Consider the following 72,089-nt stretch of genomic DNA (forward strand, 5'->3'; position numbering starts at 1 on the left):
AATATGTTAAATTAATTAACTGCAACAGTAAAATGTGGCGAATTGAAAGGGTGGATGATTTGGTTGCTTTATAATCAAGTAAAATTTTTAAAATGTTATTTTTTTAAAGATTTGTTTTGATTGTGAAAGACAACTCTGTGGCTGTAATTGGCCGGGCTGTGGCCAACAGAGTAATTTTATGTGAATAAACTATAACTTTAAGTTAAAATCATGTCAATCCAAAAAACGAAGAGATTTCAGATGTACCGCCGAAGTGAGTAGGATGTTACTGCTGCGTTACTTGCAGAAACTATAATGTTCTAATATAAATCATCATGAAGTGAAGTTATTTTCTTGCTCTATAGCTATACTTAATATAGTGATGGTATGAGCCTCTTGTAAAGGCCCAAAATATTTTTCGAAATGGCACTAATTGTGTTGTGATTACAATAGTAAAGTATACATAATTTCTTTCATTGAGAATTATGAAGTTTAGTGCCAATTTCAAATTATAATGTTTTAATTATTGACATTACAAGTGAAATAAGATTTATAAAATCATAATATATACCTGCACAAAAAATATTAGACTAAGCAAACCAAAAAATTTTATTTTCTCTAGCAAAATTGTCCACGTGGTATGTTTATTTAAAAGTCTATGTTTTTATTAACCGAAGCAGGTTGATAATTAATCGTGAGTTGTGTGGCGTAATTTTTTCTGCTTCAATAATTGTTATAATATTGTACGGAAAGTGGTAACTAAAATTTAAGTCAGAAATAAAAAAAAAGAATAAAAAAAGCGATTTGTTGAGTCGCTTTTAAAATAAAATGCTTTTAATTTCTCAAAAAATGGAATACACTCCTTTTTGCGTAATACAAAATACACAAAATTAATTTTAAACGTTAAAAAATCGTAAAAGTAACTAATTCTGTCCGATTTGTTTCGAAATTTTATGCGGTGAATAAAATTAGTCTAAGAATTAGTGTATGGAAAATATACGTATTAGATTGTTTAAAATCAACTTTTAGTGTGTGTTAATTTATATATAATGCAATTTCTTTTAAAAAGTGGAGATATATAAAAGTCTTTCACGTATTAGAAATTTAACATGCTACAAATAAATGCTAAAAATGAATGTTATTACATAGTTTTATGAATTAAAAGCGTGAAATAATTTGTCAAAACTTACAATTTCTTGAAAAAGTTGAACATCCTGGCAAGTTTGTTTTATAAAATGCTAAATTAATATTTAAGAAAATAAATGAATATATCAATCAAATGTTTTATCAATATTTTTAGAACGTGATGACGTCAGAGCTAACATTAATACCTAATAACACTAGGTATGAAAATTAGCTTATAGCTCGGATAGATCTAAGATGAACTTAAAGCATGTTTTCATGTTTTCTAGACTGATTTTTATTGTCCCCTTCAGAAAAGTAAATTTTAATCTATTCTTATTAAGTATCTAAAATTTATTAATTGAAACAGCAAAATGTGGCGAATCGAAACGACGGACGAGTTTATTTATTTTTATAAGCAAGCACAATTTTTAAAATCTTATTTTTTTAAAGTTTTTTTTTTTGATCTCGGAAGGCAATTCTGTGATAAAAATTCGGTCGGGGTAGCTTTGCGTGAATCAACTCTAAATTTATGTTCAAATCATAGGAATCCAAATAACGAGTAAAAGTAAAGTCAGATGTATCGCCAAAGTGCATAGTTGTTAATGCTGCATTACTTACAAAAACGATAATGTCCCATAATGTACCACCATTAACTGAAGTTATTTTCTTGCACTATAGCCATACTTAATATAGAACTGGTTTTAAACATCTCTTAAAAGCACGAAATAGTTTTCGAAATGGCACTAACTGTGTGGTGCTTAGAACAGTAACATATACAGTTAGTCACAAAAGTCTGCGTACGTTAACGAAAGTAATATAAAACTCGAATTTAAAGTGCGAAAAAAATGGTTTTTTGAAATTTTATTATTTTAAATCCTTAACGTCAGTTAGTAACTTTAAAATTATTTGACAGAAATATTTTCATGCCCAATAATTTATGCACACTAATTTTTGAAAGATAATTGGACAAAAATCAAGGCCAATAAAGTTTGCGTACAAGCCAGAAGGGGTGGTGAATTTCTTATCTTAATTTTAAACTTCAAACTTGAGAATGCACTTTCAAGTTAATGGGAGGGTTACGAGGCTTTCGAGTTAATGGGAAGTTGTTAGTGCTATTTTCTTTGACGAAAATGTCACTTAATAAGGAAATTCCTTTAGCTACAAGACAGTTAATTATAAAATTGAGAGATGAAGGTAAAACTCTTCGCTATATTGGTGAAATGGTTGGGAGTCCTCATTCTAGTGTGCAAAGAGTTATTCAGAACTACCTTGATACTGGAAATCTTGCTGTAAAACCAAGATGTGGAAGACCTAAGAAGCTCACTCAGAGAGAAGAAAGAAAAATTCTTTTGCGAATTAAACAAAATCCTTAACTTTCTGCTGTAAGTACAACAAAAGATATTTTTTTTAACAAGCAATAAGGAATTTCCCCCTGAAACTGTAAGAAAAGTACTGCGAAAGGCAAATTATCACGGACGCAAATCTAGGTCTAAGCCATACATTTCTAAGACGAATCGAATGAAAAGAATTGCTTTTGCAAAAACTTATTTGAACTCCTCGGCAGATTATTGGAACCGTGCAATTTCGTCATATGAAAGTAAATTTACAATATTTAAAATCAATGGCCACCCTATTGTATTGAGAAAACCAGGAACAGAACTGAACCTGAGAAATTTAAATCCAACTGTTAAACATAGAGCTGCTGGAGTGATGGTATGGGATGTATGTCTTCCAATGGAGTTGGAAATTTGCATATTATTGATAAAGTCATGGACATGTATGTTTATTTGGATATTTTGAGGAAAAATCTACCAGAAAGTGCTCGAAATTTAAACATTTCTAATACCTTTATTTTCCAACAAGACAACGACCCTAAACATACTGCTAAAATTGTGAAGGAATATCTTCTCTATCACACTCCGCGACAATTACCAACTCCTCCACTGTCACTAGACCTGAACCTGATTGAACATTTGTGGTCAAAATTGGACAAACGAATTCGAAAACGCAATATTACTTCCCGAAATGAGTTAATATGCAAATTGCAGGAAAAATGGGTAAAATTTGCGTCAGATGATGCACAGAAACTAGTCCAGTCAATGCCTAGACGTCTTCAAACTGTTTTGAAAAATAAAGGGTACTCAGCAAAAAATTAAAATAACGATAAAAACTTTTATTTTTCATTTTTTTCTTAAGTGTACGCAGACTTTATTGGAGTGTATTGCTGTGTTTTTTTCGTAAAAATTTATTTTTGAAAAAGTTTTTAAAATATTGCACTTTAATTTTTGCTCTTTATTGTGGCTTACAATTGTAGCTATTACAGGAAAAAAAATCATACTGATTAAAATGTTTCTTCGATGTTTAAAGTGCTTTTTTAATTTTATAACCAGTCTGTACGCAGACTTTATTGACTAACTGTACATAATTTCTTTCATTGAGAATCATGAAGTTAAGTGCTGTTTTAAAATTATAATGTTTTTAATTATTGACACTACAAATAAGAGGAGGTTTATAAAATCATAACATGTATTTACGCATGCATGAAAAAAAATATTAGATTAAGCGAACCAATGAATTTTATTTCGTCAAGAATAAATGTCCACGCGGGATATTTATTTAAAAGTTTAAGTTTTCATTAACCTAAGCAGGTCGATATTATAAAACTAATCGTGAGTTGTGTGGCGAGATTTGTCAAATTGCTTTAAAATTTTCTGAGTTCTCGAAAAATGATTTATACACGATTTTCTCGTTAACACTAATTAAATTTTAGACGCTACTAAAATTAGTTAGTGTTGCGCAGTTTACTTCGAAATTTTATGCGATTATTGAAATTAGTATCAGAATTAGTATATGGAAAATATACATATATGATTGCTTAAAACCAAATCTTAATGTGTGCTAATTTATGTATTACACAGCTTCTTTTAAAAAGCGGATATATACAGAAGTCTTTCTCATACTAGAAGTATTTAATATGCTACAAATAAATCTCAAAAATGAATAATATTAAATGATTTTTTGAATTAAAAGTGTAAAAAAATCCATCAAAACTTACAATTTCTTCAGAAACTTGAACATCCTGGAAAATTTGTTTTGTGAAATGCTAAATGAATATCTCAGCAAACAAATGAATATTTTCAATGTTTTTAGAACGTGATGACGTAAGAGTTAACATTATTACCTAATAGCGCTAGGAAAAAAATTAGCTTATAGCTTGGATAGATTTAAAAAGAACTCAAAGCATGCTTTTATATTTCCTAGACTGATGTTCTTGGTAAAAAAAAAGAAAAAAAAATTAGCCAAAATAAATATTTGAGATAACAAATTTTAGTAGAAAATTAATTTTAAAAATAATAAACTTCTCTCACATTACAATACATAATAAAAATGCGAATTTTAAATATGAATGAATTTAATGAAGTTAGGGAAATTTAAAAAAACTTAAAGAGATTTAATGAAGTTAATGCGAATTTTCTTTCCTGAATTCAAATATTCTCAAAATATGACGACCAGCAAGCGGGTCTGTCCACTGCTTTCTCACGATAACCAATGGATGCGGAACAAAAAAAAAATTAGCTGTGAAAGAAAGTTCACTAAGTGAAACACATATATGATCCCTCTGTGAACGATAGATCACAAAGTAAGCTCAAGATATGTTTCCATTTTGTGAACTCTACTTATTCGAAAAATGGTATCTGAATGTATATAGATGATAAATTCCCTTTGACGATAATCAATATATTAGAGATGCAGTGGTTTAGAAATGACCCAGACTTGAATATCAGTGCATGCTTGTCGATACGAATTCTTCCCTCAGCTCGCTGCGACCACAGTTGTACCATAAATTATCTCCAGCAGAAGATGGATCAGGGGTTAGAATCCCCTTAGCGTCGGGCTAAAACTTTGGGCTAAAGTTTTTCGTGGTTGTTCTCTTCCCGTAACGCAAATGTGGGTTAGTTCCAGGAAAAGTTCTCCACGAAGGCTAATTTGTAACAATGCTTAATCCAGGAGTTTCTTTGTCTTCTGGATTGGGCTCAAAATTACAAGGCTATGGAGTTTAACATAGATGGTCGTACACTCAGAATTGGATATAAAATGAAACACCGACTATAAAGTGAAAAATATTCATTAATTTTGATGCAAAGGTCAAAAAACTAAGATTTAATTATACTGTTTCATTAATAATAATTCAAAGTTTTTCCTTTTATATACATTTTTGTGTGCTTAAAGAAAATTACGTAGTTTTTTTTATCGTGAATATTTTTTATCATTTTAACTAAAAAAAATGGTTTAGATCATTATTGAATTAAAAAATAATTCTTAAAATATTTATAGAAAAATATTTTTCAATGAGAGTGGTTGGAGCAAAGAAATTAAGAATGGTGTAGAAAGAAATTAAGAATAAACAATTGCTGTGTTGATAAATTTATCAATTCACACTTCCCAGATTGGTTCTATGCTCAATTCTACGTGGTATTTAAGAATCGAAACGACGCTCGGGAAATTTAAACTGAAACTTTCAATTTCATATCGACGGACGTGCATAAAAAATCAGACTGGCAATTCTAACAAAAGCGAACATAAAACAGACAAAATATATGGGGCAAATAACATTAAAAATGGAAGCTTCTTTGGATGCGTTACTAAGATTTACTTTGAAAGTAGTGATTAGTCTTGTGCTTAATTATTACACTCTACAAAAGTGCGAGCAATAAAGTAAAGTTTTATGCTCATACTTAAACTTTGTTTTGAAACTTAAAATAATAACGTTCTTTGCATTTTAAGAAAAAAAAATTCTACTTCATTAGAGAAGGAAATAAAATTGTTTTTATCGTTTGGAAAATTTAGTATTTAATTATCGTCAGACGCATTAACATAATCCTAACGAAGCAAAAGTGACATATTAAGATGGAATTTAATTAAAGAGATTAAAAATTCATTACATATTTATCCTCATAGACTTAATTAAATGCGGCAACCCGTTTACAAGTCGAAATTGATTTTCTTATCAAGTTTTTATTAAACGTTATTCTCGCTTTTACCTTATGGATTAGAAAAAGTTATCAGTAAATCTTTGGGTAACACGTGTTATTGTTTTTATGTCTAACAATATGTTAAGGCGCATAGATGAAATTTTTATTAGGTGTTAAAATTGATTGGTTAAATCTTCAATAAAATGTGCTAATAAGCTTTATACACAGTAGTTAGTGCATAAAGTTATTAAAAACAATCTGTTCACTTTTCGCAAGAATTAATGCTCAATTTCTATAATATGTTAGTACTACGTTTTTATAAACTAAAGTGTTACGAATTGACCTGGTACGGCCATAGTCAGGCCTAGTATAATTAAGTAGAATCAGTACAGTATATAGTAGTATACTAATAAATGAATATGGAAAATAAATAAATATAAATAATAAATATATAAATAATAAATATAAATACTATATAATATATGAATAATAATGCATAAATAAATAGATAAATATATAAATAAATATATAAATAGATAAATTTATAAATAATAAGTAGATAAATAAAAATATAGTAGCATAATGAAAAAAGAATTAAAGCATTTTTTTTAAAAAAAATATAGATATTTGGTACCAGAAACTAAAATTTGGCAAACTAAGATTTAATATGACTCTCACTTTTTTAAATATAATAAAGGCAAATTTCATCGCAAAAAAATTATAAAATATTTATTTTTTTATTTCAAATTTATTTGAAACAGAAAGTTTTAAGGAAAATTTTATTAAAGAGCACTAAAAAATGCATAATAGTTTGAGATAAATGAATAGAAAATTTTTATAATACTATTGCATTAAAAAATACCAGTATCAAGTAGATAATATTTCCGGATATCAATATTTAATTAAAATTTGTAATCTAATTCAAGACTTACTAAATCAAAAATTTTTTTAAGCAGGATTTTAATAATTTATAGAAAATAGGAAGTTTAAAACAAACTCAACACTCAAGAATTTTGGGACAAAAAGCTAATAATAACGACAAAATATTTTTCATCAGGAATACCAATGCTACTACAAACACTGGTCATAGCCTGCGAAGTAGAATAGCCGGTTTTCAAAAAAGTGAAACACTTTTAGTTCATTTTACTGTAGAAAGTGGAACTCTGAATAGGCTAATTTTGCTTTCGTATTGTAATGATTAAATAATGCAATTGGAATTTGAATCCCTATCTCACCATCTGAAAGGCATAATTTTAATTAAAAAAAATTGTTCCGTAAGTTTCAGTGCAAGTTGATGCAAGCTTATTATCGCCAAATTAAATTTGTCGTCAATCGAAATTTCGACTTCTATAAGACTTTAAACGTCATTAATTTTAGCGAAAGCTAATAGCAATGCAAATATTATATTTTGAGCCACTTACTCTCTGTTTGCTTAAATTTCCATTTAGTTTGTGAGTTAAAAAATTATTCATTTCCATTTTTAACTAATGGTTGTAAAATTTTAATTTTTATTGCTATGTTTGAAGAAAAAGAAAGAATTTCGGCTATTCGTAAATTTTAAGTTAGTATTAAATTTATTTTATCTTTAATGTTTTTTTTACATATTTTTTAATTAAAAGTAATCAATATAATATATCAAAAAATAAGTAAAATTTTTTCTTCTTTTTTTTAAAAAAGAAAAAAAAAGGTTTAATTGTTTATTCTGTTTCCATTTAAAAAATTTTTTTTTTAAATAAATATATTATAATTGGAGGACTCAAAATTAATATTTATGTAAATTAATATAAAGTGATTTTCAACTTTTCCACCAAAGGTTCTTCTTTTCGAATTTCTATGCGTGCCCTTGTGTTAATCAAACGCCAACTCCAGAGAGAGAAAGTTAATTTTTTTCCTACTCATCTCGTGTATTCCCCGTCATTTCTCTCAGCTTAAATAAAATCTTACATTTTTAATAGTATTTTAGCATCGTTATTTTTTATTTATTATTTTTTTGTTGCGATGGGATTTAACACCCGGATTCCGGAAGTGTGTTAATTTGAATAATTTTTTTTTTTTGAATGATTGAGCCGTCGTGTTGATTGCTATCGATTTATTAGTTATATATTATTTCCACATGCAAAGAATATCTGATATTCAGCTAGTAATTATAAATAATAGAAGATAATAATATAATTTATGATCAGAAACAATGCTGTGGTCAAGTACAACACAGCATATGACCATTTAAAAAGATATGGCGTCTCTAAAAGAATCACCGTACTGTGAGTTTTAAATTTTTGGTATAATAAAAGTAAAAAGACAAGTGAACAACTTGAAGTGTAATATAATTAAGAACTCTGTCAAAAGTACAGAGCTACTGTATATTCTGTCGGAGTATTTTATTACCTGCTTATTTTTGGGAAAATTCAGATACAGACTTTCATTTGTTTCAAACAAAATCTAATAACTCTTGCGGATTTGAAAAAAAAAGAAAAGAAAACAAGAAAAACATTAAAATTGTTCTGGAATCTTTAAACGATCTTCCAAAAAAGTAGTAAGGATTTTTTTTAATAGAACGGTATAAGAAATAAGTGGAACTCGGAATTTTTTTGTTGTTTTTACAGACTTTTTAATATTTTTCTTTCAAATTTGTAAAAGGAAATAGTTCCTAAATGTAAATTAAAATTTTTTAAGCGAATTGCGCTTTCTTATGTCCATATATTTTCTCTTCAGTTCGATTTACAAATCTTTTCATTTATTTATAAACAGATGATACACCTAATCAATAATACACATAACGTCCATTCACTGATTTACACATTCACTGATTCATCTATTCCGCTTATGTACTGATTCCCTGATATACAATTGATACGCCCATTCACTAATATACCTATTAAATAATTAACTCATTCACTAATATACATTTTAAATTATTTGCAGATTCGTTAAAGCGTTTATTGGTTGATTTTATTTTATTTTATAACCATCATTGAACAGCAGACTCAAATTTGAGTTTACAGTAACCAATGTTCAGTTCCGTAGACTTGTAATTTTGAACGTAATCCAGAAGACAATGGAACTCCTGGATTATGTATTGCGAGAAATTTTCCTCAGAGGAGGGCTATTTTAAAGGAACTAACCCGCATTTAAGTTACATGGAGAGTAAAACCACGAAAACCTACCACGGTTAGCCTGTCTGGAAGCAGACTCTAACCCATGATCACTGACGATATTTTAGGTTAGTACTGTGGTTGGTGCGAGTCGGGTGCGGAATTCGTATCAACCAGCCATTGTCGAGATTCGATGGTGGCTCTGTTCATTTGGGCGCGAATGCTCTATCCCCTGAGCCACAACGGCTCTTTATGGGCTGATTCACAATTGTGTTTATTCCCGAATTCCCTAACATGCTTTTTAATTGATTGATACCCCTTATTATTAATATACCTCTTAAATGGTTAGCTGATTCACTGAAAACATCTATGCACTGATTTATCTCTTCACTGATTCACAATTATGTTTATTCACGATTCAATAATATGCATTATGGCTGATATACACATTCATTCATGCATTAAATAATTCACCGATTTAATAAAAAGTCAATTTATTGATTCACTGGCTCATTCTTACGTTCATTCACTGGTTCACTAATATGCCTATAAACTGATACTCTCCATTCACTAATATACATGTTAAACGATCCTCCCGATAAGTTGTTCGTCTAATTTATTCACTAAAACGTCCGTTCTCTGATTGACCAATTCTCCTATTCGCTGATTCTAAGACAGCGATTCTCTCATTTATTGATTCGCTTATTTTCCTTTTTTTTTCAATATATGTTAACTCATTTTTTTGAAATTTATTGCAAGATATCAAAAGATAAGTTAGCGATGATTTGTATTAGAAGATAAACAATGAATGAAGCTCCTTAAGTATTAATTGAGGACTGAAAAATATTGAATGGTGCGACATTTAAATCAAGAAATATCAGGTAACTGCAAACGTTCATGCTCGATGTTAAGGCAAATGAAATACAACACATTTTTCATACAAAAAGTATTCATTTATAAGTAATGTACTTTCCATAATTTTCCATAAATGTCCTTCAACGTTTTAAACATTTTTGAATTCTTTTTTTTCCTATAGAAATTCGGTAGTTTTTCTAACATGAAGATAGTGTTTTGATTTCTTCATCATAATGAAATTTTTTCGTCAGCTCTTTAAATTACTTTGCTTGAACAAAATATATTAAAGCGCCGAGTCGTTGAGTTTATTATGGATGACTTTTTCTTTTATGGTGCTTAACGTTTACATCGCTAGTTTAGTAAAGTGCGGATAAAAAATTATAGTGGTATGAACTTAGAGCTTCCTGAGGCCCATATTAATAGGATGTTGGTTCCTCTTTTGCATCGATGACAGCCTGCACACGTCTTGAAAGACTTTCCAACAGTTTTTGAATAGGAATTGACTTCCATCACTGCTGATGTGAGTGATTGCAGTGAGGAGGGTAGATTTGTCTGACTACGTAACTACTCTCTCTAATTCGTCCCAAAGGTGTTCAATGAGATTTAGATAGGGGCTCTGAGAATGCCAGTCTAGTTTTTGAACACCCATTTCGTCAAATCCCGTCTGTTCAAGCCTCGATGTGTGAATGAAGCAGTTGTAGCTGGAAGATAAATGGGCCTTCCCCGAAATATTGCCATAGAGTTGGGAGTGCAACATTGTTCGAAATGACAGCATGCATCTCAAAGTTCATGTTTCCAACCACAGGAACTAACGGATACAGGCAAAACCACGAGAAACATCCCCAGACCATTATGCTTCCATCACCATAGCAACCGGATGTCTGGATACTTTTGGTCATATAGTGTATATTATGATTGTCTTCCCCTACAATATCACCAGCTTTTCTTATGTATTTAGATTAGGCAGGTAGTTAAGTTTCTTATGTATTTAAGATTGGGCAGGTAGTTTAGTTTCTTATGTATTTAAGATTGGTCAGGTAGTTCAGTTTCTTATGTATTTAAGATTAGGCAGGTAGTTTAGTTTCTTATGTATTTAAGATTGAGCAGGTAGTTTAGATTCTTATGTATTTAAGATTGAGCAGGTAGTTTAGTTTCTTATGTATTTAAGACTGGGCAGGTAGTTTAGTTTCTTATGTATTTAAGATTAGGCAGGTAGTTTAGTTTCTTATGTATTTAAGATTGGGCAAGTCGTTAAGTTTCTTATGTATTTAAGTTTGGGCTGATAGTTTAGTTTCTTATGTATTTAAGATTGGCAAGTTAAACAGGATGTGATAGAAATGCATGGTGTGTTACGTTTTTCTTAGGATGCTAACTATACAGTGTAGCCAAATTACGAAATTAGTTACAAAGCTCATTAACAGGCGACATTGATAAATAAAAAAAGTATATATTAAATAATGTATTTTTAATATATACTTTTAGAATCAATATATATATTTCTCTTACACGGCTACAAAAAAAACCTCATTACAACTCCCCGAATGGCAACGCTAGAAAATCGACCAATGGTTGCCGGTAAAAATGTCACATGCCAAATCTAGCTGAGATGGCTCAATATATAGCGCTTTTAAAAACGGAAACTGAAATAACCAGAGAGAGCATAAGCTAGGCAGAAGTGAGTAGTCTTTGTCGATAGATCTCTATTTTAGTATTTTGTCGAAAGCGCTTTTTTTCACTAATTTTATATATTACCAATTTATTTGACGATTTTTGATTTATATCACGAATTTATTTGTTTTACTAGAATTTATTTGTTTATGCAGGTTTTTCCATTGCAATTCACTTATTTCAATTTTTAATAGACTTAATTATAACCAAAATTTTAACCTTTCTAAAGAGATATCAGTTTTAGAAATTTTATCTTAAGATTTTATACTATAGCACATTTCTAATAGGTTTAACGAATTACATGTCATTTATTTGAATTCAAATTTATTTTAATGACATAATATTTACAAAAAAGATGTAATTTTTTTTAAAAAAAAGTTGTTATATGGATTTGAATGATTGTTTTGAATTCTTAGAATTTTGTGCATTTGCAATTGTTTCTGAATTGTTTTGCAATGTACCTAAGTTAGTAGCGAGCGAAGCAAACCATATAAGATTGCGTAGCAATTTTCGGGGGTTGCCGAGCGTTAGCGAGCAGGGGACACAGCCCACTAGTTTTAATAAATTCTAAAAAAAAAAAAAAAAAAAAAAAAAACTGAAAAATGATATGAAAATAGTTACTTTTTAAAAAGTAGATTTCAAAAATCTTTATGGTATTATGCATTTAATTTGCTTGAATTCAAGCTATTTTTTTAAGTAATATTTATGCTAAGCAATTGTATTTGTTATTTTTAATTTCTTTTACTTTTTCTAGTGTCCTAAGAGAAAAAGTTTTTATTCCGGAAAAAAATGCTAACTCTACGTTGCATCTATCATTAATAAAGAAAATAAAACACAAGAAGCCATTATAGTAAATGAACCTAAATAATGAAGGCTGAAAACATTAAATGGCGCAACACAAAATTAATTAAGCACTAAGATATCATTTAGTAAATTAAATATAAAAACGGACAAATCTTATAGTAAAAAATATTACACAACGTTTGCTACAGTTCATATGTTCTTTCTACAAAAAAATAGGTTCATTAATTTATTAAAATTTAATATAATTTCTTTCATTTGGAGCGTAAGATTGGGAAATAAGTTCTACAGGTAATGACTGATGATTAAGCTGAAAGAAAAATTAGATTTCAAGCGAAATATTATGTAAGAAGAGAACTTCCTTTTTAGTTTCAGTGAAATAGCTTTAGCTTTTATTAGAGAATTTCACAAATTGCCAAATTTAATGATTTGAAGACATAAATCTGACACAAATATTACCCATATAGAAAGTTATTTCTAAATTGATAGATCAAAAAAATTTACTAACATAAGAAATATCGATTTTTGAAAGTAAGCCGATTGATGCAATTGTAAAAATTCTTTTTAATTTTTTGTAAAGAAATTAGATGGTTAATACTACAGCAGTAATTCGAAATTTTATGCATCGGAAGTTTATTTATTTTTTGTTGTAAAACTGTGATATATTTTCGGAGCATATTTAAGGTGCATCAAAGCTGAACATGCGAAGTTAGTAAAAATAAACTGTCTGTGAATTTGGAAAAAGTTAATTTTAGACGAATGCTATTTAGTAATATTCTGTACACACTAAAAAAAAAAATGCATACGCAAGAAAGTTGTTATATTTTTGCCCAATCGAAAAATTATCAATTTTCATATTTAATTCCTACTTTTATTGGAAATAAGCAAGATAGAAAATATAGTTATTTCAAATATGAGTTATTAAAAGTTGAATGATAGTGTAAAAAAATCATGTTTCGTTTTTCATGAAAAAATTAGAGTGTAAAATGATAGTAAACGAAGATTTTTGTTAAAATTTTAAATTTCTTTTTCAGTTAAAATTAGTTTTATACATTAACGAAGCATTCAAGGCTAAATTTGAGAGTAAGTAGTTTTAGATGGATAGTATTATAAAATTCAAATAAAGTGTATTAAAAAATTTAAAAAAAAAATCTGCAAATAATGCATTATAATACAAAAAAGATGTTCTAATTTAATTGATTTAGAAAGAAAACATTGTTTCCGAACTTAAAGTTTTAGTTTTTGCTGGTACATCCCGCATTATTTCTGATAATTGCGAACTCTAATTGGAGGATAATTGACTTGAACGGGATTCCACTTTTTTTTTGTTCACTTTTCCATTTTTGTCCATTCATATCAGAAGTTCATAAATAATATAAATGCTTAATTTAAAAAAAATGTAACTTGTGCTGAAACTTAAAGAATGAATAAGATAGAAATTATTAATTTGTGCTGCAATTTTTCGCGAGAAAATAAATAAAATAATAATAATAATAATAATAAATTATAAATTTGAAAGAAAGAAAACAATCAAATATTGCACTTATCGTGTTCACTTTTCATTTTTTTATCATTAGTTTTTTTAATGTAGAAAACGAATATTTTTACCAAAAAAAAAGTTATTTTCCAAAATTTCCTTTTTTAGCAGTTTTTTCCTGCATTTTTTTTTATTCAAGGTGGTCCGTAATCACTACTCTTAATAAAAGGATAAGAGAAAATTTCAAAGAATATTTAAAAATTTATGATTAATTAAGTTTCATGAGCTGCAAGTATGTAGAACCCATAATATAGAATACACAAAAAATACCAGAAATAAAACGAAAAAGTTTTTAAAAAATAAATGAAAAAAAATTTAAAAAAAAACTTAATTAAAAACTAGAGAAATTAACTGCGAACAGATTTTTGTATAAAAAGCAGGAATTACAGAACACCCTTCAAAACTCTTTTAGCAATCAGAAAACGTTTCAAAAAATGTTCTGAAGGGTCTTTTTCTTTAATGATTTAACTTTTTCTTTTTTTTAAACACATGGTACCATGGAAGATAAAAGATATGTCAAATGATCTAAACGGGTTTTCTAGCATTTCAATTCCTTGCTGTTGATTTAGATGGTTGATTTCCAGAAATACTTGGATAAGATTCCTTTCCAATGGAGTGTCACTTTTGAAATTCACGATAAATTACGACAAAAAGATGAATGTACTTTTGGTCGTGCAGTTTGATACAAAAGTTAGAAAAAAAAAGAAGATAAAAAAGATATCTTTTAAGTTTGTGCAAAAGAAAAACACGCAGGCAGAGAGGAAAGAAACCTTAAATTTTATCTGAATAAGAGTAACAAAGCTTCATACCAGAGACTTAAAGAATGAAATAATTCTATTTCTTACAACTTAAAATCTAAGGGCACATGAAAATTTTTGACTTTTTATAGTTATAATATACTCAAGAACGTTTCTGTTTAAGTTTAAATTACGGAATATTTAAGAACTTTTTGGCTTAGTATGAAATGATAGAATATTTAAAAAGTTTTTTGGTCAGCTGGAAATTAACTAAAGAGGTTTTTTTGTTAGTAATAAATTTTTGAATATTTTTAAAGTTTTCGGATTAATATGAAACTAAGGAGTATTTAAGAAATTTTTGGGTAAAAACAGTTTTTGGGTTAGTATGAAATTGTAGGATATTTGATAAATTTTTGAGTATATATGAAATTAAACTACATAAATACAAAGCAATCTCTATTTCTTGCCACTTGAAATCATGGACTACATAATAAAATTTAATGTTAGTATATTTTAGGAAACACTGGATAAGTAAGAAAATATAGGACCTTAAGATACTTTTGGGTTAATATGAAATTAAACTTTAAATTATGTATTCAAACTTAAATGCAAAACCATATTTTTGTCATTTGAAATAATAGAACAAATGTTTCAAAAGTTTGGGTTAGTATGAAATTATAGGATATTTAAGTTAAATTTGGGTTAGTATAATAGGATTATAAGGAATAATAGGATTTCTAGGAAAAGTTTTTTTGATAGCTTAAAATTAAACTTTTGAAAAGCAAAACAATTTTTTGTTTTTGAAACTTTAAATGTTAGGATACGAAGTGAAATTTGGTGCTAGTATGAAATAAATTCTATGATAGTCGAGCAAGTTTTGGATTAACGTAAAGTTATAAGATACTTAGAATAAATTTACGAATCAAACATTTTTCATTGACGTCTAACTTAGATAATGATCCCAAGTTCATAGAAATTAAAATTTTATGAATAAATGAGATTTGAAAAACAGAGATAAAAAAATTGGTACGATAAATTGGTACAAAAATTGGTATGACAAAATTGGTACTATAATTAAATTATAAATAATAAAATTGGTACGATACTTAAAATTGAAAGGTAATAAAAAATGATAAAATTATATAATAAATTATAAAGATCATGTTAAGCAACTTAAATCAATAATAAATGAAGAGTCATTAAAGTTTTTTTTTCATTCTAACTCTTCTCACTATATAATATTAATAAGAAACGATTGTATAGCACTTATAATGTGGTAGTTACTAACTCTACATTACTATAATACTATAATCACTAATACTAATTACTAATTGTAAGAATATTAATTACTAATAGTAAGAATACTAATAACTAATGGTAAGAATACTAATTACTAATTAGTATACTTACCATTTACTTCATTTAACTTTAAACATTTATCTACCTATGATTTGTGCTGCCATCTGCAGATTAACTTCATAAAATGCAGAAAAAAGCCGATTAAGGCCTTTGTTTACATAGATGTGGGTAACATTATAAGTAACATAAGGTCAAAACATTTGAGATTTATTTCCTATTGTACGCTAAGCGTTTGCTCATTTGATCATTTCTCATCGAATTTGTTTTATTTCACAACTGGCGTTGAACAGCCTACCCAACTACGAGTTTACGACTATCAACGTTTAACCCCGTAGCTTTATAATTTCGAATCTAATTCAGAAGACAATGGAACTCATAGATCAAGCATTGGGACAAACTAGCCTCTGTTGAGAATTATTTCCTTATGACACTAACATTAATTTACGTTACATAGAGAAGAAAACCACGAAAATCTCCCACGGTTAACCCAACAAGGGAGTTCTAATACATAATCTGTCTACCACTGAGGATATTTTGCATCAGTACTGTGGACAGAGCCGGGAGCAGAACTCGTACTAACCAGTCACCGCTACGATTCGGACTTGAGTCACTTAATTGGGAGGCGAGCGCTCAATCCTTTGAGTCACAGCTGCTCCATCGAGTTTATTTTATTTTATAACCGGCGTTGAACAGCCAATCCAATTTTTTGGGCTTACCACTACTAATGTTCAACTGTGTAGCTTTGTAATTTTGAATCCAATCCAGAAGACAAGGGAACTGCTGGATAAGAAATTTGCCTTCGGGGAGGGCTTTTGATGTATTTAACCCGCATTTGCGGTACAAGGTAACAAGGTGATGTATTTAACCTCCCACGGTTAGACTGACGGCCAAGAGACTCAAACCCATGATCCGTCTACCACTGAAGTTATTTCACGTCAGCACTGTGTCTGGTGCAAGCCGAGTGCGGAATTCATATCTACCTGCCATTGCTAGGATTCGAACCCGGTTCACCTCATTGGAAGGTGAATACTCTATCTTCTGAGCCACCACGACTCCATCGAGTTTATTTGTAGCTATTAGCACAAGATTGATAAATTCGGTTATTTATAAGCACAGAATGCCGAGGTTAAGTTACAATAGTTTTGAACATTTCGACCACCTTCTTCCCCCCCCTCCCCCCAAAAAATGGTCTATAAGGTAATGAGCTTGGTGATAAACTAAATAAATTTCTTTTTATAAATCAATTTTAATCCCAAAAAATATTTTAACATAATTTAACTAGAAAAAGATAGTCATATAAAGGGTTAATTGAAATTTATTCTGTAAAGAAGTAATTTTAATCTAAATTCTTTGTAATTAAATAGAAAGCATTTTACTCTCTATAAAACAAAAATGCTGTCTATCACGACATTAAATAAGTGCAGTTTCCGACTATTATTTACATGTCAAGAGCTCTAATACTCATGTCAGGACGAAGTTTCGACATTCCAAACATCAGACCGCGAAATGAGACAGCTTGTTGACTTTTACGAAATTCATGAAAACTCTGCAAACTTTAACATATATTGAGATGTTAAGGTTTTTCAAAAACTAATTGAAACAGTATAGTTACGGTTTTCAGTTTAGTTTCAGTAGATAGCTCGGAAATACATTAAATATGCTGCTTCACAGATAAAAGCTGTTGTTTTAATTGTCAGAGAATAATTTTTTTAAAATTCATATTGTCTACATGGAATTTGCAACAATAAGGAGGATTTCTTTCGCGATTTATAAAATCTTTAAGTGTATAAAAAAGCGATTTCATGAAATTTAAATGAAGTTGGTTCATAACCAACAAAATGTTGCGTAACAGCCTAAACAAATGAATTTGCAAAATTTAACAGCTTTTTCTGAGAAAGCATATTCAAACTCTTTATTATTCTTAAAAACTATTTATTCGATTTCTTCTTAGTTTTTATGCGATTAATATTTAAAACTTTTAAAACATATCAAATTTTTTAAAAAAATGAGCAACATTGTATTAAAAAACGAGTGACAATTTAAAAACCAGTTATCCTGTGTGGGTTTACGCATTTTGTTTAGGAAGCTAAATAATTATTTCCACCAAGTTTAGAAATTAGTTATGAGCTTTATTAAGAGATGGCACTGCTAATTGGAAAACATATATAAAAAAAGTGTTCCGCGATACAGGGTGTTTAAAGTTAGACTGATGGTTCTTATAAATTTAAGACTAGAAAACAGTTAAGGCTAAAACAACAATTCTAGCAGCAGATTTATGTGGCAGGGCATAAATGTTTCCTTCCAGAGTAGCTGTTCTTAGTTAAAAGTTGTTTTAACAGATGGCGTTGCAAGTAGTAAACATATAAATCGAAGAAAATTAACTGAAAATAACATCGCAATTTTTCTAAATTTTTGAATGAAAAAATGAAAATGAAATTAAAAGAAAATCACATTAGAATATTTGCCCACCAACAGTCACGTTATAATCTCAGATTTTTATGCATCGAAATCCCACTGAAAAAGAGGTAGAGACTTACAGCGCCATCAGTTGGAAAATTTTTAAACTATAATCAATGAAACTGATGGAACGAAAGTATGCCCTCTTGCATAAACTTGCTGTAATAATAATTTTTTTTAACCTTAGTTTGTTTCTGTTATAAATTTATTTAGCAACTATAAAAGGTTCGAAAACTCGTCTTAGAGGAATGAAGAAGTCCAAAAATACTAAAAGAGATGGTGATGATATTTATAAATATAGTCCTTTAATACCAACAATAACCCTTTATTATTAGCTACGGTCCAAACTGTTTCACAATAAACGAAATAATGAAGTAAAAGGCCTTTAATATTAATAACATATCAATTACGAAATGCAGTTGTTTAGGCAGAAAATTAATGAATATTCTCCATTTTCTATGTTTGCTCCCAACCCACGTTAGTTACGTCATTATTATATTTAAGAATCCCAAATGTTATTTTTATTTCATCACAGAGAGCAGAAAACGAATAAAATTAAAAATCCTTCGAAAATTATTGCGTAGATGTTAAATATCCAGGGTTAACGATTGTTTTCGAATATATAAATTAAAAATTCCAGTTGATAAAGTATTTCAGCTTTCTTTACTAGTAATTAAGTAAGGTCGAATAATAATTACAACAGATGTCGACTTAAAGTTATTTAGATTGTGTTATGTGGTTTGGAGTATAATTGGTGTAAGTTTTGGAGCAGGAGTTCTCAATTTTGAAAATATTATGCTTTTAGGAGCAATAATTTTACTGTGTTTTGAGTTATAATTATAAATCCTTTATCATGAATGAATTATAAGCAAATTATGTATGATACAAACTCATATTTCTAACTTTTGAGTCATTTTTAACTTAAATTTCCAACTCTTGTTGAATCAATCTGTCGGATTAGAAACAAGATGGAGCACCAAGTTTGAATGGAAGTAGAAGTGGTACACATTTTACAGAATTCTGTGCAAACAATAAATACTGTTTGGGGAACAATTTGGAACATTAGGAACGTTAGGTTCGTAGAACAGAAATTGGAGCAATTGAAGAAGCAACCACATGGAATATTTTAGAATTTGATATTCATAGAGCTTTGTTACATTCAATGGCAGGCGCTAATAAACTTCATAAATATAATAAAACTTGTATTAACATAGAATATATTTCAGGATTTTTGTATTAATCTTTATTGCACAAGAATAAACAGTGCAACGGGACAGTTATGTTGCTTAAAGAAGAGTTTCCGAATTGCTGTATACTCTGTTTCCAAAAGATTTATTTCTTCTCGATTTTGGTACACATTCACATAAATGAACTTTTAGAGCCGTTATTTGGTTTGGAAGCTTGTCACCTGTGCAAAAGTAAACAACAGTACGATAAACTTTGAGAAATATAATTTTTCTGTCATACTTTAAACCAACTAGTGTTTTTTCAATATTATTTCTATAAATAATTTCTACTCAAGAAAATAACAGGCGTAGGTATGAGTAAGATATTAAAATAATTTAAGATCAAATTTGGACAATGCAAAAATGGACGCAGATTTATAACCTAGAAGCTAGGGCAACACTCGGTGGATAAGGTTGAGTTAAATTTGATGTCTTTATATAGGGTTTTTCAAAATATCAAACTCCTCTATTTTGTATGATCTGACTTAAATGTCTCGAAATTTCCGTTTAAGTAATTTCACTCTGTTTTTATTTTGCATAGTTAATATATTTTTTTTCACTAGTGAAGTATGAAGGAATATAGAAAAAAATTATTTTACAGTCCCGAATTTCTATTTTACTGCATTAAATAATAATAAGGTAAACAAAATATGAATTATACCGCCAGGGGCTAATAATTTTAGGTACACATTGTCAATAAGGTTTTAACTAAATAAAAGAATATAAATATTTCAAATGTTAAATTGCCCCTAAAGTAGGAACAAACAAGCGTATTATATTATGGTCTATTTAAATAATGATGAATAGATTTAATAATTATTTACAAAAAAAAAAAACGAGAATTCGAAGAAACTTTTATTTAAGTACAGTGCAATACTGCGTTAAATCTTAGTTTCAAAGCTGTTTTAATTATGCAGACCACTCAGAGTAAATAATTATTGACAAGAATGTAACTTTAATTATAAAAATATTATCTAACATTAATTATCCAGAAGGAAATTTCTCATAATTATGTAAAAAAACACAAAAAATTAAAATTATTAAGTGTATATTTGTACCCTACTTTTAAACAATTAATCAAAATATGTATAAAAATATTATTAAATAGATATAAAAATTATTGGATCAAAGCTAAGTATAGAAGTTATTTAAATTATGCAAACCATGCAAAATAAATAATTATTGAAAAGAATCTAACATTAAATGAATCAATCATTGAAGAAAATAATGTAACATTAATTATGAATAAGTACTTAATTCTTGGGGTAATATTTCAAAATTATGTAAAAAGAAAAATAAAGTTATTAAATGTACGTATGTATGTAAATTAATATAAAACAGTTAATTAAAATATTAAAATTAAATATTCATAATAGAGATTTCACTTGACTACTACGCTGTCATAAATTTCGTCATATGATCCAAGGTACGCATGCGTGAATCTGCTAGTTTATGACTATTATTTTTCAATAAATATAAATTTCAAAGCTTCTTAACGATCACAGAACTACTAAGTCAACATAAGTTTTTTTTCCAGATATAATATTTAAAATTACTTACGTTTTCGAGTACGTGGGCTAAGCACTATTTTTCGAAAATCACTTTTGTTTATAGTTTATTCTTATCTCGCCCCGCCCTATTTTAGGGCATACGAGAGTTGATACATACACAAATGATACATTAAAAATAGGTAAATCTCTAAAAGTTACATCAACAGTGAATATAAAAATCTGAATATCTAAAATAATGTTCAGTACAATTCTATAAAGCAAGTTAAAACCAAATAAAATAATAAAGTAGTAAAAAGGTTAAAAAAAAAAAAAAAAAAAAAAAACACAAAATCACCCAAAAACCAATAAATGTTAAAACTTTGCAGGAACATGCAAAACAGTGATAAAATATAGAAGTTAAAATTCGATAAAGAGGTTAAAAGGCAGAACAAGTTAAGAATCAAAACAATCAGTTAAAAGTTGATAAAAACAATGCTTGTTAAATTAAAAATTTATAAAAACAATACAAGTTAAAACGTAGAGAAGTTTAAAATAAAATTAGATAGATACACAAGACACCAGCAATAGTGTTCGCAGGCTCCGAGCATAGTTAAATGTGGTTCAGAGTGTCCTCCAATGTTACCTTTATAATTTGTTTAACTATGCTTCTACAGACCAACTTAGCAAAGCATTGGTGCAAATTTTGTCCTGCAAAATGGTTTCCACGGAGTGTCTGGAAGTGTGGGCAGTTCAAGATCAAGTGTTCGATTGTCTGATTGTCCCCACAGTAGGTACAATTTGGGTTTTTATTGAAAAGTCTATTTTGGTATTCTCCAAACACCCCGTGTCCAGTAAGTAATTGGTTTAGGTAAAAGTTGGCCTGTAGTCGTTTGGTGGAAGGGTCTTTAAAAAAAATATAGGTTTGTCGACCTCTTTCGGAGCTCTGCCATTCTGTTTTCCATCTATTTAGGTTGTTGGACTTGATGATTGTTTTGATCTGGGCCTTGGAACTTGGGACCGCTAAATTGATTTGGCTGAGACTGACGGCTTCCTTGGCTGCCTGATCCGCCTCCTCGTTGCCTAGGATGCCAATGTGCGCCCTGACCCAGTTACATGTGATGTTTGGTCTCCATAGTTGTTTAGTATTTTCTGTCTCTTTGTTATTTGGAGTTGGGTCACTTAGGGCTTGCAACGATGAAAGCGAATCAGTGAAAAGAGTGGCGTCCGGGTAGTCATTTTTAGCCAGCCAATCAAATGCACTTTTAATTGCCATCAGCTCAGCCATAAAAATACTGCAATTGTTGGAGAGTCTAATGGAGTCCGCTTTAATGATTATCCCATTTCTCTTGATGATAATTCCATAACCGGTCTTGTGCTTTATCCTACTTCCATTATCGGTCTCTTCGGCGAACTCCACTCTTGAACCATCCGTGAAAATTTCCAACCCCTCATTAGTGGGGAGTGACCTACCCCAAGGCACTGAAACAAACTTTGAGGGGTGTTGCCTTACTGGTCGTTGTTCCACTGCAATCGAGAACAACGACCAGTAAGGCAACACCCCTCAAAGTTTGTTTGTTTTGTTCAAAGTCACTTTTGTTTATGCGGAATTCTATCCAAATAACTTACATGTTCTTCAATTATTAGAATCCCTTGAAAGCATAAACGTTCACTTATGTTTCAGTGAAGGTAAAACTTTAAATTTTCTTATAGTTTGTTTTTATAAGCTAAGCAGTGGAGCTCCATATATGTGGACCGAGGTAATGACAAATATTAATCAAAATGTAACCCTATAGCTCATGCTGAGTTACTAAATCAACAATAAAAAAAATGGAGTTTCCTATTTAAAATTGTCTTCCACCCCATGGGGTGAAGTTCAGAGATCATATTTAGTATCAGTGAATGCATGTTTTGAAAATAAATTACTCCTGCATTTTCAGATTTTTCATCCTACGAATATTTTTCAAAATATTTAAGCACGCAATTTTTTCAGTATTTTTCAAGATTTCAAGATTTTCCGTGCTTTGCAGACACTCTGTACTTATAGAATCAAAGGATAACTTAGAAGCAACAATGAACGTCATTTCTATACCTTCTGAAATTAAAATTTTTCTGCACCTCCAAACTGAAACTAAACATGTTATTTTACCAAACTCTTCATTTATGGTTTAATATAATTTATATTTACTTAAAAACTTTGTGTAGATACCTTGTGGAGATATTTGACCAATTTCACGCTTTTCAGACACCCTGTACATATTTAATCAAAAGATAGCTTAGAAGAAATAATGATTGTCTCATTCAATACTTTCTAAAACTAAATTTTTCTGATTCTCCAAACTGAAACTATACATGTTATTTCACCAAACTCTTCATTTATGGTTTAATATAATTTATATTTGATTTAGAGAACGTTATGCAGGCAGACAAATAATTGCTTTGTTTACTTAATAATTTCAGGCAAACATTCCGCCAAACAAATCTAAAGCAATATCGCGCCTTTGTTTGCTATAAGGTACAGTTATGGCTTATGAATTCTTCGAAGATAAGACTAGATGTATCTATAAGCTAAATAAGGGGAAATTCTTGATGATATTTTCTCTCGAACAGAAATATTTACCTAATAACGAGAGGCTTATTACATACAGAATTGCGTTTCTTGCAGATATAAGTGTAATCAGATAGAACTAAAATGAAATTCTCATCGGGACTCAGACATTTTAACTTTGTTTACTTGGTCAGTAATCGAAAGAGAAGTAAGTATTTGAACGTCCTTAGATTAGTATTATTATTGTCGATATTTTGCCCAGAGCAATTTTAGAAGGTTACAAAATAAACAATACAAATATTTGTACGATATAACAATCTATTTATCTTTTGGATTCAAATTTCTTTAAAATTTAGTTTTACTTTATTATTTTTTATATATTGAAAAATTTAAACCATTGATATAATGAGAACGACATAATACGAGAAGATTGTTATTATGATCAATTTCTAAGTCAGCTGAAAAATGTTAAGATAAAATAGTAATAATAATGTCGTAATAGCATTCCGCTATTACGACACATTTTTTAGGGAAATACATTTTCCGTTGTTGTTGTTCAATATTAGATGAAAAAGAGTTAAATGAAAAGAAAAATGTTAATATTAAATAATAATAATAATGCCATAATAGTATTCCGCTATTATACGGCCCATTTTTTTCGGGAAATTTTTGTTTTGTTTTGTTTAATATTAGATGGAAGCGATTCGAATGAAAAGAAAAATTTTAATGTTAAATAATAATGTCATAATAGCATTCCGCTATTACGACACATTTTTTAGGGAAATACATATTTTGTTGTTTAATATTAGATGGAAAAGATTTAAATGAAAAGAAAAATGTTAATATTAAATAATAATAATAATGCCATAATAGTATTCCGCTATTATACGGCCCATTTTTTTAGGGAAATTTTGTTTTGTTTTGTTTAATATTAGATGGAAGCGATTCAAATGGAAAGAAAAATTTTAATGTTAAATAATAATGTCATAATAGCATTCCGCTATTACGACACACATTTTTTAGGGAAATACATATTTTGTTGTTTAATATTAGATGGAAAAGATTTAAATGAAAAGAAAAATGATAATATTAAATAATAATAATAATGTCGTAATAGCATTCCGCTATTACGACACATTTTTTTAGGGGAATACATTTTTTCTGCTGTTTAATATTATATGGAAAAGATTTAAATGGAAGACACATTTATTTATTTCTGGCAAAAATACAAAAAAAGGAGCATAGTTTTCTTCTTACAATATTAATATATTATTTTTTAAAAGCAATGCAGGGAAGGCCACCTGCTAAGTTATCTTGTTCCGAACAGATAAAACGCTCCTCCGCTAATTGTAGATACTTAACAGCGCACTAAAAAGACCTTTTGGGGACTTCATTTCTATCAAGCTAGACTTTTTCCTCGTCTAAACAATTTATTATAATCGACATTCGCTGTTATCAATGGACGTTAAAAGATCATTTTCATCTGCTATTTTGGTTACAACAAACTTTTACTGTAAACAAATAAAACCAGGTGTCACCAAAAATACAAAATTGCTGAGAGTCAGGGCCAATTCTTCGGAGACTTCAGTCTAAATGTATGAAAAAAATGGCACAAGTAAAAATGGTACATCGCGGTTGCCAAAATTTGTCGAAAAAACCCAAAATGTCACGCTATTATTTCATTAACGAACTAAAACTGTTTTTTTTTTATTAATTTGCGTTGCAAAGGAAGTTTAATCATGCAATACATATACATACAATAAAGTAATATTTAAATATGTTCCTTAAATATTTTTAGTTTGATATTAAAGTGTCTGAAACATGAAACTAAATTAAAAAAGAAACAAGAAAGATAAAATAGAAATAACTTCTCGGTTTCATCTATGTCAAAGAAAATTCTTATAAATAGAACTTCAACTGAAATTCAACCATTAGAGTATCTTTTTAAAATTAAAATATATTTACTAAAAACTGAAAGTTAATAAAAAATCTATTTTTATATATATTCATATTGATTCTATAGCATTTTTTTTATTTATACAAGGGAAATTATATTGTCATGAAGACATTGAAAAAGATTTGCTAAAAGCTATATTTAATAAAAGCTGGAAGTTAATGAAAAATTTATTTTTATATATTTATATTGATTTTATAGTATTTTTTATTTAGTTATACAATGAAAATTATAATGCTATGAGAACATTGAAAAAGATTTTGGAAAAGAATCTTGAATTAACGAAACTGTAATATGTATATTATATATACAGTCCCCCAAAATATGGGGCAATCAAAATCTGTAAGCTTTCCATATTTTTCAGTGCGCTTTACTTTCTCATGTGTTGGGCGTACGTAATCAGCAACCGAGAGAATTATTCAAGCGAAAAGGACTATAAATGTTTTTCGATATTTTAAGAAAAACACAAAAAATAAACAAGTGCGTCTTTTCCAGGAGTTATTTTAACATTCAAGCATTTTGTTTTATAACGCATCGAATATCACAAAAAATTTTAAAAGAGGCAAATAAAACCTTGAACTGAAGTGTACATGTTTTGTTTGAAAATTTATGTACAAAGGAAGTTTAATTAATTATTTTTCGCATTTTGAAAAGACACTAGTTTTCAAACAAAATATGTATCAAAAATGATAAAAAGAAGAGTTTGAGCGTGTGTTAGTGTGTGTCTCTTTATTTTAAGTTCAGAAGTGCTTGCATTATCACATTTGGAAAGCAGAGGAAGGAGCCAATTTTACCAAAAAATCGATGGCTCAAGGGATTGAGCGTTCGCCGTTAAATGAGGTGAACCGGGTTGGAATCCCAGCGATGGCTGGTCGATAAGAATTCCGCATCCGGCTTGCACCGACCATAGTGCTGAAATGAAATATCCTCAGTGGGGACGGATAATGGGTTAGAGTCCCTTGCCGTCAGGCTAACTGTGGGAGGTTTTCGTGGTTTCTCTCTCCATGTAACACAAATTGGGTGACTTACATAAAAAAGTCCTCTAAAAAGGCAAATTTCTCCCAATACTTGATTCAGGAGTTCCCTTGTCTTTTGGATTGGGCTCAAAATTACAAGGCTACGGAGTTGAACATTAGTAGTCGTGAACTAAAAAAAATTTGGATCGGCTGTTCATCGATGGTAATCGGGATGGTCGATCCTAAAAATCGTAATCTTGTCTTAATCAATCCAAAAAAAATCCTTCAAAAATTTTTAGTTACTTTGTTCAGAAAAGACGTATAGGAAATGACTTTTTCTCACGGTTTTCTGGATTGACATTGTTAAAAATCAAGAAGTTCTGTTTCTTTCAATTATTTAAAAGGTAACATTAGTGTTGGTTGATAGTTTTTGTTACATCAAATAAGCTCTGTTTAATCAAAAACGAAATTCGACACGCTCCTTAATGATCAATTATTTTTTATTCGTTGTGTCAGACGAGCTCATTGGTAAATGAGGATGGTTTGTGAATGTTACGATACTCAATCGGCATTCGAAACCACGTGTTTGTTTACAGTTAATCTCCAGAAATGTGTTTCTTATGAAGCTAAATAATTTAAAATCAACGATAAATTAAATAAAAAATAAATATAAGCTACGTGCTAAAAAGGTAGGTAGGTACTTTATTTACGTCGAACTAGATAGCTGCACACTATAGCACTATTCACACTATAGCTGCACAATGGGCTATTAGCGACTGTCTGGGAAACATCCCTGAGGATGATCTGAAGACATGCCATCGAAATTTGGATCCTCTGCAGAAGGGATGGCTCTTCTGTTTTGGTAGCCCGACGGCCTGTGCTCGAAGTCGAGCACTTTACGGTAGAACAGTTTAACGAGGACCGATACCGTGCTCCCTCGGTCTCTACGCAGGCTGATCAAAGTGATCACCCACCTGCTGACTGACCGCAGCCAGTGATGCTTCATTTCGGTTTTCAACTGAGAACCGTGTCTTCATGATCAGTCTACTGCGGATCACTTTCTGAAAAGGAGAGTGAACTGAGAAAATAGCTTAACGTTCGTAAATTGTGACTATTATGAATGGTCGCGATCAGTATCGAATAATAATGATAATGAATAATAATAATTTTGATGAGTTAAAAAACTTGTTTTGATTATTAAAAACGTAATTCAATCGAAAGGTCTACATAATAAATAAATAAAAGTTGAACTTATTTAAGTTTCATTAAATATATGTCTTTGAATTTTGAGCATGACTTCGTATTCACGTACAACGTATTAGATTCTTATCGTGTACTTGATGTATTTGATACTTATCATTGCCGTTAACGACCGCGATATTATCGAGAACTACAACACCAGCTGTGTCGAGAATTTTTGCGTAATCGATATTTATCACAAGGTATCGTTTTTACGAAATTTCGAGGAAATATTTTTTAAACTATCTCTATCGTGATAAATAAAAAACGATATTTCACAATATATTGTCCATCTCTAGTTTAGTCAGACATTTTGAGTAATCTCTTTTTGAGAATGTAGAGTACCTTACTCTTCAATAAAATAAAATTATGAGTCTCAACACAAAAAAATACAGTACAGTTATAACCGAAAGTAGTATTTTGGTTAGTATTTAGTATTTATAAAGCAAATATATTTTAGAGAGAATTTTTTTTCTTTATCATAAAACTATATTTGTAAAATAATCAAGCATGATTTTCAAATATATCTTTTTCATTGCTCAATTGGGATTTTTGTTTTTTTAAATAAAACCAAAATTTTATCTCCTTCACAAGTAGGATAAAAATGATATTTACAAAGAAAATATCATCGTATAATAAATGCTGAAAATATCTACAAAAAAAGAACAAAAACCAGAATGATCTATAGAATTATCTGGAGAATCTCTGGATTTAATGTAACATTTGGGATCTTCAAAAACGAACAAGACGCAATGGTGACAGAAAATAAGTCATTTTTCAGCAAAATATATTTCTTTTAGAGCGATATAAAATAAACAAAATAAAAGTAACAGACAACGAACATACAACGAAGATTACCCAGGGAAAAAAAACCTTAGGATGGGTAGCTTAAATATGCATCATTTGATTTTAAAGTTGATTTTTATGTTTACATTTTTTGCCTTCAGAACGGGTAAATAGCATTTATACTCCACTTCTTTTGAAGTTCTTAAATGGTGGATTGAAAAATATATTCAATATTTAAAAAAAGAAAAGAAGTTTAAAGTAAGTTAAATATTTGGCTTAAAAATTCATTTGTCTTTAAAAGTCGTTCCTTAATTGTTATTTACATAATGTGATTTTAACCCTACGGCTTTTTTAAAATTCGATTTTTCAGGAGCTATTAGACTAATTTTGGTCAAGTTTTGTATTTTGTTTTAAAAATTACAGTCTTTACAAATATTTTTCGACTATTATTCTATTATTAAATAATATAATAAAAATAATTATTGATGTTTTTTTTTCTTGCATGGAATTATCTTTGGATAAACGCGCAAAAATTCTTCAATTTGCTTAAAAAGTGCTCGAGATGTACTGAAATACGAAAAAGTAAAGATATCATTAAGGAATCCAAACATACGATCGTGCTCCTGACCAAGTTATTGGAACAATATTTCCCAGATTTCTGCTCAAACCAATATTTTGGGAGACAGAAATCATAAGCCGCCGAAAACAAAATTTGCAAAATCACGTTTTTATTCCTGATTTCGTAATTTAAAATATCGCCTGTACTAATTTATTAGCATATTTTTTTATTTTGTAACCGTCATTAAACAGCCAACCCAATTTTGGGTTTACAACTACTAATGTTCAACTCCGTAGCCTCGTAATTTTGAGCCCAATGCAGAAGACAAGGGAACTACTGGAACAAGTATTGGAAGAAATTTGCCTTCCTGGAGAACTTTTGATGAAACTTACCCTCCTTTGCGTTACATTGTGAGGAAAAGCACGAAACCTTCCACGGTTAGACTGACCGCAAAGGAACTCTGATCTGTGATCCGTCTACCACTGAGGATATTTCACGTAAACACTGTGGTCGGTGCAAGCCGGATGTGGAAATCGCATCGACCAGCCATCGCCCGGATTCGAACCCGGTTCACCTCATTGAAATGCGAATGCTCTATCTAATTAGCATATTTAGGGTCACTACCAAGATTGAGTCCCAGCACGTGAAAATCCGATCATTCAATTAAAAGTTATTCTGGGTGATTCGTTTTTCTCTCGCACAGTGCGTACTGCCCTTAATATACATTTGTAGAATCCTTGTCAAAATAGAATTAAAAATTTTCTCTAATACTTAACCCCTTCAGGACCAACTGAGCTTGAAAGAAGAGCTTTCCCAGGCCTGCAAGATCCATTTTCATATGCTCTAAAGAGTACGCATGCGTACTGATACGAGAGTATCAATTTGAGATCAGGTCTGTGTGATCTAGAGCCACTAGTTTCTTTCGCTAAGTCAGAAAGGCTCGTTTCATGAATGATACCGTGAGTCATGAAGAGAGAATCACGCGATCACTTGTGCGTGATCACGTTCCTGTAGAGGTTAAGGGAGGAAAAAAAACGCTTTTAATATCTACTGAGTTACAACTGAGGAAAGCGGTACGAGAGACATGAAAACCAGTTTGACTGGGTGCTTCTAATGATCACACTTAAACACTTCTACTTCTGGCAATCAAACCGATTTTGGTGTTTTCAGTCCCATATTCCTCATTAGTGATTCATTAGGTTTTGATCGTGTTTGTTTCTCCTAGCTTAAATATTAATTTGAGAATTTCTATGGTGTACATTATTCTGTATTTAAATATATGTATAAAGGGTGGAGAGATTACATACATACATGTCACATAAACATATACACTACTGGAAATACATTTACTGTACTCACTATTATTTAACATCATAACAATTTTTAAAATCAACTATTGTTGTTTCTAATGTCACTTGGCCAAGTCAGCCATTGGCCATATGAATTAAGTCAGCAGGGAGCACCGTTCCTCTGACGAGAGTGCACCGCAAGGGTGAAAGTGCGATTTAACTCAGAGCCCCCTAAATAGATGGCGGCACCAGGCATTCGTATAGCCATTTGCACGATTTGGACATAGATCTGAATTGGAAGGAAGTTTTCCCCAGACCCTCTTTATCCATGCCACCGACCACAGGACTTTCGATTCCAGAGATTTTACGAGCTCGTATGTCACACGTGGATCTTTACGGTTTTGAGGATCGAACCTCGTTCTTCACCGATGCTCTAATCACTTGGCTATCACGGCCCATAAAATATTTGTAAGCATGAATATTTAACTCGACTCTCATGTAATATGATGTAAATATTTTTTAAATTCTGAATAAAACTAAAACAAAAATATGAAAATGGTTATTTAAAAAAATTAATAAAAAAGATGAGAAAAGTTAAGTTTTACCTTCAGTTTTCTGGTATTATATTAAATTCAATTTGTTCAACATGAAGTAAATCCTTAAAATTTTTATTGTTTAATAATTGTATTGGTCATTTAATTTTTTTATATTTGTTCAGTTTCTTCCAGCGAAACTGTCTATCGAATATGAAACGTTTAATAATCATTTTATAAATAAAAGTATTTATCAAGTTGTATTATTTTTTATTATTTTAAATATATTATGAAAAAAAATGGGGTCTCACTACCGATATATGGTATAAATTACTGTGTTTCTGGTTCTATGGGAATACCAAAAAAGTTCGGGAATTTTTACCAACTCGCTTTGGTGAAAATTCTATTTTATTTTATAACCGTCGTTGAACAACAGATCCAATTTATGGTTCAAGACTATTAATGTTCTACTCCGTAGCCTTGTAATTTTGAACCAATCCAGAAGACAAGGAAACTCCTAATCAGTACCTCCAGAGGTATGATTTGTTATGGGAGCATGGAGGACTTTGTGAGACGACAGATACTTCGTGCATCAGTCACCATTTACTACATGGGGAGTCATCGGCTGGAGGGGTTTGAACCCACGACCTCTTGGGCATGGGCAAAGTGCCCTACCAACCAGGCTATCCCGACCCAATAATGGTAAAGATTTTGATAAAATTAACAATAAAATATGGTTTTATAATATCTGATAAAATTTGGTAGATGTGGTAAAATTTATTAATTTTATCACTATAACTTAGAACATGATGTAATTGGTTAAATTTACCTCTCAGTTTTGTATTTTTTATTAACTGTGTGATAGTAAGATTTATAGTTTTGAAAACCAGAATTTCCTGTAAGCTGTGTTAACATATGAACGGAAAAAATTTCAAATGAATGGATTAAACATCGCATATTTTGGTTTTATTAACCAGAATTATAATTTTTTTTCACTAGATATATCATTACTAGATGGAGCTGCAATATTACTAGCATTTTTTTTTCTCCCTGTAGCTTTTGGTATTGGTGCATGAAATAACTAGTGTTCTAAATATCTATCTATTTATTACAAAAGTAAAAATCAAATAGAGCTATTTAATATCGAGACAGCGCTTTTCAATTTCCGCTGAAATTGAATAATTTCTTTCAAGTTTTTGTAGACCAATATACGTTGGAATGTTATATTAAACTCCCATCTTTGGCAGTATTAATAACAACAAACCTTTTGAGTTTCTGTTGTAGCTACTTTTTTCTGAAAAACCTAGTTGATTTAAGTTCTCTATAAATCAAAAGAAAAAGTATTGTTCTTTGGCAAGAAAAAGCCATATTGTTATGATTTATACTTTGGAAGTCTAGCAATTTTTATTATCCATTTCATCTTAAGTTGAAAGCAGAAATTTTAAGACTCATCAAGAGGTATCTTAAAAAATGAATTAAAATTTTTTTTTATTGAATTCTTTTAAAACTAGTAAAAATGACTGAGAAAATGTTTCCCAATTATTTAATTTTAGAAAATAGCTGGATGAATAAAATCATAGATAAAAATCTTTGCATTACATTAATTATTTTTAAAAAATATTCCTGCGTAGGCAAGTTTATTAAATGGAATAGAAATATCTTAAAAATTTCTTTGCAAATTAACAATTTATTAATAGAAAATGTGTATTGGTAAAATATATAGTTTAATGAAAAATGAAAGTTTAAATCTAAAATTAAAGAAAGATACTGAAAATGCGATCTTTATGAAATAAATTTTTTCAGAATATTGCATTCTGCTTTTAAAAATATAAGCTTTTACTAAACTAACTACAAAGGTAACTAAAAGGTGGTGCTGTTGACAGAAAGAAATTATAAAACAAAGTTTTTAAATTAATTATCCTTTGTAGCAATTACGTGGCGTAGCCTGATTACGCCCGTGTGAATATTTCATTTGGAATAAAATGACACGCAGAAGAAAACTTTATTTTATACTTTTTGAAAGTTAGTAGCGCCAACTATTGAAGAAATGTATTTCTAATTGCCAAGCTTGGGGAGATTTAATGAAGTGGTTTCCTGACAGAACGCAGCACGAGTATCTTTTCGATTTCGTTTTACTTCTGATTGATTTTTCAAATATTGGTCATTTTTTGGATATTTAAATTAGTTATTAAAAAAATCCCACGGTTTTAGCTTTAAGTAAAATTTTACTCCGTATAAACTGTTTTTATTACAGTTAGCCAAAAATCAGTTAACTCAAATTGTTTTAAATATATTAATTATTAAACTTATTTCTTAAAAATGCACATACAAACATATCTTTTTTTAAAATACAAACCACTAAAAAATTAAAAACAAACGAATTTTTACAAAAAAAATTTAAGCCATAAAAATGTTTTTATAAAGAAATTATCCATTATGGTTTTTTAAAATATTCTCGTAACTCATTATAAGTCCAATATTTCTTTTCGTTTAATTTTCCGGCTTTATGGAAATAGCGCAGGAATTTAATTTCCTTCTCTTCTTTTACATATTTTATTCCCCATTATGTCACAGTCATAAAAGGATAATTTTTTTAACTTAGCTTTTCCATTTCTAAATTATATCGTAGTTATGTCAAAATGAAATATCAGATGAATTCCGTTTAGTAGAAAAGAAATCTATTAAAACTTAAAATGAATTCCTTTTGTGCTTCGTGATGGCAACTCATTATAATACTAATAAAACTTTTGTGATTTAAAATAAATGCCTTGATTGAAACATCATAGAACAAATAAGCCACAAACTACGTAGTTGTTTAAAAAAATTAAATTAACACTTTTGGAAAATATAGTTTGGAATGATGACTTTGTTCCGAACTTTTTGAATGATGAATTTGTTCCAAGCTTAACGTTCCAAACAAAATGGTAAAAATTAAACATTTATTCTTTTCACAACATAATTTAAATTCTGTTTTCCTTTCTATATTTTTTTTTACATTCAAATCAAATCTTGTATTTAATTTGAAACCAGAAGTCATTTCTTCCTTTTAAACTTTGTTTTTTCCCTAGTTTTTATCTAACTCCACTTTCAGAGTTTGAAATATTCTAATTACCGAATTAATAATTGAAATTTACTAATTTTATCCTTGCCGAACTTTTATATTTTGCTTCAATCCCCTCCCTTAAAATTTTTTTTTTTGTGCTGAACAAACAAAACAAGATATGGAGAGTTGACTGAATGTAAACAATAACAAACTTTTCAAAACCGGAAGAAATTTGGAAAACTTCCGGCGTATCCTTCCGCTTAATGTTATGCTCACTAGGTGACGTGTGAACAAGCTTAATATAGTCCAGGAAGTTTCATTATTGTGATTTGTGTTTAAATTCGCGCTTAATTTTACCATTCATAAGACTTTTCTGAAATGAGTTCATAGAACTGAGACTATGGTTTGTTCATTTATGTACTTTCATTTGTGCTTTATTCACGCTGTCTACATACACAAAGTATACCCTATCCTTTGTTGGATACCCGTATGGATGGTTAACCGTGCAAAGCTAAGTACAGATGGCTCTGGGAGTCAAAATTCGCCATAAGACTTCCGGGTTACTATTTCCGACTGATTTTAATGCTTAAGCTTGAAAAAACGTGCCATCCAATTTTATTTTACTTGTAGAGTTTTCAATATAACGCGTTTTTTTTCAATTTAACTTTCAAAGAAACAAACAAATGAATTCGGAAGAGTTCGTAAGCTTGCAATGATTGCTACCCAAAAAGTTATGTACGGCACTATTTTACACAAATATAGCCAAATACGGGATAACACTCAAAACATAGCAAACCTTACACTTTATTTATGATGTGATATTAATTTTGTTAAATTGTTTTTAGGCTCGCGACCAGTTAGAATTTATAAATTTTATCTTATGGCGAATTTTGACTCCCACGGCCACCTGTGCTTAGCTTTACACTGTTAACCATCCATGCGGGTATCCAACAAAGGATAGGGTATACTTTGTGCTATGTGGACAGCGTGAATAAAGCACAAATGAAAGTACATAAATGAACATACTATAGTCTCAGTTCTGTGAACAGGAAACTTCCTCAGTACTTTATTATGTATTTTCATTTGTGCTTTATTCACGTTGTTTTTTGCGTTAATATACATGGGTATTTTTGGGCTAAAAAAAGTAGCTTGTAGTCAGTTTCAGGATATTTTAGTAGTTTCGAAAATATAAAAATTGTGCCATCGGCAATGGAGTTCTTGTAAGATATTTTTTTGTTGTTGCTAATTTGCAGTGTCATTTAATTAGAATATTTCTATGTTAAGAGTTACATATATGTATACTTATTCAATTTTTATTAATATGAGTAAGTAGTCCAAAGAAAATATATTTTTGGAGAAACATTTCAGTTAAAAAATTGAAAAGAGGATTTTCAAATTTTTTCTTTCTTTAGCAGATTACCTCTCCAAGCATTTTTAATTGATTAAAACTTAAAACTCAATTTGGGCATTTAAAACTATTTCATTAACAGAAACACGAAAAAGTGGTTTTAAACACAATTGACGATTTGTTTGGAAAATATTCTTACCTCTCACAAGATATGTATTTAACTTACTGCGTTCTGAAGATTTTTGATATGATGCAAGCTCGTAGATTAATTTTAACAGCAGTTGATTTGCTTCTGAGATATTTTATTTAAGGAATTTTATTTTAGATGAAAAAGTAGCTTTTTAAGGTTTAGTTAGGAGTGATGCGTTAAATTGTGTTTCATGAAGTGAACCGGGAAACGTGGTTTTATTAGTTTAGTCATCCGTGTAGTCATCCATCTTGAAAGTTGGGAAATATTAGACGTTTTTGCGTTAAGCAGCTTTTTCTGTGCTGCCATCTATATGTATGAACGAGAGTTTCGTATTCCAATAGTTCAGGGTCACCAATTGAGGAGTAAAAGAGACTGCAAACTCCTAATGTGTTGAAGAAATGAAGGAAACATTGATGTGTCGTCGTTGAGATTCGCTTCACTTTTAGCCAATCACGAGATTGACATATTAGCCCCCTCGGTTAAGTATGTCCCCTGCTGCAAGGACCTAGGTGGCTTCATAAGGTGCGTTTTTATAAGGTTGTTCACCATTTTTACAGAGCAATTTCTAACAGTATGGAACATCTAGCCTATCCACACACCGTTTCATAAGCTTTATGTAAGCGGAAGAATACACCGGAAGTTTCCAATATTCTGTTCTGGATTTAGTATCTCGCTCTATTGTTTACATTCCGTTACCAATCTTCAGTGGCGAGTAATTATGACATGTTTTTGAATTTAGAAATAAACTATCTTAGAAAAAATCAAGCATGATTAAAACTAGTAAAATAAACACACGAAAAAAAAACATTACTCCGTGTATAAAATACTTAGATGAGAAAACGTTCGCCTAAGTAGCGGATTATATAAAATAAATCGCATTTTCAAAGGCTTATCGCTATTACGTGGTCCTGGTATCAAGATTTTCTCAAACAAACCTAATATAAAAAAAATCTTATCAAGTTTAACTGATTGAGATATGTTTCTTGTTAATAAAATTTTTTCAGTGCAATAACGGAGCTTGTTTTGAAATTTACTGTCACATACAGAGAAAATTTACAACTAAAAAAACTATTGCGATACGCAATTTGGTGTCGCAATAATTTTAATTTTTTGAGTTGGTCTTATTTTTTTTTTTTAAAACAAACCGATTTTAAACGTTCGCATATTTCGTAAAATATATTTTTTTTATCACCTCACTTTTTGCAGACGAAGAAAACTTTTCAATTTTATTCATTTATTATCCTTAGCGAATGGGATGTTTTGCCTCAAAATACAATGTATCGAATTGGAAAACAGAAACACTTTTTCCCAAACAATTCCAAGTCCACTTGTAATTTTGTCTTAATATCATCATAAACAATTGGTATATGGTCCCATGTCAGCTGATACACTTTTGTTTTCAATTTTCAACACACTCTTTTATAGTTTTAGGGTATGCAATCAGCTTTTGAAGAAATAACTAGGAGAAAGAAAAAACCTAAAATAAAAGCATTTCAGTCTTGGTTCTGAAGAAAGGAAGTATTCGTAATTTTCTGTTATTTCATTCGAAAACTTTTTATGGTTCGTAATAAAGAGTTGTTTTGTATTTTTACACAAAATGAAAACACACTTACAAAATGTATACGTAATTAACCCTATGCGGTCATATTAAGAATAAAGTTTCCAAAAGATGATTAGTGTGAATAAAGTGCATAATTAAAGCCAATATTCATGACCTTTACCTTATGCGATCGTATTTATAATTTACAAAGGATGATTAGGTATACTTATTGATACGTAGGAATAAAGCTAACCAACACGAATAAAGCACATAATTAAAGCCAATATTCATGACCTTTACCTTATGCTGTCGCATTAATTTATAACTTTCAAAAGACAGAAAAATAAAATTTAATATTTTACCAGCCTTAAAATTCTCTCTGTTGTCGAAAAGTTTGGTAGAAATTATGTCAAAACAAGTAAAAAGGGTTTTAAAGTGCAATCAGAGAAAACGCATATTAAAAACCAGTGCAGAATCAAGTTCATTAATATTTCTGACAAAATGTCATTTTTTAAAATAAGCATCTGATTTAAATGAGAAGCCTTCAATTGTGTATTTATCTGGATTATAAGTTAACTTTTAGCTGAGTTTACTTACTGTTTGGGGCGGGAATAGCCTGGTTGGTAGGGCTCTGGACTCACGTTCGTAAGAACGGGTGTTCAAATCCAGTCAGCCGAAGACTCCCGGGTACTAAATGGTGAATGGCAAATTAGATCTCTGGGGATACTGGAATGGGGATTGATCATTCTCTAATTCAGGTCAAAATTACGATCTATGGATGAATGAATGGATGTATGAATGGGTCCGCCGTATAAACGGGTGTGACGTATAGGTGTGGATGAAGTCGAATTCTTAGCCATAGATGGCGACACCGGAAAAAAAGAAGTATCGCACTCCCATTGCCTTAATAGCCTACGTCAACAACAACAAGAAGTTAATAAACAAGACCAAAAAAGATTAGCAAATGATACTTTTATTTTTTTAATTTACTTTTTTATACTCGTAAGTTTGTTTTTAATTTGGTAGTCAAATATTTTAAATTTAGAACAAAATGCATGTGTGCTAAGAATTGTTAGAATTATTCTTCCTTTAATTTTATATATAAAATTTTTCCGATTAATTTTGTTTAATTTTATTTATAAGATAGATATTCATTTAAGTCTTCCAATTCTATTCTTCATAGAATTATGTTATTTAAGTTATAGTTCAGTGCAATTTATTAATCAGCGTATTATTCAGAGAAACTCACATTATTATTCAGCGCAATTATTTATTTTTCACACAGCGTTTTCTTTCTCACTAAAGAACAGAATTATGATATTGTAGCCCAAATTGTAAAATTATTACATGATGAATACTTTTTTATTTTATAATTCTAGTGTGGAATCTTTTATTTAATCAAAAAGTCTTTATCTATGGCAATAAAATAATTATTTAACAATCTTATTTTTAATGTAATTTTCTTTGTAAAAAATGTTTTGATTTCACCGAGTCTTATAAAGAGAGAACTAATTTTGTAAAGAATTAAAATAAGTTTTGAGCCATCTTTAAATATTTCTTTTCTTAGGGAAATGTTTTTTCACTTTATTCTCTCTTATACGGCTGCTTCCCGTAATTTAAATTTAGATATAAAGAACTGATATCTGGAAATGATGTTTTGTTAAGGAAGAAGATTGCTTCACAGAATGGATAATACAAGCTGTATTTTCTTTTAATCTTTTTTTCTCCATAGTTTTTTTTTGTTGCAAAGATAAAAGATTTCCGTTTAAAAAAAAGTTAGAGGAGGAACTTGGAAAAACTTAGGTTTTAGGTTGTAACAAATGTATTTTAAGATTTTATATTTTTATTTTTATTATTTTCTAAAAAGTTCTTTTTATCTCACTATCTCATTTTTTGAAAAGATTCCTTTCCAAAACCTACTTAGAACAAAAGCAAATACTGAGTATCTGAAATTCTCATCTACAAAATATAATCAACTTTAAAAGCAGTCTTTGTATTCAGCTTGAAAATGCAAACGGTAAGTATAATCTACATCAAAAATTCACAAGCGGTTTTTTTTAAAAAGAGGCTGTAGGAAAACATATCTTGGCATTCAAGAGCAATTATTAATACTAGTGGACTGCGCCTCCTGCTCGCTAACGCTCGCCAACCCCTGAAAATTGCTACGCAATCTTATATGGTTCGCTTCGCAAACCCAGCTCGCTTCCCTCCCTACTAACTTAGGTACATTGCAAATGCACGAAATTCTAAGAATTCAAAACAATCACTCAAATCCATATAAAAACTTTTTTTTGAGAAAAAAAAATTGCATCTTTTTAGTAAATACTAAGTCATTAAAATAAACTTGAATTCAAAAAAATGACATGTAATTCGTTAAACCTATTAGAAATGTGCTATAGTATAATTCGTAATATAAATGAAAAATCGTCAAATAAATTCGTAATATATAAATTCGTGAAAAAAAAGCGCTTTCGACAAAATACTAAAATAGAGATCTATCGACAAAGACTACTCACGTCTGCCTAGCTTAATAGTATGAGATCGCCGCAGCTGAGGCTCTCTGGTTGTTTCAGTTTCCGTTTTTAAAAGCGCTATATGTTGAGCCACCTCAGCTAGATTTGGTATGTGACATTTTTAGCGGCAATCATTGGTCGATTCGCCGTGTAAGAGAAATAGTAAAGTAAACAAAACAAAGCAAACGTTGCCACCAGCGGAAAATAAATACAGTCAAAATTTGGGAGCCACGTAAGAGAATTATATATATTAGATTGTTTTTGATTACCCTAATTAACAATTAGTTCATTGTTCCAAAGTGTAATGAGGAAAATATCATTTTGTGCACGATATCAAAAAACGAGCCGTGGTCACTTCCAATGAAGTCAACCGGGTTCGAATCCCAGCCATGGCTGATCGATGCGAGTTCCGCGCAGCTCGCACCAATTACAGAGCTGACGTAAAATATCTTCAGTGGTAGACGAATAAAGGGTTATTAGAGTTCCCTTGCCGTCAGGATAACCGTGAGAGGTTTTCGTAGTTTTCCTCTCCACTTAAAGCAAATACGGGTTAGTTCCCTCAAAAAGTCCTCCTCGAAGGCAAATTTTTCCTTAATCTTGATCCAGGAGTTCCCTTTTCTTCTGGATTGGGTTACAAGGGTATGGAGTTGAACATTAGTAGTTGTTAACCCAAACATTGGGCCGGCTATGCTCAATATTGGCAAACCCTTTATGTTTCAGTGTATTATTATTAGACACATTTACCTGTATTTAATGCATACTAAATATAAAAAAGTCTAGTTACAACAATCGTAAAACAACTTTTCTTTCGAATAAAAAAAAATAATACCATTTTAAAACTTATTTTTACACGTTTTTCAATAATAGCGGCCATAAAGATACATTTAATGCAAATAGTTACATAAACTGACATTTTAACGAGTCTCTGTAAATTCTAAGCACCAACAATAAATAGTTAAAGCGACTTGATTTAAATGTTCATTTATCATTTTTATTGCGTTTTAACAGTACCTATTCAGTTAAAGAAAATACAGAATACTATTTTATCGGCGTTATAGAATCTTTAAATGCTACGCCAAAGACACAAATGCGTTTTAAAGAGTTTTTTCTTATTCCTTTCTATTTAACCAAAACAGATACATAGTTACTTTGGATTTTAGTACAAACTCTTCTTAGGTTTTAAAGATTTATTGAAAAAAAATAAAGTCTGTCATATTTCCTGAATAGAAATTTCCTTAACTCGCTCATTGCCAGCCAAGTACAGGTGATCATACTATATCATTGAAGAGTGGTAATCTATAAAGATAAAATCAAAGTTAAATTTTTTATTTTATTTTGGCAACCACTTTAGTGTTTTAAATTTTGCAATAAGCAAAAATGTTGCAATAAATTTCGCAAAAAATGTAGCAAAAAAATTTGTAACTAGCAACAATTATTTTGGTTATAATAAGCGATAATTTCACAAAATTTAGTAAAACTAGCTTAAACATTTATGAATATTTGTCTTACGTTTCTTAGCTGAAATTTAAAAAAAATATTCAATAAAATTAAACAAAATTTTTGGAGCAATTTAAGATTAATTACAAAATTATTGATTTAAAATTTGAGAAAAATTAGTTTAAAACTGCGCAAGATACGAATAATTAAAATAGTTCCTTTATACTGTTCATGCGCGGGAAAAATTAAAATTTTTTCCCATTAATTTTGTTAGCGAATCGTATTTGGTAACTAATTAAGTCCTATTTCAATATCTTAAGAATTAAAAAAGTTTCGAGCAATTGTCTAAGTAGTTTTCGTTCTTTTTAAAGGAGAGTTCAAAATGATAAGGGGTTTTCTTTGAATTTCATTTTGTACTATTAATCAAGATTTATTAAAAATGACACCGTAATTGTTGAAGAATATCCTTCATAAAGGTATCTTTTCTTTCATTATACAATCATATTTTGGAGTTTTAACATTTATTGTAAGGTACTATTATTTTATGTTTATCAATTGTTATTTAATTTTGTCTTACGATACAAAATAATATTTGTAGAAAACCTTCATCATTTTGAGCCTTCTTTTAAAAGGTACAAAAACTACTTTTTTAAATTTTGAAATATTTTAGTCGGAATTTTTTATTAAATGCCAAGTACTATTTTCTACAGAATTATGAAAAAAAATTTAGCTTTTTCTTTTGCGCCTGTGCCGCATAAAAGAACAAATTTAATTACTTATATTGCATAGTTTAATACGAATTTGCTTCAAATTTCAAGACAAAAAATTTGTAATTAATTTTGAATAATAACTCCAAAAAGTTTGTTCAATTTTATTGAATATTTTTAAAATTAAAAGAAAAAAACATACGATAATTTTTTTTTTAAATTTCCTTTTTTTTAAAAAATTTCTCTATCTCCATAAATATTTAAGGTAAGATTACGAAATTTTTTGAAATAATAATGATTGTGCTTACATTAATTATTTGTGCTCATAATAATTAAAATAATTGTCATAAGTTATAAAGTTATTGCTACATTTTTTGGTACAGAATGTTCAAAAACACTATTTTCCGTTTTTAATTTATTATTGGTCCCTCTAACCTCGATAATCTTTTAACTTCACTGATATGCATCCAAGCACTTCTGAAGTTGCAAAATAATTCTTTAAGTATTTTTGAGAAATATGAAAAAAAATTTATTAGTATAGAAGTAGTTCCATTATTTTGTATGCAGCCCACATATACCGTATATACCCAAAACCATATTTTTCGTCGTAAGGTAACTAAAAGAAAGTTGATTAAAGTGTTATTTTTGGATTAAATATTTAAAAATAACTAGGAAATTAGTAAAATAGTCAATTAATGAAATCGTAAATAAAATAGTAATAATAAAATAGAGATTAGTAAAACTATTAAGAATACAAGTTTCTTCAGGCATGTCAAAAATTTTCAGTTTGAAATTATCTGCAAAATAATCTTAAAAATTTATTCAAGAATTGTTTATTCTTAGAAAAAAATTAAAATACTTTTGTTTTACATTTCTAAACGTTTAATTTTTATTTTTAAAATTATTTAACTATAATTATTGTAAATAGCCGAAAATGTTTTCTCCATTGCTATTAATTAGGACATAAGTAATTGTTGAAGCTGCGACAAAAAAAAAAAAAAAAATCACGTGATGTGAGATTAGCCTACTTTTATTTGTTCAAGATTGCTTCATTTGTCTTTTTTTTAAAAGAATAATTAAGATTTTGTTCCGCTCCTTCTTGTTTTGTAAGTTTTTTTTTTACTAAGCTGCAAAATGTCGTTAGCTTAAAAATTAATTAATGTTTTTAACACTGAAAAAAATGACGTAGACACTATTGATTTCTTTAATAAATTTTTACAGATTTCAAAACGCAATACAATGTTAAGCTTTCACAAAAACGTTCGTATTTATAGCAACAATTCAGTTTCAACATTACAAAGAATTTTAATTGATTTTTCCTAATTAAAATACCAATCTGTTAATCTCAAAGTAGCATTTTTAGTGATTCAGCAGTTCCAAAACTTGCATTGTTGGTGAATTTCCATTTAAGTCTTATTCTTGTTAAAGCAGCTATTTAAACCCACAATTTCGCTTCAATCTAATAATAGCTCTCACGAAAACATCAGCTTAACTGCCATGCCCGTAGATAGCTCCTTAACACTTAATGAACATATTAAAGGAAGCGATAATCGAGCAACATAATGTGCAAAAGAATGGTTAATTGCGTGTAACAGCTTTCAAAACCATTATAATTTTCTCGAAGTGTTTATGTAAAACATGGCTTGTTATTTAGTTTTTCGAAAAGGCAATTTAATGCAACATGTTAATTAGACCTTTGATAAGAGTCAAATAGATTTGTTAAGAGTATTGAAATTTATCAGATTAAGAAACGATTGTTGAGTGAAAATAATTTTAAAAATTAATTAGAATAAATGCAATTAGGATTAATTTTTAAAGTAATTGCTTAGTAAATGTTTAAAGCTTCATAATTTTGTTATAATCAATTTGTTAATTTATTGAATAAAGTTATAATTATGTAATGAAATTAAGTATGATACTTTTATAATATTAATAATAAAGGATTAAAACTACAATAACTTTAGAAAATAAATTATAAATAATTAAAATTATAAATTAAAAAATTATAAGTAATTAATAGAATTAATTGTAATTAATTTTATAATACTAACCATAATAAATTAATTGAAAAAATTACAATTTCTTTCAAAATATTAATTAAAGTATGATTAATCATTGAAATAAATATTCCAAAATTAATTATCATTTTTGCTTGGAGATTGTCTATAATAATGAGGAATAGAATATGAAAAGTCATTGTAGATTAGGAAATAATTTCCCATTACATTCTGAAGGAATTTAAATCAAAGTGTAAGAAATTAAAAAAATCTAATCCCAGATGGTTTGAGGACGACGTTTAAAGACTGTTTCTAATATTCTAATCATGTCAGACAAATAAACCAGTTATTGATGATTTTAATTCGGTGTTCACTGTTCCTATTCTCTATAATTTTTAAAACAGTGATTAACAAACGTTTCATACTCGAGGATCAAAAGATGCCTTTACAAATCATTGGTGGTGCATAAGCACTGTTGTTACTACCAATGCCACTTGCAATATCAGCAAGCCTGCTATGAGAATCCAAGCGATTTCTAAGGCAGAGGGTGCGTTTCTTGCTTTTTCAGTGACGCCATCTATGGCAAAGAGTAAGACTTCAACCACACACACATCACAGCCTGTTTTACAAGGAGAACAGATTCATACTCCATTCATTCATCCACAGATTGTAATTTTTACCTGAACCGAAAAACGATCAATCTCCAATTCAGTACCCTCAGAGGTATTGATTTGGTGTGGGAACTTGGAGGACTTACTCCGACTGATTTAACGTGCAACAGTCACCATTTTATACACCAGGATTCTTCGGCCAGCAGGAGATTTGAACTCACAATCTCACAAACATGAGCCCAGCGTCCAACCAACCAGGTTGTTCAGGCCATGCATAAACACTGAAATAAATGATGACCATACAAGCCTGATTTTCTAATTACAGCAATACTGTACTATGATTAGAAAAATAAGTACACATTATCGAAGTTTTCGAGAAAGAACCCCTTGAGAGGCCTCATTATTCCTTTGAAAAATAGCTAATAAAAATAATTTGTATTTAATTTTCAAAATAGAAAATTTGTAAGCATTATAAAGGCACATATTGAAGAGTGAATTATTAATTATGTAAATGATAATGTATGTAATGCGATGTAAATGATTTACTTGATTTTATTAGTAAGTTAGCTTAAAATTAGAATGAAATTGGTAGTTATCATAAAAGCAGTATTGTCAGGTCAATTAAAAACTAAAATTACCACCATACTATGTATGAAGGAATGTGTTTACTTACTAATTTGATTTCTTATGATAAATTTCATAAAAATGGTCGGTACACACGCTACTGCCGCTATCTCTGACAAAAATCATTATTTGGCGCAGGCTAAATAAGGCGTTCGTACACACAGGCCACCGAGTGTATGCCAGCTAAATAAGACACTCCAATATCCTGGTCATCACGCGGTTGCCCGGCTTAATACGGCGCTCGTGCACACAGGCCACCGAGTGTATGCCAGCTAAATAAGACACTCCAATATCCCGGTCATCGCGTGGATTCCGGCTTAATACGGTGCTCGTACACACAGGCCACCGAGTAAATGTCATCTAAATACGACGCTCCTACGCACTGTTTATCGCGTGGATGTCTGCTTAATACGGCACTCGTACAAGCAGATCAAATCGTGTATGATAGCTAAATATGGCGCTCTTATGCATTGTTCATAGCGTGATGACGGTTTAGTACAACGCTGATACACACAGGCCATAGCTTGAATGCTTAGTTAATACGACTCTGGTAGGCCATCATGTAGATACCAGCTAAATACGACGCTTCTGTACACTGGTCATTACGTGGATGTGAATTTAATACGACGCTCCTGCACACAGGCCATCACGTGGATGTCTGCTTAATACGGCGCTCTTACACACAGGCAATCGCTCTGATGCCAGCTAAATACGACGCTCATCCAACTGTGCCCACTTGTGAACGGGGTCGTGTTTTACAGTGCTGTCATTTTCACACTTTATTATAATCAATGATTGAAAATAATAATATGAAAGCTAGGGAAAAAATCTTCTTAAATAAAAATGAATTTTTTGCCGTTTTTTTTTAATAAAAAATGTGTGCATTAAGTATTTAAAGTTTGGAAGATGTTGCAAATATATCAGTTTAAACCTTTTAGACACACTCTATCTGTAAAAATAATGAAGAAAACAATATAAATTTCATACCAGATTTAACACTGAACTTTATGACAGTTATTAATCTCAAAAAAGGAAGAAAAAAAAAACACTTTGCTTTCTTTGCGTTGAAAAAATATACATTTTCATATAAAATAGAATACCACCACCATAAACTATTCCAAACATTTCTCATTAAGGCAATGTAGTAGAGCTTTTCCATAAAGCTAAAGAACGAAACACGCGTCATTTTTCTAAATATATTCAGTTTAATTTCTGAGGAGCATAAATTAATGCTACTTATGATAAATGTAGCGAGGACTAAATTTTTAAAGCTGAAGATAAATTTAAGCCAAATAACCCACACTCATTAAAATGCCTAGACGTGAAAAATAACGATTTTGAGCTTCAAAAGTTACACCTTTATGTTCAGTGAAGAATTTTCACCGTTACTTATTTTGATGAAGAAGATAGCAGAAAATAATTATTTTCATAGTAATGTTATACACTTTCAGGATGGCTTGTTAGACATACATTGCTTGTTAGTTTAAATTTTCTTGACCTAAAAGTGTTACCCTCTATAAGATCACTATCTAAATAAAATGATTTAAAGATTTGTCAACGTTTTAATAGTTTATTTAGTTTATAATAAAAGTTTTGAGTTGCATAAGTAGGGTATTAAGGTACAAAGAGATTATTTTAATAACAAACAAGACGTAGGAAAAAAATATGCGTTGTACGATATGCTTATTCGATTTATATGCATAATTATAATATTTTAAGGTAGAACAACACTGAATTCATTAAAAACTGAATTGAGTTTTCGTTAAAAAAGATATGTTTTATTATTTGAGGCACATTTGTAAGGCGAACGACTATAGAAGGGTAATAAAACTTATTTTATACGTATTTTTAAGTGCACAAATGATTTTTATAGTCAAACAACACTAAATAGACAAAAATAGGTAAAAATCAATTTTTTTAGAAAAAAATTTTAAATTTGATTTAAATAGATGATTATTTTAAGGGCAAGAAATATTGAAAAATTCCTTCTTCGCCCTCAAATTATGTATAATTTGAGAAACATAGCTGATTAATTTAAAGGTAAAAAGCAATGTATATTATAACAGATAAATGTTTTTTTTAAATGCACAAACTTCACGGTGCTGGCAAAACAGAAACGAATCACTGTGAATAGCTTTTGATTTTTTTTATTGAACGAATTTTCACGTATAAGGATTCAATCTAATTGTTCAAAAGATTCACATATTCTCATTAGTTAGGGCGAATTAAACGATAATTTTAATCTATTAAATGGAAACATTAAATATTCTACATATACTATCGTTTTTGAATAATATTAAGCATTTTTAATATACTTTATCAGAAATTTAATTGCTAAATGTAAAAAAAATGATTTAAATGAAAAAAAAACACATTTTACTTATCCTGACTTATGATAACTTAAAATTAAAATATAAATAAGAAAGTATATATAATTTAAGTAAATATAATTTATTTTTTGAAATTAGAGCTGCTTTAGTTAAAAAGCAGTTAACCAACGATAGTTTATTATACGTTACAGTCAAGGTGACAGTTTATTAAACGCGGGGTCGGAAAATATATATTTTTGTTTTATATTATTCTCGCCAAACCTTAACATTAATAAACCACCTACATTCACTTCAGTGTTTCTGTTTTCAATTAAAATTGTTAAGGTTAGTGTGACAGCTGTCATTTTGCAATTTTAATTAAAATTCATTTTCAGAAACTGACAAATGAATTAAGATTGCATTTTAACGCCTGGCTAATAGAGGAGACACTAGATAAAGTTGCGTAATTATTTTTTCTTTTTAATATAGTAACATATTTTACTTTGACTTATAATTAATTTAATATGTGTGCGTTTATCAATTACGTTCTGAATAAAATATTTAAGGCGGGCTAATATATTGTTTAAATTGTTTATTTTGGAAACTTATGGGGGATTACTTGGAATTACTGTATGGTAGAAATGAATAGCCGGATTCAACACTATTTTCCAGAGGCGTGATGCTCAGGAGATAGAGTGTTTGCCTTCCAAAGAGGTGAACGGGTTCGAATCCCAACAATGGCTGGTCGATACGAACTTCGCATCGGGCTTGCACCTACCTCAGTGCTGACGTAAAATATCCTCAGTGGTAGATTGATCATGGTTAGGGTCCCCTTGTTATCAGGCTAACCTTGAGAGATTTTCGTGGGGTGTTTCTCCATGCGACGCAAATGTGGGTTTGTTCTATCAAAAAGTCCTCCATGTAGGCAAATTTCTCCCCATACTTAGTCCAGGAGTTCCCTTGTATTCTGGGTTGGGTTAAAAAGTACAGGGCGATGGAGTTGAACATTAGTAATCGTAAACCCGAAAATTGGGTCGACTGTTCAACGAGGGTTATAAAATAAAAAAAAACACTATTTTCCTAAGTCTTACTAAGATAACTAAAAGTACACTATGATTAGCTAAAGAATATTATACACATTTATATAACAAATAATATTACAAGATTAAATATATATATATATATATATATATATATATATATATATATAATATATATATATATATATATATATATTATATATATATATATATATATATATATATATATATATATATAATATATATATATATATATATATATAATATATATATATATTATATATATATATATATATATATATATATATTATATATATATATATATATATATATATATATATATGATATTTATATACTTATATATATTTATACCAAGAATATTATATTCAAATTAAGAATTAAGTAAATTAATAAATAAATAATCAATCAAACGTAATAAGTTTAAATACATATGGTATATTATTTAATGCTTAGAATAAAAAAAATATTTAAGATCTGCTATGATATTTTCGTCAAAATATTTTGCTAATAAATTTAAGAGCATAATAATGAAAATTATTGCAGGATAAAAATAATAAATTTGCCTGATTCAATTCCATTTCTCAAAACATACAAATATACTGTGCAAACTCGAGTATATAATTAAAAAAACTTAATTAAATTCAGTAAGAATGAATATTTATATGACATATTAATTAATTATATCCAGAACAGAATATTAAAGAAGAATAAGTACGCCAATAAATAATTTGCTTAGAAATTTGTCGCTCTTAACAAAAATGATAAAATAAAATCTGCTAGGTTCTTTTAAGTTAAGAATATTTTTATAAGCATGCAAATACACTGTAATACCTTAAGCACACTGCTTGAAAAACATAATAAAGTTTAATACATATAAATATATAGGGTATATTTATCGATTAAGTCTTCAAAAATATTTAGCAGTGCTAATTTGTTATTAGTTTTTTTTTCTAAAAAAAAGCAAATGTTGACAAAAATTTTTTTTTTCCAGACACGATTTTTTAAAACTATGTTAAAATGAATAAAATTACTTCGACCAAATGAATTTTATATTTAAGTTTCAAAGAATAGATTTACACTTTAGTGATCGGCCTGTAAGAAGCATTTAAAAGGTTCTTGTGAAAAAGGAAGATCATAAATTATGTATCGTATTTAAAAGACAAGAAAACGAACACGATATCAAAATCTGTCGAATCATTGGTGACGAAGGCGAGGTGAAAAGAATCTAGCTTGATTTCCTGATTAAACTTTTAGATGTTTCTTATAATCGCGCTTCAACTCTTCTATGTTTCCTTCGGCAATCAAACAGGTATTGATATTTTCAGTCAAGTCTCAATAGCGATTCAGTAGTTTTCTAAAGCTTACTGTTTTTTTTTGCAACCCATGAGGCGTATATCATTATACTCCATTTCTGACAAGGATATTTAGAATATATTAAGGACTATAGCCACAAATTAGCCATCATATATCGTAAGCTAATTGAAAAATTAACCCCTTTACTTACGGTTGACGTCATATTTTAGGCTTATAGCATTGAGACTTGAAAATGCATTAAAAAGTGACAAGTCAGCTTGTAAAAAGTCTGATTTTTATAAGTAACATATGTAGCGGAATGTTATGTTATAAAATATGTAAGTAACATATTTTATAACATAACATTCCGTGAATGACCGAAAACAAGAGAATGTCGACTTTGACTGGTGAATATCAACAATCATATTGTCACTTTGATGATGGTCTTAAATATTTGTTATATCCGATTTGATATTAATTTATTCGTTTATATTATTATATTTATTCGATATTTTAATAACTGCTGATGATATATTAAGGACATCACTGCTCGGGGTACCGGTTAAATGCATCGTGGGCAGTGGCACTTAGCTTTACAGAAACATAAGTGTAGGGTATATCGGGCAGTGGAATTGAACCTTAAAAAAACATTGATGTAAGGCATACCGGTCAGGGGCACTTAACTAGACCTAGTATATATTCCAGACATTTACCAAAGTGACTATGTGATTATCTACATTCCCCGGTAGAAGTTAATAACCACCGATTTCGGTCATTAACAGTAACATATACACCGAAGAGCCATAACATTATGACCACACTGCTAATAACATGTAGGACAACCTTTAGCCCTCAAAACTGCTAGCACCCGCCGTGGCCTTGATTCCACAAGGTGCTGATAGGTAGTCTGATGTATCTGGTACCAAGCGCTCACCAACTGGTCTTGCAATTCCCTCACATTGCGAGGGGGTAGCGTGGCAGCACGAATTTGGTTTTCAAAGTAGGACCGCAAATGCTCTATTGGATTAACGTCAGGTGAATTTGGGGACCAAGACATGACTTCAAAGTCACTGGAATGTTCCTCGACGATTCGACCCTTATGACATGGTGCATTATCCTGTTGATAAGCACCATCCCCCGCAGGAAAAACTGTTGCCATGAATGGGTGAACCTGGTCTGCAACTATGTTCAAGTAGTTTACAGACGCCAGGGATTGTTTTATGAGGATTATGGGTCCTAATGTGCCCCATGACAACATTGTTCCTGAGAAACCATGAAAACCTGGGTGAGCCCATTGTTACAGATGGAGGGTGGTCATAATGTAATGGCTCTTCGGTGTATATACTATGCTTATTATATATATACTATGATTATACTAATGCTTATACTACTTAAACTATTTAAACGGTTAACAGTGCTTATTTAAATGGTGGTTGTCTTAAAATATTCGGAACTAGGAGTACTAAGTTTTTAGTACAAAAAATCTTTGTTAAAACTCTAAAGTTGGGATATTTTAATGAAATTTTTTTATTTTCGAGAGGCAATTTGTTTATCAAACAACATATACCTTGTTATAAATAGTTGAAGAGGTTGAAAAATGTCTAAAATAAATAAATAGGAATTATGGAAATCTATTCTGTCTATCTATATGTCTATAAATCTAATCTGTCTGTTATGGAAAACGATATATTTAGAGATTGCAAACAGTTATAGGTTTAAATTATTTAAATAAATGCAGAGCTATACTATATTCCGAGTTTCAAAACGTTCTAATTCAAACAAATAGTAACCCAGCAATTCAACGTTTGTAGTTTACAAATAATTGAATTTTATATATATATATATATATATATATATATATATATATATATATATATATATATATATATATATATATATATATATATATATATATATATATATATATATATATATATATATATACATATATATATACATATATATATATATATACATATATATATACATATATATATATATATACATATATATATATATATACATATATATATATATATACATATATATATATATATACATATATATATATATATACATATATATATATATATATATGTATATATATACATATGCATATATACATATATATATATACATATTCATATTCATATACATATACATATACATATACATATATATATATATACATATATATATATACATATATATACTGCATCACCCACAGGCAGAAGTTCACGCGGAGAGGATAATCTGCCGGATTCAATGCTTGTACTTTCTGAAAATGGAAGGGGTGTAAGCGATTTTCGTTTAACACTCTGCATACAGTCTGATGACTCACACCTACGACACGCGCAACAGTTCTTGTGCTTGACTCGGGTCTATCAATGTTCAAGATGCTTTCTTCCAGCCTTGGAGTGCGTACAGCTCATAATCGACCAGCGTCATGTCTGTTGACGTCGAACGCACCTGTTTCACAAAGTTGATGATGTAACCGTTGAAAAATTCTATGATCCGGCATTCGTCGATCAGGATACTCCGCGCGATACATTCGTAACGCAGCTCTGCCGTTACCATTTGCACGGCCGTACATGTAATGCATGTCTGCTTTTCTGCATACGTAAAGTCACCCATCGTCTACGGCAGCACAATTGTGAATGGCGCTTTTCCCTACTGCGATGCATCATTTTCAACGGCGGCTAGACATCTACTGCCCTCTATCGGAAATGATACCAACCGATCACTCCATTTCTCTTTTCTTTTATTTCCCCTGTTTACGCCTCACCGCGTCACTTGCGACTATACATTCCTATACAATAAATCATTGTTACAATGTCCTGTACCTACCATTAAAGTTTGTACCATGAATTCGGGACCACCCTGTATATATATATACATATATATGCGCGCTCGCTACCGTACCTCTGGTATGCATCTTCTCGCTACCGCTCACCAACCCTGATGATTGCTTCGCAATAATTGTCTTTTCTTGGCAGAAAACAGTTTCTCTACTAAAGTTAAATTTATTCACTTAACGTACATGTACTAAAAGGAATTTTGTTTGCTTACGCTTGTGCCTCTACTTCTCACCTCTAAATATTACTATCTATTAGTATCATAATCATTTAGATCTCTTGGTAAACAGAGGTGATTCTTCGAAATAATCATTTCTTAAAATAACATTTATATTCTTATAACGTTAAATTGTTCGAACAAATTTGATGAGTTCACAACCATAATTTAATATTTTCGCTATTAATAGCAGTATTGGAAAATAACTTTTAATTAGTGATACAAAAATATTTAAAGGAAAACAACAGCTTTACGACTTTTGTTAATTTTATGCTGATGGCAGTCAAAACAATATTGAAATGAATGAGGAAAAACTGGATCCTACCTCGTGATTTTTAGGCCAATAGAAATGCACGGACAACAATGGAAAACTCTGACACCATTATTAGACATACTCAAAATAAAATAAAAATCACCACTCAGCTTTAGATGATGAGTTCAGTTGTAACATTTTAGAAAGCAGCATTATTAAAAATTATTACCTTTTCACACACATGCGTTCTTAATTTTAATAGATTGTTTTGTGCGTTACTAACCACAAGTGTTCTGTGATTGGCTATTTGTTATCATTTCACTCTCTTCTTATATTATATTATATATATATATATATATATATATATAAGTTCAAAATGAAGAATAAAACAAAGAGAAATTAAAGACATATGAAAAAAGGGGGAAATAATAAGTAAAAAAATAACAAGCAGTTAAAAAAAAAGGAAAAAAAAGAATCAAATTTTATTTAAAAAACCGGAAAAAAAGATATAATCTTTTCATCAGCTCGCACGATTATATCGGTAAAACAGAGTGCTTTCTGATATTGTATCAATAAAGCCAAAGCAAAATATATTAATAGAATAGTGTGAGGAGCACTTAAATTTTTTTTTATAAAAATTACAACAAATAAAATAGAACACAAAAAGTAAAAATAAGTAGAAATAACATATGAAAACAGAAAATAAAGTAAAATAAAAAGAAAAAACAGTAAAAATGGACTATAAAGCGAGTAGTGAAATCAGATCAACTTACATGGACGGAAATTAAACTTATGGAATGAAACTTATTGTTTTTCTTAACCTTCTTCGTGCTTTCTTGTATGTATTTATTTAATATATATATATATATATATATATATATATATATATATAAAAAACAAAGAAACTATCACATCTTAATCATTTCAGACGTTTACTGTATCAAATTATGTTGTAAAACTGTTTTTCAAAATTATTTTGTCGATTTGTTTATTTATTGCCGTAACAATTAAAAGGCATATTTTTCTACATTTATTTTAAGGGCCACCTGGAGAATGGCCCATATTCTTTCATACTGCCATCTGAGGGGCAGATCTGTTGGTCACTCTTTCAGGGGCACCATAATAGGTGGGCATCATAGGCACCATAATAACGTTGCTCCCACAGTAAAGACAGATAGTACTGAGAATAAAAGAACATTCATGCCTTGCTCGGGATTCAAACCCAGAATCTTTCTGATGCAAGGCCAATTCGCTGACCCCTACACAGGTTGGTTTGCATGCATTCTTTTTCATAAAGCATGCATTCTTTTTCATTAGTATATTTTCATTAAATTACTATAAACTAAAATTTCGAAAATGCATTTGAACCGAGAAAAAACGCCTATTTTGATTATAAAGTTATTCTACGTTACTTCTTTGAAGAAATAGTTAATGTAAAGCTTTTATACCAGTTGTTCCTTTCTTAGTGAACTAATTACGCATTTGGAACTTCTTTCATCAAATTATATAACATATTCTGAAATTACAATTATAATCCTAAAGAATGTCATAGCATTTATGCTTTCAAAACTTTTTCATTTCCCCTCATAGAACTTTCTATTATTCGTTTCGCTTAGATTGCAAAGTAATTTCATTAACTAGAATATCTACAAAGGGTAAATTAGGAAATAGTAAAAAATTGATTTCGTCCAGAACTAATCTAATTGAATAAGAACATATCTCCTTTTCATCACTTTTTTACATCAAATACATAGATAATAGAAAGGTTTAAGTTGAAGACAATGAAAATATTTATGTTCGCATTCATCAAACAAATTCAAAATAAAGCGATGGAGATAAGCAATATTTCCTAAATATGTTAATACAAAATTGAAATTAGTAATCATAAAAAATTAAAAATTATCAAAATTAGTAATCATTAAAAAGAATTCATATAAATATATGAATTGTGGAAAACAATGTTTAATGTCAATACGAGCCAAACAGCATTAAGCAACATTATCACGCAGACGAATGAAATCCTCACGCAAAGGAGTTTGCGCCAAATTATAGTGCGGCTTTGAGGAGAACCCCTCAAGACTGAAAGTCTGGTGCTGTCTGCTGCTATGATAACAAGTGAGAGCACGGTTCTAATGTGGGTGAAATGAAGGAAAGAGGTGTCGATTGGTTTACTCACGACGACCTACACTAAGAGTAAGACAAAACTATTCACCCCACACCCCTATTCGAAGTGACCTTTACTCGTAATCATAGTACCCGCCACGACGCGAGACGGTTGTCTGGAGCAGTTATCCTGAAAGCCGCACTATACTCGTAGATTTTACTTGTGTTGTATGCATTCTTTGTTTATTGGAAACTAAATATTACTTGCACTTCCACGCCAGGCAACCTTTCTTGTCTTCTCATTTCTCCTTTCTTGTCTGGCTCATTTTCGAACGGTCACCAGCTATTTAAACAACTGCTGTCAAACAACTGTTACTCATCTGGGGAAATATATTCGTGCCCTAATAATTATTTTTTAACAACGTTGTTGCTTGGAACAGTTTTTATGGGACTATCCTATCTTACTTAATGGTGAATTGGAAAGCGGAAATTTATTTCCTGAAAGTTAGAAATTATAAATACTACTCAGGGGCTATAATTTTCTGGAAAATATATATTTCACTCAGAAAAATCTATAGAATGGTATTATTGATTTTCGCAGTCTATAAGCCGTGAAGTTTGACCTCAGTAGTCTTCTTTTTGGCACTACAGCTGAGAGCAGGCCAAGGCCGTATACAACAAGTTTTTTCCCCTATCAAATGACTACTGTTTTCCATTAGTTACCTAAAATTTTTCAGATTTTTCTCAACTTCCTCAAATTAGGCGACAGGGCCCCTAGAGCTTAGGGGATAGAGCATTCTCCTTACAATGAGGTGAACCGGGTTTGAATCCCAGCGAGGGTTGGTCGATACAAATTTCGCATTCGGCTTGCACCGACAACAGAGCTGACGTGAAATATCCTCAGTAGTAGACGGATCATGGGTTAGAGTCCTCTTGCTGTCAGACTAACCGTGGAAGGATCTCTTGGCCATGTAAGGCAAATGAGGGTTAATTCCATTAAACGAGTCCTCCACGAAGGCAAAATTTCTCCCAATACTTGACCCAGCAAGTCCCTTGCCTTCTGGATTGGGTTCAAAATTACAAGGCTACGGAGTTGAAACCCCCCAAAAAAGTAGTCATAAAGGGTCGGTTGTTCAACGACGGTTATAAAATAAAAATAATAAAATCAGCTGACGAGATCCCCGCTTCCTAATGCCATCAGGCTTGTTGAAGATCTTTAGCTTTGTGGGTTTTGTTATCCTCTAATCTAAATAAGAGCCCAAGACACCTTATTCGGTTTGATTTGATGGCTTTTAGCTACATCAACTATTCTAAACTAACAAACTCTATAAAACGTCCGCTGTAAAATGGTTTGTTTGGACTTTTTTTCTCACTTTTACACAACTTTTACAATTGCTATACAGTGATGTTTTTCTGAAAATAATAAATTTTTCGAATGAAAAAAAAAGCGAACCGTTCCATTTAAATTAGAAATACAAATGTTATATAACTTTTTAACCACATTTTTCTCAAAGAGCAAAGTTGACTGGCTAATTTTAAAAATTAAATCATAATTCAATTTAAAAATCATCCAAGTGTAATAAATTTAATGAATTAAATAAAGTGCGTTTTTATTAATAATTTCCGGAAGAAAAATTTAATTAAAATGCAATTTATTTGTATTAAAAATAATTGAATAAGAAAAATACACATCGTATAATTACAAAAAGTTTAAACGATAATAATTTGATTTCATTACATAATATATAGAAAAAGAAAGTGATTAAAATAATGAACGCGTTTAGTTAAACTTGTCATGTAAGTTAATAGTAAATGTCTAATTAAAAAGAAGTTGATGTATTGCTTTGATATACGGATTTAATTATTTTGCTTGAGGTATTTATTTCAGTTTTTATTTAAACAAAGTATTAGACTTTTAAGACTGCAAATGAGTTTGATATTAATGCATTCTATTATTTTTTCAGTTCATTGAAAATGGTTAATGAATTATTTTCTATCTTTTTATTCTTACATTATCATCAAAAAAACAAAATGAGCTTTTGAAATACTTGAATCAGAAATAATTATTTTAAATGGCAAATAAAACCAAACGAAATATTGCTCGAAAAAGACTAATATTTTACGATCTCACCATTGCTTTAAATTGTTATTGTATAATGAGCATGCTTATATTTTTTGTACACAATTAAAGAAATTTCAGACTTATTGTATTGAATTAATTTTTACCTGTTATAATATAAAATATAATATAATATAATATAAATAAATATAATATAAATAAATATAAATATAAATATAAATATAAATATAAATATAAATATAAATATATATATATATATATATATATATATATATATATATATATATATATATATATATATATATATATATATATATATATATATATATATATATATATATATATATATATATATATATATAAGTGCAATTGTTGTTCTTGTTTTTCAGTAGCGCCATCTATGAGTAAGAATTCGACTTCTGCCGCATCTATATGTTACACCCGTTTTATAGAGCGGACCCATTTTTGCAACCATTCATTCATCCACAGATCGTAATTTTGACCAGAGAACGATAAATCTCCAATTCAGTAACCCCAAAGGTATAACTGACGTCATGATACAGTCTACAACGACGTAAAAATGATTTCTTTTGCACCAAAAATGCGAAATGGCCTTTTCATGAATTCAGAAGTGAGGATAATCAACACCTCTTAGAAGAAAGGACTCAGCACGGATCAATTTAGTAGTCCGACGTAACGAGCATAAACTGGGCAGTGGTGGAAAATAAGAAAGATGTCACTACGTTCTAGCTGCTGAGCTTCGCAGTTGCGATAAATACGAAAGATGTCCTTACGTTTGGACTACTAAAGTATCAAATTTCCTGTTTATAGTAACCCGTGCTGAGGCCTTCTCTCTTCTAGGAAGTATTGCGATAATCCGAGCGATGAGAACTTTCGGTGTGTCCCTTGGTGTCAATTAGTGGTTTAAGGTGTCCAAATGAGGAAAAAAAGGGACATAAATTGGAATCCACGGACATACTGCGCGTCCTATCCATTTCACCAAACATCTTTGAGCGTATCGAGCGTATTTACGTTACTGTAGATTCTGCAATGATGTCAATGAGCGCTTGTCCGGAAAACTATTGCTATAATAAAACAAATATTTTTTTTTGTTATTTGCAAGTTTGTACGTGTTTTGCAGTACTGATAACTCTTATTATATGCTTAGTTTTCATTTTCTCGATGCCTTTTACCATCCTCCAGAATTTGTCGGTAGAATTTTTGAAAATCTCTGCAGATTGAAATATATACTCTACTAAAATGCCTAATCTTAATATACTAAAATAACATTACCTTCATTGAAAAAAAATGAAAAATTAATCAACTAGCCTAATTACGGACTGATAACATTTCAAGAATATTTGTCATGAAAAGAGAACTGCAAGTTGTTGGCATCAATTCTCTTCGTCCACAGTTACACATAATCGGAAATTCGTGTATTTGAGTTTCAATTAATTGTAAACTACAAACGTTGAATTGCTGGGTTACTATTTGTTTGAGTTAGAACGTTTCGAAATTTGGAATGTAGTATTTATTTAAATGATTTAAACCTATAACTATTTCCATTATCTAAATGTATCGTTTTCCATAATAGACAGATTAGATTTATAGACAGATAGATAGACAGAATAGATTTCCATAATTCCTATTTATTTATTTGAGACATTTTTTAACCTCTTCAACTATTTATAACAAGGTATATGTTGTTTGATGAACAAATTGCCTCTTGAAAAAAAAAATATTTCATTAAAATATCCCAACTTTAGAGTTTTAACAAAGATTTTTTGTACTAAAAACTTAGTACTCCTAGTTCCGAATATTTTAAGACAACCACCTTTTAAATAAGCACTGTTAACCGTTTAAATAGTTTAAGTAGTATAAGCATTAGTATAATCATAGTGTATGTATAATAAGCATAGTTATATACACCGAAGAGCCATTACATTATAACCACCCTCCATCTGTAACAATGGGCTCGCCCAGGTTTTCATAGTTTCTCACCCAGGAGCAATGTTTTCATGGGGCACATTAGGACACATAATCCTCATAAAACAATTCCTGACGTCTGTAAGCTACTTGAACATAGTTGCAGACCAGGTTCACCCATTCATGGCAACAGTTTTTCCTGCGGGGGATGGTGTTTACCAACAGGATAATGCACCATGTCATAAGGGTCGAATCGTCGAGGAACATTCCAGTGACTTTCAAGTCACGTCTGGGCCCCGAAATTCACTTGATCTTAATCCAGTAGAGCATTTGTAGTCCTACTTGGAAAACCAAATTCGTGCTGCCACGCTACCCCCTCGCAATGTGAGGGAATTGCAGGACCAGTTGGTGAGTGCTTGGTACCAGATACCTCAGACAACCTATCAGCACCTTGTGGAATCAATGCCACGACGGGTGCTAGCAGTTTTGAGGGCTAAAGGTGGTCCTACATGTTATTAGCAGAGTGGTCATAATGTAATGGCTCTTCGATGTATATAATAAGCATAGTATATATATAATATATAATAAGCATAGTATAAGCATTTAAATAGTTTATTAGCCGTTGCACACTTATATTTCGTACGAAGAGTTTTTAAAGAGGATTTTAGCACATTTCACAAAAAATAAGCAGCCGTCGAGTAAGCCTACAAAACACGAAAAAACTAATAACCCTAACTCTAGTGAAACAAGTTCTAGTAAAAACACATTTATGACATAATTTTAGGAATGTTTTCCGAAATCTCATTATTTCGAGTACTGAGGGGTAAAATAGCCTCGTTTCTTCCGTCAAAAGAAGAGACAATTGTATAGATTCTTTTTCTGCTTTCGGAAACCTTCAATCGATAACTTTTCTTTTCCGTTTCACCAGCATATAAGTCACGTAAAGATATGACTCTGATATACAAGTTGAAGGCTAATTCATTTTTTTGTGTGATAATGTTACTATCATTTTGTAATACGTCAGGCTAATTGGAATAGTTTTCAGTATTTTTTAATCTGTCTTATATACTGAAAGATGAATACAATCAGCCTATGTGCCTTTTGGTTTATTAGGAAGAGGGTGAAAAATGTCTCAACCAGGCTGCATTTGTACAGGCTTATTGCGAAAATCTTTTAAAAAACCCAATTACTGTTAGTTTTCCTCTATTCTGGGTTTATTTCAAAGTGAGTAAAAGAAATCAGACTAATTTGGTAGTGATATATATGTATTATAACCTACCCGATATTTTCCAGGTTTATTACAACCATTTGCATTTTCTACAATTACAATATTTGTATTTATAATATTACAATACATTACATTACAATATATACATTACATTACAATAGATAACAAAATATATGTATTTTGGTTTATTAGGAAAAGTTCTAAAAATGCCTCAGTTAAGTTAAATTTGCTAAGGCTTATTGTAATATATCTTTTAGAAACCAATTTACGAGAAGCCTTCATTTTCTCTGGGCTTATTGCCAATTGTCTATAATTGCTAAATTGGGTAATAACTAGCTTAAAAGCATGTTTAGCTTAAATTTAGCTTAAAAGCATGGTGTATGTATATTTTTTCTTAAAAGTAATTTTAGCTTAAAAGCATGTTTTCTTAATGAATTGAGCCTAGAACGTGAGCTGATGATTAGAAAATGTTCTATTTCGTCTGGCTTATTACAAAGTGATGTCAGCAAATTAGCTTACTGAATAACATGGTTTATGTGATCGTCTTTCAGCTCTTAACCATTGTTTTTCCGCTAATCAGTTTTTGATCTTTTCAATCTCAAAGACTTTTTTTTTATTTTTCGCCTCGATTAAATATTAATTTGAAATATTTGAAATACAAGCTGTTCCGTGAAGAGCGCCCTATATCTTTATTGTATACCTTATCTTTAATACAAAATCATGACAATCTACACTTAAACGAGCAATAAATCACATTTTCTAATTATTTTACAAACTTGCTTAAATACCCAATTCATACAGTCTACTGATGTCACAATCCTAAAAAAAGCTCTTCACAAACAAAAAGGCCTTCAACACTTCACCGTCTAACTTTCAAGAAAATCATATTAACTTGGCTTTCGTATTATAGCGGTGACAAGTTGTTTTAGGTTTTACAAAAAATTAGTCGCATCTGAAACCAGAAAACATGAAACTTCATCCTATATCATTCATCGTCATTTAAACGTGAAACCTCGATACTTCATTATGCCCCGTGAGCAAAACAGGAGTTGTGCAGGATTTATCCTTCAATTCAAAGCTTCTTCTCTATGAGAGAGGAATTTCCACGTTCCCACATCACACACAACAGAAGACAACACATGGAGAGAAGCATCCATGCCCAGAGCGGGATTCGAGCCCGCAGCCATTGACTTCGCAGTTAGGCACGCTAACCGCTCGGCTACCTGGCCGGCAGTGTAGCACAATGATCAGATCATTAACCTTAAAAAACATCAGTGATGGGAACACCGAGCAATTTTATTTCAGGATCATGGTTTTGATTTTGAAAAAAAAAACATCTATGTAAATAATATCGGACAAGTATCGGAAAACTGGCCCTTACCGTGAAAAAATTGTAGGGAATATTTGGTGATCGCCATCTATATAAAACAACAGTGTTTGAAGCAGAAGTAGATCAGAGGAAAGAGAGGAGAGCTCGCTTCCCAATGAGTTCACCCAGAATGATATGAATTCTGCTGCAGGCTCGGCGGACCACATCAGTGATTGACTGATCATGGGTTAGGGTTTTCTTACCGACGTGTTAACGGCTGGTTTTCTTCTATATGTAACTCAAATGTGGGTTTGTTCTATCAGGAAGTCCTTCACGAAGGTTAGTTTGTCCCAAAGCTTGATTCATGAGTTCCATTGTTTTCTGGATTGGGTTCCAGAAAACAATGGAACTGGATTGTTGAAAATTCATAATTGTACACCCGAAAATGGGTCGCCTGCTCAATACTACAAATAAATTAAAATTAAACAACAGTGTAAGGAATATGATGCATTTCCTACTTTTTACCACCACTAAGAAAGGAATGGAACAGTCCTTACACATAAGGAGAAAGCTTGGAATTGAACAAAAAATGCTTCTTGCTTGTTGTATTGCAATCTTGTAGCCAGGTTCTCCTAATCTTAACTAAACATAAGTTAGAATATTTTTCGTAAAAAAAACATCATAAAAGGAGACCAACTCGAAAGGTTTAACTTGTTGCCAGCCCTGAAAAAACCACAACATATTTTTATTTTAAATTTTTTCAAGTCAAAAAACTCCTTTGGCTCCTTGAGAAGGTAGTTGGCGCGAACAGATACTATTATCCCCAGTAAAATAGATTTTTATTCTTTTAAAAGTCAGCGAAAGCCAGTTAAAGAATTTCTATTTTACTTTCAAACATGTTTGAAAGAGGTTTCGACATTTATACTTAGTACTTTAACTACCACTTTAAATATTGACATAGGTGTGTTTGACACTGAAATCGAAGCTCTGCAAACTATTGGGAGATGCTTAAAGGCCTTTACAAATTTCCTCAAATCGAATAAACCCGTTGATGTGAGAAATACTCCAACACAGAGAGAGAGAGAAAATTGTTCGAAACTTGTTCTATCGATTATTCTCAAATACTTTGGTCTTATTGTTAAAAGGATTTTGATCGTTTTATTTCAAAGAGAGAAAGTATCTTTTGATTTCTGAATCGTTTCGGACTCCAGTTTTAAATACAGTAAGGATATTTCTCGCTAAATGTATTTTTTTTAGATTAAATTGAAGTTAAAATATAATCAATGCATTTCGTAAAGAATTTTTTTTTGTATTCAATTTTAGAGAAAAAGACTTCGGGTAAATTCGTAAAGCAACAAATATTCAAGAGTATTAATAAATTGATATGATTTTTCAACACAATTAGATTGTACCTTTTCATCCACCAAAAATAAAATATAGCATAATAGTAAATAGAATGCATTATTCCACCAATAAAATAAAAGATCGTATTATACAGTCGAACTCGTTTATAACGAGCACAAAGGGACCGTAACATGTACTCGTTAAATCCGAGTGCTCGTAATAAACGGGTCCTTAAGACAGGCGTGCAACCAGAAGGGGGGGGGGCTTGGGAGGTCAAATGATTGAGTTTACTTAAAATTTAATTAATACTTACTTACTTTAATTACATTAATTAATTTAATTAAATACTTTTCTTAATTTAATGACAACTAACCCCCTTCCCTCGCATTTCTTTATCATTTTGAAAAAAAGATAAGACAGAAAGAAAAGTCTAGAAAGATGAGAAAAAAGATTGCAAGACAGAAAAATATTGCTCGCTAAAACCGGGTCTTGCTCGTTAAAAGCGACTTCTGTTCCATAGACTTAACATTGATCCAACCAAAAATTCTCATTTCCCTCGGTAAATCCGAGTTCTCGTTAAATCCGAGCTCGTTATAAACGAGTTCGACTGTAATAGTAAATAGAATATATTCGTTTCACCAAATCATTGAAAAATATTAACCAGTCATGTTTGGAAGCTTTGATTTATGTATGTGTTATCAGCAGTGTAAGAAATGTCAGCATTGTTTACAATGTCTGGCATTTCGAAGGTCAGGAATCTGCATCCGTTGGAAAAAAATATATGTTTATTCAGAGAAAGTACGTTTTTGTGTCTGATTTCGTAACCTAAAATATCGCTTACACTAATTAATTAGCATATTTGGGGTCACCTCCGTGAACTATTAAAATTATGTAAGTACGTAAAGATCAGATAATTAAATCAAAGATAATCAAGATGTACCGTTTTCTTGAGCGTTGTACAGTACGAAAAGTAAATAAATGAATAAATGGATCACCCTGAATAACTTTTGATTTAATGATCGAATTTTCAAGTTTCAGGATTCAATCTTAATGGTTAGAGGAGGTGTTCTCAAATATGCTACTTAATTAGTGCAAATGATGTTTTAAGTTGCAAAATCAGACACAAAAACGTAATTTTTATGAATAAACATAACTTTTTTTTGACGGATTTGGATTTATGACCGGCAAAATATAGGGGGTAGCTGCAATCTGGGAAATATGGTCATTATAGTTTGGCCAGGAGAGTGGTCCAAAGTTTGGACCCCTTAATTTTAATTTTATTTTTTGCGTATTTCGCTATTTATCGAAATTTTTTTAATTGAAATTAAAAATTTTAAGAATTGCTGCACGCAATTGTAAAATTTATTTATTCAAAGATAAATCAATGCAAAAAATAACTTTAAGTAAATACTTATTATTTTTTATTATTTTATTTTATAATAGTCGAAAAAAATTTTGAAGTATGCAAATTCTTCATATAATTTTAAAGAATGTAATTTTCCGCTGTAAAATAGACAATTTGTGCAAAATCGGTCGAATCTGAGAAATCGAATTTTAAAGACACTTCATGAAACAATAATTTTTGTGAAAGAATATTGAGAAAAAATTATCTGAGAAACTATTTATTCGATTTTCATTAGAACACGTACAGTTGAAGTTTTTAAGATATTGTGTAAAATATTAAAGACTCAATTTTTGATTCTTTATCTCTTTCTGATGTTTATTCCTTAATATATCCACACTTTTTGCAATATTATGTAAAATATTAATATCGTAATGTTTGTACCCTTTTCTTCTAATGTTTATTATTCAACTAATTTTCTATTCTGCAGTTTGATCAGATAAAAATTAAAAAAATAATAATATTGTGACATTAGGTCACAGCCTAATTTATAAATATCCTGTTTTTTTTTTCTTAATCAATAATACTAATTCTTTTTAATTTTGTAATACATTCTTTTATTTTCATCATCTTTCTTTAGCCCCTTAAGCGGTAGCGCAATTTGGACATTCTCCCCCTAAAATTCCTTACCAGCTCCTTAAAAGAGCCCCTTTATTTCGAGAAGTTTCCACCCTTTTTTTTCTGAGAATTCCACTGGTCGTCGGCGTCTTTCATCTCCGCGTGTTTGTTGTGTTTCTCAACCGTAACTTTTAACGCATAATCAATTTTTCGTCTCAACTCCTGATTTTTAGGTAATTTAACTTTAACTTGCACAACATGCACTACAACTTCAACTTTAAGTTTTTGTATCTTATAAAAAGGAAGAGCGCGAAAGAGGAGATAGCTTTCGATAATTTGATGTCATATAATTTGCTGCCCTCCGCTTAACGGAGTTTTAACACTTTTTTGCTCCCACCTCCCTAAGGTGGAGAAGCTTTTTTTTTCGAAGATGGCTTCTCTGCGCCGTCTTCATTTGATGTTGGGCTTTGTTCGCTGAAAATATCTCACCTATCGCCATGCTGTCCTTTTCATTGTCGCTGATGAATCCTTACTAAAGAATTTTCCTTTTCCTGATAAATCGGTTTTAATGCCTACTAAAGAACTCTCCTGATAAATTCTCCAGCTTTTTAAAGGATGGTCCGCTGACCAACTACCGTCAGGGATGGAAATCCCCCACAGTCATTTTAACTCCTGTTCCAGTCATCACTAGTTCCACATCCTTGGCATGAGCCATTCCTAAAATGATGTCGTGCCTCAACATGGTGATTTGTCTAGTTTGTTTTTCCTCCAATAAAACAATAGTGATTTTTTTTTTTCAAAAAAGAACTGGACTGATTCCTTTTTCACTACCCAAAAAGTTTTTGTTTGTTTCATCCTAAACTCATCTCCGATCCAGGACTGGATATCTTTTTATGCCTAAAAAGGTATGTGTTTTAAATATACTTGGTATCTTCTAGAACTGTTTTTTGAAGAAGAAGAATTACTATTTTTCTGGGTTAGCCAAACTTCGTAAAATGTACAACTAACTATGTTTCACCCGGCCATTATTTTTTAGTTTTTCTCTTTTCTAAATTGTTATTTTTTTGCAACTTTTTCATTCTTTCTATACGATACCTTCACAGGCCATCTGGTGCCGTTCCGCTTTTCGGTTGGTGTATATAGTTTTTAACTATAATTATTTTGACCAGTGATTTCAAATTACATTTTTTTACTATGAGTAATGTAAGATATTATTATTCAATGTTTAATACAATTAATTTCAAAAAATTTCTTTAAGTTTGGAGTAGGAAATGAACTGTTTATTTCAATAGTTTTTGATATAATAGCCAAAGAAACAATAATAAATTATGCAATGTAATCAAATTTTTTGAATAGACTTTATATTTTGATTGGTTAAGTAATATCTTGTTTTGGTTATTTACTAATTTGTTTCATACAATAACCAAATAGATAATTTTTTAAGTTGAGTTAATAATAATTATTTGTCATAATTGCTGTAATTGAATATTACAATTGCTTTATAATAGTAATTAAAAATAACGATTTTGATTAGGATGATTAATATAAATATTTTTGATTAAATAATAAGTAGTAATTGGATAAGATTTGGTAAATAATTTTTCATATAACAATTTAAAAATAAGATTCCTTTTATTCTATAAAATTGATGTTTACATAAATTATTTGAAAAAAAATTTTTTTTCACAGCAATTGGTTAAAATAATAATCATTACTTAATATTTGGTAAATTCTATGTGTACTAAAAAATTTTGCTTCGTATGCTTTTGAAATAGGTCATGTTTAATAATTTAATTGATTATTTTGTTGAAAGGTTATTGAATTGATTTTTAATAGGTATTGCCAATGTCTTACTCTCCTATATTGCTAAATTATTAGTGTTCTAATATATTATACTACAATTGATTGGTTTTTGAAAATGTTTGGGTATTTATTTGCACTTTGAAATAATTAATGACAATATTTTTTTCTAATGGTTGATATTTCTTGTTTATGCAAGTATATCGTTATATGATTAATTTGAAGGGTTACCTAATTTTTTTAATTGTGTTTTTCTTGATACTAAAATTTATTATATTTCAATGTTTATATTATTTTCATGAGGTTATCAAATGGTTACAATTAGTAATAATACCTGTGTAATTGATACTTTTATTATTTAAATTTTTTTTTTCATTAGATGACCCCAATTCAAACCCGTAATAGAACGTATTCTAATCCAATAATTATGCCTGACAACGTAAATAACATAGAGGCCAATAGGCAAACCCCTAAATTCAATTTCAATAGTCCAGAATTTTCTGGAAATTCTCAGAATATAGAGTGGTTCCTGAACCAAATTAAAGATCTAGTAAAATTAAATCAATTTGATAATCCAGCTGCATTATACTTATTAAAATCAAAATTGTCTGGGGCTGCTCTCACTTTTTTTCAGAATTCACCTGAATGTAGGGTGGTCACAAAGTTCGAGGATGCATGTCAGCTGCTTCAAAATTTTTTCAAACAAGAAGATTCTTCCTCGGCTGACTTGGCAAAATTTCAGGCAATCAGCCTTTTGCCCTCTGAAACTATCAAAAATTTAGAATATAGGATAGATTCTCTTGCCCATAAGGCATATAACTTTATAAATGACCAAACTGCTTTGTCTCGGATAAAAGCCATGCAGTTCTTATCTGCAATCCCTTTGCACCTTAAGGAGACTATTCTCATTGAGGGAATACAAGATTACCGCGAGATGGTCAAAAGGGCCAATCATATTGTGACAATTCAACAATCATTAGCTGGATCGGCTACTCCTTTAGTCGCAGCTCATGCGGTGACTCAGTGTGCTTCTGCTGCACCTGATCAGCTCACCTTAATTTCAAAACAACTCGAAATGTTGACAACAAAAATTGAGACTATGCAGTCTAATTGTAATATATGTTCGAAACCCCACAGCACTAAATTATGTCCCCTTTTACTTCACCCTGTACAGAACCAGGATCGGGTTGGACATGAACAACCTCGACCAACTCCAAACCTTCACTGTGTTTTCTGTAATAGGTCTGGGCATATCATGAGTGTGTGTCGAACGTATCTCAGACATTTAAGACAAAATTCATTCGGGCCATTGGCGATGCATTCTTTTCCGCCACAGTTCCCCATGGTTTCTCCCAGGTTCACTGCACCGCAGTATCCACCACCACCGATTCCTAGTCAAAATGAACAATTTAGACCGAGGGTTAATAATAATACTAATTATAGAGGTAACAATCCTTTAAACTCTCGCAGGAGGCAGTAGGGGATGGCCCTGTCTTCTCATCCACCAAACCATCCAAAATCTTTGATATAAATGAGTTTATGTCAAAATCTATGTATAATTCAAATGTTACTATTAGGGAGTTTTTGACTAACTGTAAATATAAAGAAAATATTGAACACATAAATATTGTTTCACATGAAATTAATCTTCCTACAATTGCTTCTAGCTTTAAAAATGTTAATGTAAATTTTCTACTCGATAGTGGGTCGTCAGTCTCATTATTGACATTAGATACTTTCAATGCAATTAGGGCTCATAATAAAGTAAAATTCTTATCAAGAAAAGTCCAAATAAGAACAGTTAATTCTCAGCTTCAATTTTCGGCGTGTGCTGAAATTTCCTTTAAAATCCATAATAATTTTTTTCGACATCAATTTTTTATTGCAGATATTAAGAGTGATACTTTTCAGGGAATTCTAGGTTTTGATTTTCTAAGAACACATAATGTTCTTATTAAATTCCAAGACGAGTTGGTGCAATTTAGTAATTTTTGTATTCCTTTAAATAATTTTGATAAGCTAGCTTCTAATCATACCAATAATGAACAGATTGATGTAGTTTTAAAAAATAAACTCACAATTGAGCCAGGCGAGACTGCCATTGCCCATTTAAGGATTAATTCTTTTGCTAATCAAACAAATAAAGAAGTGTATTTCACACCTACTTATAATTCAAAAATTAATATTCATCCTTCTCTTAATGTTGTTGACAATAATGTGTTTAATACAATAATCCAAAATAATTCTGATAACACTGTTCATTTAAATAAAGGCTTGAATATAGGTTATATTATTTGTAATTTTGTTGTCCAAAATAGTAATGATGGTAATAATGTAGATTTAAATGATTGTACTAATCTAGAACAGTGTAATTTAATTACTGCTTCTCAGGATATTTTAAATTTAAGAAAAGATGAACTAAAATCTACTGATTTTGATTTAGAACATTTAGACACTGATCAAAAATTAATTCTTCAAAACATTTTATTGGAAAATTTTGCTGCATTTTCTAAAACCATAAAAACTTTAGGATGATCGTGATTTCCACTGATCGTGTGGTTCCCTCTTTAACATTGAAAAATGACAATGCAATAAAAACCTTACCATTTGAAATTCCATATGCTTTAAGGGATGACATTAAACAAGAATTAGATGAATTAGTGGAAGCCGGGATTATTCATAGGCATGTTAGCCATTGGGCTGCTCCACTAGTTTTAGTCAAAAAGAAAAACTCAGAGAATAGTCAAGGAAAACCTAAGTATCGGTTAGCTTTGGACTTAAGACTACTTAATGCAGTGGTAGAAAGCTCCACTTACCCTTTGCCTAAAATAAGCACGATAATTAATGAAATTTCTTCATATAAATTTTTCACAAAGTGTGATATTCGAGAAGCCTATAGGCAGGTTATGCTTCCTGAGCACCTACAGGACATACTAACCTTCACTACTCCGTTTGGATCCTTCGCTAATAGACGACTCGTTTTTGGCCTCAAAACGGCAGCGAGTACTTTCCAGGCTTTAGTAGACCTAATTATTGAGGAATTAAATACTGAGGGTATTAAAGGTATACATGCTTATCAAGACGATTTCCTAATCGGAGCAAATTCCTTTGAAGAAATGACTAATAGAATATCAGCGTTACTTAAAATTTTAACTAAATATAACTTAACTTTAGCTCCTAATAAATGTTCTTTCTTTAAAGATTCTGTTGAATATCTCGGTTTTGTCATTTCCCATAAGTGTATAACCCCTACTTCATCCAATATAGCCAAAATTACTTCATTTGCTACCCCTCGTAATGCCAAACAGGTTAAGAAGTTTATAGGTGTGTGTGGCTTTTATCGCCATTTAATTCCAAATTTCGCCCAATTAATTGCTGTGTTGACTAAAGTTGCTACAAAGCAATCTAAATTTAAATGGAGTGACGAACAACAGCGGGCATTTGATGCATTACAGAATGCATTTTTTTCGAAACCTTTTGTTCAATTACCAGATTTCAGTAAACCGTTTTTCCTAAATACTGATGCGAGCAAATTAGGCATTTCAGCAGTTTTGATGCAGGAGCATGAAGGATCTCTTCGCCCTGTCTCTTTTTTTAGTAAGGCTTTGTCCAAGTCTGAGAAAAACTATCCCGCCATCAAATTGGAGCTATATGCAATTTTTAAGGGTGTTACAGCATTTAAATCTTACCTCTATAATAGAAATTTTACAATTCTGAGTGATAGTAAACCCCTAAAACATTATCGCAAGGTTACATCACCTGCTGATATTATCACACGTTGGTTGCTTGCTTTAGGTGAATATACTTTTGAGTTTATACATATACCTGGTCATGAGAATGTTTTAGCCGACTGGTTTAGTCGTTCTCCTGATCCAAACTTTTGTCAACCTGCTTTAAATAGTAATGATTCTGAACTAATTTTACCTTTCACTGATATAAATGAAGACCATGTAATTCATGCTTTAACTAATAATGACTCCCCTCTTGAAATTTCTTTAGACACATTTAAATCTGAACAATGTAAAGATCAAAATATTCAGGAAATTATTTCTCTTTTAAACAATCCCACGTTAATTAATCAATCTAAGACTGAACATTTCTTTTTAAATGATGGTATATTAATGTATGCCACTGAGGTTTTTCCTCATAAACACAGAATTGTAGTTCCAAATTCATTAAAATCTAAAGTGTTAAATATCTGTCATGTTTCCCATTCTGGTATTCAAAAGACGTATGAGCTTGTGTCTAAAAGATATTTTTGGAAAAGTTGTTACAGTGATACCTGTAATTATGTTAAGTCTTGTGAATTATGTATTAAACATAAACAGTCTGCGAGCAAGCCTGCTCCTTTAAAATCAATGTGGCTACCTCAGAGGCCTGGACAATTTGTCTCAATGGACATTGTAGGACCCATTAAGAATTGTGGATATATTTTAACTTTCATAGATCATTTCTCTAGACATTTAATTTTAAACCAACTAGTCAATTTAACCACTGAGACTGTTTCTAAACATTTAATGAATTATATTACTCATTATGGTAGAATGTTATACCTATTAACAGATCTAGGCACTCAGTTTAAAGCTGAGGTTTTTGAATTAATCAATAAGAAGTTAGGCATAAAATTAGCCCATAGCAGTGCTGCTCATCCTCAAAGTAATGGAATGAGTGAACGCATTAATCAAGCTATTAAGTCTTCTGTTTTAACTTTACATGAGAAAGGTGTGTCATTTGCAACCAGCTTATTAATTCACCAAAATATATACAATGGTTCAATTCACTCTTCAACTAAATTCACCCCTAACTTACTTCATTTTGGTCGTAATTTGGCCTTAATTTTTGATTGTTTTGAAACTAGTGTCGAACCAATACATTTGGATAAATCTCACTATTTATTAGAGACCTTAAATGAGCTCAATATTGCATATGAAAATGCTTACCATAATTCTGAACGAGCACAAGTCAAACAAAATTCGAGACAAGGTGCGAAAGCAAAATTAAGATCACTAAATATTGGTGATATTGTCTACTTAAAACATACTAATGTGTTTAAACCTAAATTTGATGGTCCGTTTACTATTTTGTCAAAATTTAATGATGTGGATTATGTAATCCAACTTTTGGACAATACGAAGGCACCTAAACTAACTGTTCATATAGACCGTTTACGTCTATGTCCTC

The 72,089-nt window shown here is 30.2% G+C and overlaps 1 protein-coding gene across 1 annotated transcript; it reads right to left on the reverse strand.

The window, feature by feature from the left end:
* Positions 1-21,909: 21,909 nt before the first annotated feature.
* Positions 21,910-23,554, reverse strand: LOC139425461 (uncharacterized). Its single transcript, XM_087162334.1, has 2 exons — positions 23,506-23,554; positions 21,910-22,823 (listed from the first exon to the last, which is right to left on the reverse strand). Exons 1-2 carry the CDS (start codon positions 23,552-23,554, stop codon positions 21,910-21,912), a joined length of 963 nt encoding a protein of 320 aa, XP_087018460.1.
* Positions 23,555-72,089: the final 48,535 nt, after the last annotated feature.

The sequence above is a fragment of the Parasteatoda tepidariorum genome, chromosome 4 (assembly GCF_982258835.1).
Source record: "Parasteatoda tepidariorum strain Cologne lab strain chromosome 4, Ptep-v5.0, whole genome shotgun sequence".
Taxonomy (NCBI): domain Eukaryota; kingdom Metazoa; phylum Arthropoda; class Arachnida; order Araneae; family Theridiidae; genus Parasteatoda; species Parasteatoda tepidariorum.

Coding starts and splice junctions, on each gene's coding strand:
- LOC139425461 (XM_087162334.1), bottom strand. CDS start 23,554: ATGTACAGGGTGTCTGAAAAGCGTGAAATTGGTCAAATATCTCCACAA. Junction 22,824..23,505: donor TGGTCAAATATCTCCACAAG/GTATCTACACAA, acceptor TCTCGATTGCAG/TGGAACAACGACCAGTAAGG.